The sequence below is a fragment of the Lygodium microphyllum genome, chromosome 26 (genome assembly GCF_053477565.2).
Source record: "Lygodium microphyllum isolate KBCC chromosome 26, Lygodium_microphyllum_v1.1.10, whole genome shotgun sequence".
NCBI lineage: Eukaryota > Viridiplantae > Streptophyta > Polypodiopsida > Schizaeales > Lygodiaceae > Lygodium > Lygodium microphyllum.
In genome coordinates, this window is record NC_141160.1 from 112,865,882 (window position 1) to 112,937,970 (window position 72,089).

Genomic DNA, 72,089 nt, shown 5'->3' on the forward strand with positions numbered 1-72,089 from the left:
TATACTTTATCAGATATTATGAAGATAACGTACCATGTAGTGGGTAATGTGTTGATTTGTCCATGCACTAACCACTGACTTTTAAAATTCGTCCAGTGGTGTTTCAAAGGCCTAGTAGTCATCTAAGTTCCATGCGTGCATGTCACAAAACTTAAAGATTTTATCTAAAGACTTCCAAACGTTGGCCTTGCGTGATTGTGCTTCACCACTGTCAGCATCATCCATAATTGCATTGTGGATTCACTTCCACCTATTAAATTTAATTCTTTGAGTGGAATGTTTTAGTTGACTAGGATTATTAAAGGGTGGTGGGGATAAAAATCTATGTGCTTTCACATTCCCAATGGAGAGTTTCTTTGGCATGTCTTGGCCATCCTTTGACCTTTTCTCGTCCCTTTCAATCTTCACATTTCCACCATGCAAACCAATGTCTGACAATGCCTTCTCAAGTTCTACAATTGCCTTGACCTGCATAGACCTAAGTCGTATTGTCCAAGCAAAACATATATACAAGAAAAGTAATTTCTCAATTATCCTACACAGACCATGCATTGTGTAGATATGGACTCAAGGCCAGGAAATATCTAAAATTGCTCTCAAACGTGGATCTTTGAGGTGCCTATTGGGTGCCTTTTTCCCATTCCTTTTTTCAATTTCCTTTGTAGCATGCAGTAGCATGCATGCACTGTATGCATAGGCTATTTGAATTGGCCCCTTTTGAGACATTGTACATGCACTTTAGAGTCTTCAAATCACCTGCTAGATGCCACTCTACTTTGAATCTTCCAAATCCTTCCATGTCCAAGATTCTCCCATTCCTTTGCTCACTAATGATTTGGGGTATATTTATCTTGTGGAAAATCCAATGTAACGTTTCAAAATTCTCAAACATAACCTAGAATACACACATATTATAAGCTTGTAGCACAACAATAGTATTAGCATAAGTAAACTTCCAATTTAAAATATATTGTTCATCTCAAAGCACCCTATAGAGAATGTTCTCTGATTGGACACTAAACCATTTTGGATTGTGCTTTGAAATTGTTGGATCAAGTGCCCTATTCATTAGGAAGATGGTGACCCGTTCTAGCTTTTTATCCTTCACAATCTGGCACTCATCTAGCTTGAGTACAAATTTCAGGAGACCATCACATTCATCAAGAGTTGCCTCAAATAATTGAATAGAGTATGATTGTAGGCCCTCCAAGTTGTAAAATATATTGTTGTATTTGTTGTAAACCATCACCTCTCCTGATGTCAAATGATACGTATCTTCGATATGAAATGGAGCTTCCATGAGTTGTAGAACTTAACCATTCACTTGTTTTCGCATTCTTTTGAGTGATGTTGGATTTGGCAACATCAATCCTTACAGCTTAGATTCCTTCATCTTCCTATAAAGAGATTTGTAAATACCTATGTTTCCCTTGTTACATATACCTACCTCATCCAACAAAGCTTGCATATCACTTGAGCTAAGTTGACTCCATCTCAGGAAAATCTCAATCTCTTGTTTTGCAAGATTTCAATACTTTAGATCCTTCAAGATTGCTTTGATAGCTTCCTTATCTAGAAGCATTTTAAAGTGTTCAATTGAGGCCATTTTAACCATTTCCGACAAAGCTTACTAAGAATGTAATATCCCTAAACGGAGACACATAGTTATGCAAAGGATCTTTAGGATACAGCTTCCTATCAGTCCATAGGTTTATGTTCCTCTTTCCTTATAACCTACAAAGTTCTTTGGATATAAAAGACATGAGACAGGGTTTGTTTTTCTTACTTAATGGCTCATACTCGCGATCATCAAGCTCGACATGGAGGTGATATGCCTCTCTCATGTATCTCTTTCATGATGATCCGGGCACTGCCGTCTCTCTTGTGATGTTGATTTCATCCTAGCCATTTCCATTCATGGTGTTGATTTTGCCCCTGCTATCTCTATTTGTGATGTTGATTCAGCTTCATCCATCCTTGTTTGCAGTGTTTGTGAAGTTTCTTTCAAAAAAATGAGAGAGAATACTTGGAAATCTTCCAAACATAATGTGGCGGGCACAATTTAAAGCTTCACATAGTCTTTTGGCTCATCTTTTGATAAAAAGAGACTATGTCATTAATTCCAATCGATTCAGATACGAGTCATCAAGTTTTGACCACCGGACACTTAATTCCAAGAACTGACCTCTAAACCCTTAATTAAAGCTAAATGAAAAATTACAAGCTATGGGCTAATTTGTGTATTTTGAAAAAAAAATCCAAGAATTTTTAAATCTTTAGCCATTTTTATTGATTTTAGAATTATCTCTCTCTATGCTAAGGTGGAATTTCTTACAAGGCCCAAACTTGAGTCCAAATCTCCCCATGGGATTTGTTTTTGTCAATTTGTTTGGATTTTTGAGTGTGGAAACTTCATAGCCTTGGTCAAGTTCAGTGTATTTTTTGAACAAGTTGACGACTGGAGTTTGCTAGAAGTTGTCGAACATCTTGGAGCATGTATGATTTCTTACCTAGAATCTTGCACATCACGGGGATTTTTCGGTTCATGAGCACTTTACATTACACTTATCGAATGCACTGCACTCGGGGGTCGTCTCCTAATCTTATCCAATACATACATGCCATGGGTTGGATTTATGCACATTTTGCACCATCATTGAGAACTAGCACGGCATGAGGCCTATTGTGGCTATATGCAATAAATCTTAGATGCATACCCACTTGAGAGAGAGCCTTCATTGAGCGTGCATCGATTCTTGCATGCACAAGAGTTGGGATTATTCATCACTTATATAGGAATTTCTAGTTGAGTGGGAAAAGAGGTTGGGTGAGTTTGAGAGTCGTGAAGGATACCGCAAGTTGTGAGATGGATTACTTTTTATCAATATCATGAGGACCATTATTTTCTTGAGTGACAGTGAGATTTGGGGAGGGTGGAGCAAAGAACTATATTTTTTCTTTGTTGAGTGTTGAGAGGTGAGATTAAGGATTGTAAAGTAATCAAGAAATTGTGTTTGCATCTTGCATAATGCACAGGCACATGTAGAAAACCTAGGAACCATATTTTCCAGTGCATACATCTTTTTGTGTATGGCATAGCATGGTTTCTTGGTCTTGCACTTTTTCGAATCATATGAATGGTTGAACACAGAGTTCATTTTCAATTATATATTTTTACTAGGGCACATTGTATGAAAATCAAAGGCAGGAAAACAAAAGGACACCATCATATAAAAAGAAGTAGTTGTTGATGGCTGCAAAAGGCTCAGAAAGCTTCTTTTGGATGGTTGGAAACCCAGTTGGATTGGTGATGAGGGTTTGATTGCTTTGGCCAAGAAATGTAGAGATCTTCAAGAGGCAATGTTATTAGAGAGAAATGCCACAGAGCAACAAGTTTGGGTCTGATGGCACGGAACTGTCTCGAACTTAACGGCTGGATTTATGTAACAGTGAGACCATGGGGCGATTTTGAGCCTTCTTGCATTGCAATGAAGGAGCAGTCAGGTCCGGGGCTGGAGCCACCGGCATAACAATTGCAGGTGTTGGTGCTAGTGTGGATGGCAATGGCGGAAAAGTAGCAGCAGTAGCGACAAATGATTGGCTTTGCAAAAGCTCCTGCAATGCTATTGTGCACCTCTGCATAATAGCAGACCCTTGGCAATGGAGGTTGTGTAGTACTACTAGACCAAGTTTGCTCGATGTATCTATCACAAGCAATGCAAGGGCTATTCTTCAGTGCGTGTGTGTACTTAGATGACAAGAAGCTTGTCGTACGGGAAAAATATATTGAGCACGGGAACAAGGAAGAGGTCGATGTCATTGATGAGGACTGGGATGGCTCGCCTTCAGGGGCAATGCCTAGTCTCAGCTACATCGCGCAATGAAGATCTGCAGGACCATGCGCTTCTTGCCAAGTACTCCTCTGCTGATTGTAAGATCAGTGGCGTGTTCTTTTACTCAAATCGCTTGATCGTATCTTCAGGATATGATAACACTAGGCGCTCCGCGCCTAGACTCGCCCCGGCACTTCGCACGGGCAGGCACGATTTTTGCCCCCGCGTTCTCTTTTTTTTCTTGCGCGATTTTTTGTTGTGGAGCATCGTATTTTCATGTGTTCGGTGATTTGTGGTGCTTGAAACCTAGGCACAAAGAACCCAGTTGTGCAGGGGTTTTTTGTGTGATATGTGTCCATCTCCCTTCCTTCTAAAAAAGGAATAAGAATACAAAGACGAGGATTTTAATAGTCTAGCTGGTCTTGGTTTTCACAATTTGTTAGAATGGGTGGAAATTATGTCCACAAGTCTCATGAAAAAATTGGCACACCACTTTATCCTTTATCATGTATCGCTTTATATGATTGCACTCTAAGGAGAAATAAGCTATGGATTGTAGTACCTTCTCTTGTGGATTAGCTTGATTGCCTTGATTGTGCCTCTAGATGTAAATTCCTTTGACATCAAGGACTGGCCTAACCCCTACGAGCTCAAGATGGTCTTCCCAGAAGGCCTTCATGCTGAATAAGAGCATATAAATGGATTGTGCCCATGCAAGAGTATCCAAATACTTTGGATACGGGTCCCGGTGTAAGGAACAAAATGCCAACACAACATTGCACCTTAAAGGTGTGGATAAATATATTGCTTGTAACTATTTACAAAGAACAATTTGAAATTGTACTATGTCCATACTTAATTTATGTGAAGGAACATCGTTTTAAAGAGATTAACCAAGGAAGTTGATTGCAATATGACAAAATCATACTAGGACTAATTAGCAACTTTAAAAAATCCTGAAGGGTCTCGATTCACCAAGAGGCTTCTAACACAATTTAAGCATTAGTTTACACAAGCCTAGAAAAAGTTAAACATTGACTATCCCAACATATCGTGTTATGGATCCCCCTCAGTTTTGACCACGCACGTCACACCGCGAACCATCTCAACACAACACCTGAAGCTAACACAGCACCATAACTCAACACAACACAGCACGTCACGGCTCCCTCTTCAAACTAGGAACCCAACTCAACACCGTAACTCAACTACGTGCTCAAGACATAATGTGGTGTTGCATGCCTCTAGACCATGTTACTTGTGCAAGTTTTTGCACTGTGGACCCGTGGGATCGAGGAGCTACCATGACATATCATCATTGGAAACCAATCAATGACGTTTCAAGGGACCAAAGTAAAGACTTTACCCTACGGATAGAGGGGTTGATGCGCATCGCTCCCCCTCGTTTCTTACTCTTTGAACCAAGTCCAACAATGGTTTGCTTTGGTTTGAGGAATAATAGCAATGTTATCAAGTCAAAGCTGACATTACATTAGATGGCTAATGGGAGTCACTTAGCATCAAAAATTCAATTCCCATTTCAAATCGATCCTTGTGGGATTGAGACAAGACTTTTCTTGCAAAGTAAACTCCAATAACTCAAGGCAACAAATGTTCAGGACTGTTCTAACGGATTCTGAACAACAATAGTATTGATTACTTCTTGATGGGCTGCTAAGCATACGTACTATCCATGTTCAATTTAGTTAAGCAAATTAGAGAGAGATAGAGAGAGAGAGAGGAAAGAGAATGCAAAACCTACCAATGGATGACCATGTCATTTTAACTCTAGCTAATTCATGGAGTACCTCCATTTTTGGAGGTACTACATTAACTACAAAAGTTATGACACAAAAGCTAAATAAGGTCAAGTAAACCATCCATACATTATGAAACTCAACCGCACACAGGTGTGTTAGTGGAATTTGCCTAGGCATGTCCTAGCTCCTATTTACACAATTTTTGCTAGGTCAAGTCTGCCAACATGCATTTATAGCTTTCCTCATTGAACAGGTTCATTTGCCAAGGCTAGTCATTAGCAATGATGGCAGCATTCAGAATCTCTCCCAGGTCAAACCCACTTTCAGCTTTCCATCCTCATTAAGGACCAAAAGAGGGCCTGAGTTATATTATAACTCAAAAAGATTTCTTCACAATGTGCTTGTCATTGTTCTCTAGGTCGCATTCATGTTTTGGGTACATCATGGGTGTCCCTTCAAATACTCTATCTCGCATTAAAAGTCACGTGCTTACATAGTTTTACAGATACTCCATACATACCTTTGTGGTGACAAGCACTTATCTTTCAGTTGCTATTCTAACTTCTACATAAAAGTCAGGAGAGAAAGTATGCTATATAAGATTCAGTATTACTTGGTATCAGTATAAAAAGAATATTACAAAGGAATATCAAAGCCAAAAATTAGCGGCTCTTCTCAACAGAAATTTACTGTTGCATATTACCCCAGCTAAAGGGGTTTTGTATTTCATATGACCTGGTCCTAATTTGAGAAAGATTGAAAGACAGTGGTTGCCATATGTAATTTAAGTAAATCATATGTAAGCCTCCAAAAACTGCCTCCACTAACAGCTTGGCTGAACCTCAAAGCGCTGTAAACAACTGTCCCCCCAGTGATCAAATTTTCTGAAGTCAAGAATAGTCTGACATGAAGTGCTTTAGAGGAACAACAAGGGCTGACAAGTTATCCATACTTCCTGCTAGGTAAGCAATTTCCACCAGAATTTTTGCCATGATCTGTCCCATGTGTGAAGCAGATGTTGAAAAAGTTGTTGCAAGCATGTCACCACTATCTCGTAAAGCTTCCCCTACGATGCATGCATCCACAGCTGCATTATCCACTGCAGATCCTGTAAATTCTGCCCCAAGTCTAGGCTTGTCCCTCGAAACACTGGCATATGGTTCAGGACTTAGCTGTCCTGGAAGAGGTAATGCACCTAGGAAAGGATATCTATTAAGGCCACCCATAACTGCTGTAATATCTTGCCCTGATTCAACAGCATGAAGCACATTGCAAACTTCTTGTGGGGTTAATGCCTCAAATATGCCATCAGATGCAAGTACTAGAAATGTGTCATTTTCTGATATGTGGTGCCAGCTTGAAAGCTCTGGTTCGGAGATGACACCAAACCTGGATAGCAACCAAAACCATAAGAGAGGGTGAACGATAAACACTTCTCTGCTAAGACTAATTGACACTTCATCTTTAAGAGTAGTCAACCTTTTGAAATCTATGTCACCAATGGATCGTGAAACAGCTAACTGGCCATTCACTCGAGACAAAGAACCATGTGTAATAAAACCTCCAGTTGCTTCTATTCGTTGCCTTTCATCTAAACGGTCAGGCCTGTGATCGGAACTCAACTCCTTTGCCCAAGTTTGTCCATGATGCATTGACTCCCACCTCCTTCTAGGCACCTCCTGCTGATGTTTCTTGGACCTCATGGCATAACGTTTCGGGATTGCATCAACAAGGTGCTCCTCTGCTAAGAAAGGTCTTTTAATAAAGCAGTAAATATGAAAATCTAAAGCATCTTGACATGACTTATGAAAAACCAATTATACAGCACGCAGAGTCTTGTGTCATAAGGCCACTGATGAAAAGGTAAATAAAAGCTTTGAAAATACACTTACCAGACTTCTCAGCATCAGTGTCACTCCCATGAGAGGAACAAATAAGTGCCTTGGAGTCCCCAACATTTGCAACAAGAAGTTGATCATCCACCAGCAGAGTAATGCATGCTGTTGAGCCAGACTTCAAAGCTTGTCTAGCTGCTTTCTATCAAGACATGAACAGCTCATTTTGAGATGCCAACATCACAGATATCTTCTTTCAGTAACTTCTGAATACAAAAATTGCAATCATGGTGACAACTAGTAAAACCAGAACATTGGAAGTGCAAATGCAGGCCTCACATATTAATGCCATATATGTTGCTTGCTTTTTCACTGGTGAAAAGACTTTGTAATGGTTGAGAAGGCTAACCATTTGAAAGGCAGAATCAAGTTCCATGATCGACCGTCGTAAAGCATCCTCCAGAACATTCCGGTACACAAAAGTTTCTGCTGTCGAGATATTGGAATATGCTAAGCAAGTGCTGGTTTCAAGCCATGTGGACTCAGATGCATACATCAAGGGACTGGTTCTTGCAAAGAGCTCATAAACACAATGAAGGAACTGTTGTCTGATGGAGCTCGCAAGAAAGTCACTGGCCTCCCTCCCCCCATGACCATCAAAGACTCCAAAAAGACTTGCCTCTTTCAAATTTGATTGATTTTTGTCTGCACAACAATCAGGAGAATCATTAAGATCTGCCAAAAGACCAGAATGTCATGAACACAATCTTCTTTGTTAAGCAACCTAAAATTTCCTCTTAATTAATCGAATTGTTATGGCATTCTTATGGCTCTAAAACAGTCCCAACAAGCATTAAACCAGTTTAAACAAAACTTAAGAATATTCGGTACGACTACTTGCCCAGAATGTTCTATAAAAGGGGATTCAGTGTGCACTACCTCTCTCATCCCTCTATCCCACACCTACAGCCTTCAGTTGCAGCTCTATATTGTCATCATCATCTCATCTCCATCTAGGATGCCACCTTGCCATCCATACTTCCCTAGAAGCTGTCACCTGCACTCACAACATCCATTCAGGCCTGTGTTTTCATTCTCATACATCTGTCCTCCACACTATAGAGGCTGTCGTCAGACTGATTCAGGCTACGTTTTGTCATTTCCAGCCACTTATACTGCCGCATTTTGCAGCCCTGCTTCACAGCCCTTTGACACCCACTGTCATCATCTATCCTGTCTGTACATGATGTGTTTGACAGTCTTCATCTATGCTGCCACCTCAGATTTCTGCATTGACATTGGCAATATACTGTACTCAAGATCCACTCTCAAAGGACCACTTTTCCTAGCCTACTCCCATGAGAGAGAGTGGCTGTTGGACCACCTCTGCTCCTTAAGCACAACGGGTATCTATCCCTTGTTCATTTCAGCATTCATTTCATCCTGCTCTTCTTCGTTGATCATTGGTATGAGTTCACCATGTTTGTGGAGTTAAGAAACCGCGGGGTTTGGCGGGGCCTTTTTTTTGGTTGGGGGAAGGGGGGGGAGTTTTGTGTGGGGGGGAGCATAGCACATATACAACAAACATTGACATAGAACTCAAAACACAAGAAAAGAATGAAATGATGAATCATGTACAGTGATGATACAATGGAGCCTCAAGGTTCTGTAAAACCAACCTTCCTTGACAGGTAGGGTGGTAGATGACCTGATCCAGCTCAAATCACAGCAAACAACAAATTCACAAACCTGAAATTACACACTTTATCAATTGATCTTGGACAGCCGATACCCGACTGGCCTCAACAACTCGCATCTCTTGCACTATTTCTTTATTGTATGGCTGAAAGATTGAAAATTTTTGAGATTTAGGGCTGATCTCCTTCAATCTTCAATACAAAGGGCTGTCACAAATGACCAATCGCAACGAGGAATAATTTGCTCCTTCCTCTAGCTTCAAACTTGGGCATAATCTGATCCTTGGACTCCTTGCATGCAGGCCAACCAAATAGAAAGGGACACCCCTCAGATCAGCTGTGAATTCCCAATTCAGAGCTCCTACTCTGAACTTAGGGTCTTCAATTATCGGATCCTGAGGGTGCCTAAGAAACCCTGATTGCTGCTGTGAATTAGGGTTTCAGCAGCAAAAATCACTGCTGCTCTTCACCAAAGGCTGAAATATGCAGAGATTTGCTGAGGGAATGTCAGAGAATGAGAGAGAGAATCTTTTGGATGATAGCTTTGATGGCACCGACAGCTTCAAAAGAGGGGTATATTGAGCCCTTCTCTTCTATCGCCGCCTATCACTAAGACAAAGAAGGAAACCTCATGCCCCCATCTTGTCACATTGCATAATCAGCTGTCACCCATCTCAAAGCCAATCCAGCAGCCCCAAAATGCACCAACAGCTGTCGACCTCGCTGGAGAGATCTTTTATCAACCTTTGAATGGCTCTCACCACACTCAGCAGCCCCAAACCACCTCTGTTAGCTTGCATGGGCAAGTTTGCCAAGTCGTAGCCTTCCAAAGTGATTTTCAGCATTACTTACTTAATTTTCAAAATTAAATTTCTCAAATTTAAGCAACTATCCATTTGACCCTGCCCATTGATCAGCCGGTGACCACCCACATTTAATGTGCTACCCACTAAGGAACTTTAAGTTGTTCCAAACATTAAATGGCCGTAAATTAGCAATAGTTAATTAATTAATGCCTAGTCCTAATGCCACAACAAGGAGAAGAGAGAAGACGAGCTTGAGAAGAGGGAGAAGAGAGAAGTGGGAGAAATGAGGAAGATAGAAGAGGAGAAGAAAGGAGAAGAGGAAAGAGGAAAGAGGAAAGAGGAAAGAGGAAAGAAGAGAAAAGAGGACAGGGGAGGGGAGAAGCAAGCAAGGGCAGTTGCGAGAGGAGTAGGCATCAAGTGTCAAGCAAGAACAAACCGTATGATAGGTGACGAGCAGGAACAAATTGTGTGGATGGGCATGATTTGGTAATGTGGCATTCCAACTTCATCCATCCCCTATAAAGAATGCAGATCCAAACACGTTCTGTCTACCATTTCCTATCAAGAATGGGACATCAGATGTCCTACCCAACCTAGACACATTTCAGGCCAGATTTGAGCAAGGGCAGCATTCTGATTGTCTAATTCAACACGTCCGTTTCCTATCACTATGCACTCCAATGTCCACCCTCTTGGATTTAGGTTGCAGGAATGCAAGTACACAACTTGGAGAAGAAGAAGCTTGAGAGAGCTCAAGGCGTATTGAGAGGTATCAACAAAGAAAATTTCCAAGACTTAGTATACCTTAAAAATGAATACACATATATACAAGGAGAAGGGACAAAAACCTCCTAAAGAGGGAAAAAAGTGTTTCATCATTCCAAGTGTGTTCACGTACATCACTATCGAAATATGGCAACAAAATCCCCCTTGAGTGATGTGGTGAACAAGAACTAGCACTCATATATAGGCAAGTGTCATGCCTAGTGAACTAGATCAATGCACAAGGGGGACCAAGCCCAAAGTTTTGCAGAAAGCTTCAAACTTCTCACGAGACAAAGCCTTTGTGAGCACATCTACAAGGTTGTCCTATGTTGGCACATAGACCAAGTTTATCTCTTCTGCAAAGAGTCTCTCCCCTTCACATAATGAAAATGCACCTCAATGTGCTTAGTACATACATGGAACACTGGGTTCTATGCAACTATAATGCACTTTTGACTATCAATAAAGATGGTGGCAGCAAATGATTTTCCAACACCTAAATCAGCCAAGTGGCGTCTGAGCTGAACACACTCAACCATAGTTTTGAAAGCTACCCTATACTTACCTTCACAATTGGAAGTGACTACAATGGGCTGTTTCTTGCTCAACTACAATATGCATGAGTTGTCAAGCATAAAGCAAAAATCGCTTATGGATAGACAAGTATCACAACCATAGTTTTTTCCTACATGAATCAAACGTCAAACGCAAACATGTATGAAAGTATAAAACGAATATGATTCCTGTAAGAGTGTGCAACGGAAAGAAAAAAGTAAACACAGAGAGGAGGAGACAAAAAGAACACAGGAGAGAAAAAGAACAATGTGATTGTAATGACTGAAGGTACAAGGCTGCAACGGTCAATCCCAATACACAACTCTACACGTCAGTGTGGGTGCCGAACGGTAGCAAGGGATGAGAGAATGAGAGCTAGCTGATCATGAAGGATCAATGATCAATAATAAAAGTGGGAGGGCAAGTTACCTATATATAGACAAAAAAGATAAAAAAACTCTAAACGTAGTCAAACCCCTAAAAATTTGTCAAAAGTGCACCAAAAAAATGCACTAATATGCCTTTCATTTTAAGTGTCTAAAACACATAAAATGACAGACAAAGACAATGTCAAAGCTGATAATATCCTCATCTAACTAAGACTTAAGGCTCACAAATAGGAGATGACCACACAAGACACACGATTGCTAACATCCTCTCTTAGATCTTGGATGTAGCAAAAGGCCAAAGGAGATGCGAATCCAAGGGTGGTAGGAGAAGTGCCAATGTCGATGTAGTCTATCAATGAAGAAAACCAACGTGTAGGTTTAAAGTATAGCAATTGAGCAAAAAGAAGTGTACACGACTAATAGAGAGAGCAAGTAGTCACAGCACGATTGTTTGCATAATAGAATGTGAAGTGCAAAGTACGAAGTACAAAGTACAAAATACAAAAGTACAACCCTTAAACGCTAGGGTTATGAAAGTGGCTTAAAGTGCACTTACACACAGATGTATTTATTGTGTGATAAGTGACCAAAATGTGTAAGGTAAATACACAGATGCAAATAAAAGTGACTGAGGGAAAAAAACCTCTTACGGAGAGTAAAAAGTGCCCCAATGTCCTACGTGTAAATCATTGACACTCCCATGTGAGCGTAAGAATGAGTAAAGCCCAACCAAATCCCTTAGAGTGATAGATGATCAGCATACAAGGGTCATCCACCAAAGAAGATCAAATTTAAAGAATTGCAGAATGCTTCAAATTTGTAATAAAAAAGAGCTTTAATGAAGATATCTCCCACATTCTTCTTGGTAGGACAATAGACAAGGCTAATATCCCCTATATGTGGCCTCTCTCTAACAAAGTGATATTGTATCTCAATGTGTTTCTCGTACGTGCATGAAACACTAGGTTCTATGCCAGTGCAATGGCACTTTGACTGTCGGTAAACAAAGGAGTAGGCTCCACAACATCTACATCAAGTCAGCCAACAAGCATCTCAAACATACACATTCAACTATAGTAGTAAAAGCTGCCTTGTACTCAACTTCACAAGACAACGTGGGACAATGAATTGTTTTTTTCTAAGCCAAGAAAGAAACAATTGCCATAAGTAGAGTGACGAGAATCATAATCACTAGCCCTGCTAGAGCTTATATATGGATATCAAACATATCACTACCCTCCTACAAAGACGGAATCATACAAAGACAGCTTAACGCCAATCTCCATCGATGCGCTTATTAGCTTGCAATCTTGGAAGCAAATCTCTTAAGGAGTTTAGTAATATGTCTGGACAATGACAATCCAATGCCTCTAGCGTCATGAATAAACCGAATGCCCAAATAGTAATATAAAGGCCCCAAATCTGACATATCAAAAGTTTGCTGCAAAGAAAATTTTCTTTGCTGAAATTTGATCAGCATGTGTCCCTATCAATAAAGATCGTCCACATAAAGACAAATGCCCAGCAAGGAACCCCCCTCTTTGCATACATAAAGCATAGATTCTAATGGGCTGTTTATGAATCCTTGGTTGAGTAAAAAGACATCAATTTTTTTATACCAAGCTCGTGGAGCTTGTTTCAAACCATAGAAGGCCTTTTTCAGCTTGCATATCAAGTATTCCAATCCTTTAACTGCAAAATCAATGGGCTACCATACATACACTTCTTCCTAAATTTCCCTATGTAAAAATACAATTATAATGTCAAGGTGCACAATCCAACCATAATGGACAGCCAATGCAACCATACACCTAATAGTAGTCATATGGGATGTAGGAGCAAATGTCTCCTCATAATCAATGTCTTTCTTTTGTGCATAGGTACCAATGGCTTTCTTCCCATGTTTCATTCTTCATGATAGAATCGTATTCAACTTGCATTGTTGCCATCCAATGCACACTTTGTTGTGCATGCTCAAAAGAATCAAGTTCATCATCATCAGGTGTATTTGCTACGATAACAAACTCCACAGCATCAACGTAATCATACAGACGTATTTGTCTTCAAGTACAACCAGTAAGAGGAGCATTCAAATGATTATTTTGCATAGTCTGCAAATACCATCTAGGTATATGCCTAGCTTCTTGATTATGTACATGCATTGGTTGAACTTGTTGTTCAACATCTTGCCAAATATTCTGATCATTCTTAGACTGAATTTCTGCATTATTTAATGGAGCAGTTGGTTGAACATTTTATTCATTTGATGGAGCTCCAAATATATCATCAAAAGAAATGAAGTGACCCCTCAAACACATCTTTTGCAGCTTGGCATGTGTCATAACAAACAAGAGATAATTTTGATTTTTTATCAAAAAACACATCTCTACTAACAAAAACTTTCTTAGAAACAAGATCGTACAATCCGTACCCTTTACTTTCACTATTATACCCCACAAATATACATTTGACAGCCTTATTGTCCAACTTTTTTCTCAACGCGGAAATATGAGCATATGCAAGACACCCAAATGTATGAAAGTGACCAACTGAAGGTCTACGGCTGTTCCAAGCCTCAAAAGGCATAATATTATTAAATGCTTGAGTAGGGCACCTATTCAAAACATGACAAGCACACATAACTGCGTCCATCCAAAAAACATGTGGCAATTTCTTAGCTTTCAGCATACATTTGGCCATCTCCATGAGTGACCAATTCTTCCTCTCTACAACCCCATTCTACTGTAAAGTATATGCAATAGTAAACTAATGTGCAATACCTTTTTGCTTTAGAAAGAAATCCAGCAATGAAGACATATATTCCCCCCCTCGGTCCAAACAGAGAGTCTTAATCTTACAGCCAAATTGATTTTCCACGAGTGCAGTACAAGCCAAAAATGCATCATACACTTCTGACTTTTTAACCAATGAAAAAACCCAACAAAAATATATCTAAATGCACAATCTGTAACTTGACCTTAGATCTAAAAGCAACATCACAAGGGAAAGGAAAACCAATGTATTTTTCCCAAAATGCATCCCTCACAAATGTGCTCAGTAGGTCTCTCCAAGAGAGGTAAGCTTTTCAACATTTGAGTACACTACAGAAGCATTAAACTACCATAATTCATATGCCCCATATGAGCATGCCATAACTCTACCTGTGACATAGCACAAGTAAGAGTAGATGCCAAATAAGTTGATCGACAAACGGAGTAAGCATCTAACTCATAAAGTCCATGAATAATGTGTCAGCGAGTACCAAGTTGAGATTTTTTTATCTTTGACCATGCATTTGTCATTATCAAGAGTGACTTGCATTCCACATTTTGCTAAAGAAGAAATGGTCAACAAAATCTTTTTTATACCACTATCAAAAAACCAAGTACTAGCATCCTCAGTAGAGCTGAATGCTCTATCTGCCCAAGAAAAATCATAACTACAAGTACAAAAACAATAGTCACAATCAATGACAAGTGCCAATAGAAGTAAAAGATGCATATGAAACTCACATTCCAAACTCTTTTTTCTCCTTGGCAATGCGTTTCTTGCATTCTGTGATATAATGACCTAGCTTTTTACAATAATAGCGCTTGCCCTTCTTAGCTTGTGTAACCCCCCCTGCTTCTTGTTGTTCTGTGAAGTTCTAGAACTTCTAGAACTCTGCAAAGTATTTTTGGATTGATTGCCCTTACCTTTCTGCTTTGCAACAAAAGCTTATTCAAAAGCTACTACATCCACACCACTTTTTTTTTTGTTTGCTCTTCTTCCAGCAATAAGCTAACCAACTTAAAAAAAGTAAGTGGCTGTGAAAAAACTCACATTGTAAGATTCAATGCAATGTGAAAGACCAAATAAGACGGTGGCAAAGAGTTCAAAGTAGTAGAAATCATCTTAGCATCACAATAATACTCATCTACATTGATCAATTGCTTGCACAAGTCTTGAATTTTATTGAGGTGATCTTACATAACATCACCTTCTTCCATCTTCACATTTTCAAGCTCCTTCCAAAAAAGAAATGCATACCTCATTCTTACCAACAAACATGTACTCAAGTGTAAGCCATGCTACTCATGAAGTAGTAGCAGAACGAATATGCAACATTATCGACTGCCAAACTGCCAATGAAATAACTAACAATGCTTGGGCATCCCTAGTGTCCCAAGCCTCTGAGTAGTTATTCTTTAAAGCAGTGGCTGTTGACAACTTCTTGCCTTTGTCCACGTCCTGCTACTTGTTGAGAGGTTGTTGTTGCATCCTCTTGCCTTTGTCCATAACCTCTTGCTTGTGGAGGGTTTGTAGGAGCCAAATCACCAAGAGGTACTTCTTCCCCACTGACATAATCCCAAAGACCTTTTGCAACTAGCACATTTTTCATCATAAAGAACCACAGAATAGTTGTTGCCATCCAATCTATCCTCTTTCAAAGCATAAATAAAGACATCATTCTATACATCAGCTGCCATGATAAATGTCACTTAATCAAATGCAAAAAGAGCAATTACAAAAGTTAATTGGCGTGAAAATCTTCAAATTCCTAGAAATTACAATAAATGTCAAGTGTAATAAACCCAATTGAGTCAAAAGAACCATCAAATCATGACACACTTAACCAATGCTGCCTCGCTGAAATTTTTCAAGAGGGAACACGCTATTCAAGGCAATAAGAGTGCTCAACAGCACTAAAAACACGAAAGCCCCAAAATTTGAATGTCCAATGTGCATAGTTTTAGTCAATTTCAAACTAAAAACACATTATATATGCCAATGTTTGCAAATCTACAAAACCCCAAATTTTCTAACCCAAATATCTGCAAATTTCTTCAATTCGTGCACTAAAGCACTTGCCGAAGTAAAAGTCAACATGATCCTACAAAAGCCCTTTGCTTTGGCTCTTAAATTTTGATTAAAATAAAAAATATATACCTGTGGCAGCTGCACAAATCTAAAAATATGCTCACGTGACAACTCGAGAGCAAGTAGAACCAATTCTGAGCTGTGTGGCTGTTGAGTGACAGATTGAAACAGACCTAGAGCACTTTTGGACTGCGAGGTGCTAACGTGGCAATTTTGACACCTGCAAAATTTGGGGTTTCCGGACTGCACCTGTAAAATTAGGGTTTTCTCAACTACGCTATTGAAATTAGGGTTTCTAATTGTTCTGAATAGCCACGACAGGTTGTAGCAAGTCAAGTAGAATAGAGATGGCATATCAGAAACACAAGTTGCCATAGGCAAGAGCAGCATGTAGGCTGAGTTGAGAGTGAAGTGTGTGTGTACAACAGAGTGTACCTCTTTTAGGTTTTTTTTTTCAGATAGATATATGAAAGTACGAGTTATAAGGGTGCGTTCACACCCATGCACATATAAAAGGAACAATAGCCCTTTATTTCCAACAACCTCCCACCTAAAGGCAACGTGCCTTAAGGTTGAGGAAAAGAAAGAACTAAGTCTAAGTATGTACAAAGCTAAAATACATATACTATCCAACTCCCATCATCTGACTATCACAATGAAGGACAAAGATCTCACTAATGCCAAGCTTTCCCACCAGACATAAAAGCCATAAAGCCTCCTTGCATACCTCAGTGGCAGCCACATACTCTGCCTCTATAGCAGACAACGCAACATACTTTTGCAGCCTAGAAATCCAAAAGATTGCTCCCCCTTGTGAAGATAAATGCATACCCTGAAGTAGACTTTCTCCAATCAATATGACCAGCATAATCTGCATCCGTAAAGCCAACAACAGATACCTTCTACTTCCAAAGTAGATGCACAAATCCCTTCAAATATCTCATGATACCTTTCACTACTTCCCAATGCTTTTTGCCAAGATGTGCCTATTAGCAGATTAGTCAGTTCATGGTTGAGTCTGGACTTGTGGTTCAGCAGGCTGGGCACATAGATTATTTAGGCATTTTATTTGTCATTATTTATTGAGGTTTGGGCATTATTTGTTGGCCGACCAATCATATTTTAGGCATTTATTTGGCCTATATATTGTCTGGCTCCCTCCTCCATTTATTCATTCATCACTGGACAGTTATTGCAAAGAGGGAGCAAGTGCCAATGCCTCCACAGCCGGTGACTCACATTGTATCTATACTGTCTCATGTCTTGGTATATGGATTCCATTTCCCGAGTATACATCTGAGTTCTCATCTGTATTGTGTTATCTCTTTCTTTTCTTTTATCTTGTGTTCAGTAGTTTATTTCAGCACATGTTTATACTTCCATTGCTGCACCACTTCTGACATGGTATCAGATTTCAGGATTTGTGCTCCTGCTGTGTTTTCTTGCTGATTTCAGGACTGTTTTCACCCTTGCTGATCAGGCGGCTGCAGCTCCATATAGGCGACCTATTTGACCTGCGTTTTCTGCAGATTTGCCATCGCCTGCTGTCCAACGCCTCTTGCTACCTGTGTTTTCATCATCAGGCTACTGGCAACAGTACCCTACACCTGTTTATGCAATGTGCAGCCTGCGTTTTGCTGTTTTCAGCACTATTTTGGGCTGGGCGACTGGCAAAACAGGCCGTTTTTGCTGTTTCTGGCAGTTTTGAACTGATTTTTTGACTTTGTGGAGCAGATTTTGGATTCTTTTGATCAGATTTTGGGTTATACTAAATGTGAACTCTTGTTTTTTGCAATCTGTGCTCGTGGTTTGGCTGTGTTCCCTCTCCAAATCCTTTCTTTTCTCTACTTCTTTTCTAAATCCCCTATAGATGGCTCCTTTGTGCACCTTCACTAATGATACACTATATGGAGATTCCAGTGATGCTTTTGCAGCTTCAGAGAGGGGTTTGAAGACAAAGAAGTCGAAGGCCCAGTGTTACCACTTTGGCAAGAAATGTCATTTACAGAAGGACTGCACAGAGTTAGTGGCTTCCAGGAAGAAAAAGGAGCAGACAACGAAGCGGGATGCGGACTCCTCCGACGAGTCCTTATCTACCTCAGATTCCGATTCCAATCCTCTCGCCAAGGCGAAGTCCAAGGTGCAGCAGGGATCCTCTTCTTTGGATCGTGGGAAGGGCTTAGTAGCCCCTTCCTCAGCAGCTTTCTAGTGATGGTGATGCGGACATCCCTCACGACTCTACAGTGCCAAAGAGGGAGTGTGAGAGGGTGGTGAGATGGGGCAACCGTGCCTCATCTATATGTCTACACAGATGCACAGGATCCAGAGAGGGACATCCCTAACGCATCGACCGAAGTCTAACAGGTACAAATCCTGGAGCTAGGATTGACATCCAGGTTCATGATGGGCTGGTTACTTGACAGAGAGTGGGTGGCTTTCATTTGGAGCTCACATGAGGAGACACTTTGGCGATCTGGCCAAAGAGGGGGAATCCATGGTCATTTTTGCACTGCGGCATTGGTGACAAGATGGTCACGTATGCTATATCAGGAGCATTGTTGACAAACATTGAGAGTTGCTATGATCTTCTCTATCTTCAAGAGTTGGTACGATCGACATCAACATCAGGTTCTCTTCGAGACACCTTGGTGGTGGCTTGTGCACCCACTACTTGGGTATCCATGGTTCTACTCTGGGGGACATTGTTGTATGTACTATGATGCAACATTATCATTGTATATTGTATTGTATCAAATCACCCATGATCTGAGAGAGGATGTTAGCAAATTAGTCAGTTCATGTTGAGTCTGGACTTGTGGTTCAGCAAGCTGGGCACATAGATTATTTAGGTATTTTATTTGTCATTATTTATTGAGATTTGGGCATTATTTGCTAGCCAACCAGTCATATTTTAGGCATTTATTTGGCCTATATATTATCTGGCTCCCTCCTCCATTTATTCATTCATCACTGGACAGTTCTTGAAGAAAGGGAGCAGGTGCCAGTGCCTCCACAGCCGGTGACTCAAATTGTATCTGTATTGTCTCATGTCTTGGTATATGGATTCCATTTCCCGAGTATACATCTCAGTTCTCATCTGTATTGTGTTATCTCTTTCTTTTCTTTTGTCTTGTGTTCAGTAGTTTATTTCAGCACATCTTTATGCTTCCATTGCTGCACCACTTCTAACAGTGCCATATACCTGCTAACCACTCCCACCTCAAATGCTATGTCAAGATGTGTAGCAACCATAAAATACATCAAGCTACCTACAACTGAAGCATACAAAATCTTGGCCATTTCAACTTTTTCATCATCAAATGTAGGATTGTCCTCTACACTGAGTTTCACACATAGAGGCAATAGTATGCCAACTTTCTCCCCCCTCCATATTGAAACGCTACAAAAGCTTTGGATACATACTCCTACTGTGACAAATAAAGAAGACTTTTTGATCTGTCTCTTAAGTATATGTATACCAAGAATGTGATTTGCCTCACCAAGATCCTTCATGTCAAAACTCCCGTGTAGGTTCTGCTTCAATGTGTCCAAAGCATGAACATCTCTACAAGCAATCCGCATGTCATCCATATACAAAATCAACATAATAAGGCTTCCATCTACTATCTTCTTGGTGTATATGCAAAGATCCACTTGACACCTTTTGAATCCTTGAGATTACATGAATGTAACAAACTTATGATACCATTCAGATAGTGACTGTTTCAGCCCATACGAGCTTTTGTTGAGTTTACATGCCATCTTTTTCTTTCCCTTTGTCACAAAACCTTCAAGCTGTATATATCCTTGTGCAAATCACCATATAAGAAAGCAGTGTTTACATCCATCTATATGCACTTGGATAGCATACAAGTAGAGAACATACCAAAGAACCAAGGAAAATGAGAATGCTCAATAACAACTGAAAATCAGTCTCAGTAGGTTAAAAACATGTCCAATCAGCAACAAAAAAGCCAAAACTCAAACCTGAAATAGTGTAAAACAACAGCAAGAACAATGAGCCTGCAATCTAATACCATGTCAAAAGTGGATGCAATGATGGAAGTCATGTCAAAAGTGGATCCAATGATGGAAGTATGGAAAACTACTGAATACAAGAGACAAAGGAAAGAGACAGAGAAACACTACAAAAGAAAAGAACACTGTACAAAGAACTCAGAAGCAAGGAGATACTCGGGAAATGGAATCCATATACCAAGATATGAGACGGTACAGAACCAATGTGAGTCAGCGACTGTGAATGCACTAGCACCTGCTCCTCTCCCTCCACCAAAACCAGTCAGGTGATGAATGATCAATAAATGTGAAGGAGAAGCCTGAATAAATAGGCAAAAATAATGCCATAAATCATGTCAAGTCGGCCAGCATTTAATGTTGGTTGTCTAGCAATAAATGCTAAAATGACCATCATAAAATGCCAAGAAAAATGCCTAAATAATTAGGATAATATCCTGGTACCCTAGCCCATTTACATACACAGTCTCAACCATAAACTGACATTTGCTAACACTCTATTTATCCCTTTGTTGTCACAAAAGGCTTGAAAGGCTTTGGACACATATTCCCCACCACTGTAAAAACGAAGATACTTTAATGTCTTGCTGGTCATATTTTCAACAAGTACTAGGAATTTTATTAACTTATCTAATGCCTCGTCTTACAATGGATTGGATAAACCCATTCTTTGCGTCTGGCATTATCAACAAATGTGATAAAATATTTATTTTCCCGTAGAGACAACCCTGGCATCTCACATACATCTAAATGTACCAACTCTAAGGGTGAAGATTTTAACAAAAGAGACTTTTTGTGTGACGTTTGAGCATGCTTACCAAATATACAAAGATCACAATGGTCAAATTCAATATATCTCAAGCACGGCAAATGACCCAAACAAGAAAGCACTTTCATTCCAATTTGACTCATGTCCCAACCGGCCATGGCACAAAGACACACTTGGCTGCTCGGTTATGGCAACAACATGGTCACACACACTAGATATACGTAATGGATACAGAGTGTCACTCTTAGGGCCTTTAGCAACAATTCTACATCCCTTACATATCTTTCATTTGTCATCCCCAAAAGTAGTGTGATAGCCTTCATCATCTAGCTACCCTATACTTATCAAGCTCTTCTTGAGCTAGGATACATGCTTGACATTATGCAAAATGAACACTAAACCCTGCTGAAATGCCAACTGCACACTGCCAATCCCTCCAATGTCACATGCATAGTTGTCCTCCAAGTGAACAACACCATGTCTACCACCATTGTAGTCCGAAAGCCACTCACAGTGTGGTGTCATATGGAATGAAGCACCTAAATCAAGAATCCAAGTGTGTATGTCATCATCAGAATCTGCAATCAATGATTCTGTATTAAAAGAAGTAACAAAGAGTACATCACTGTCGCTATCACTTTCGTGACTGAATACATTGACTTCATCTATCTTTACACTATTCTTCTTTACATGTTAGCTCTCTTTTTTCTCATATTTGCTATCATCAGTGCTTTTTCCCTTGCCCTTCTCTTTCTTCCACTTACAGCAATCCCACTTGAAGTCCCCTTTCTTGCCACAATGATGGCACTCTACATTTTCTCCACGAGACTTGTTGCGTGCTTTGTTTTCAGACTTGCTCTTCTGCTAGGATTTGCCTCTAGTATGCTGTGCATTGGAAGATTTGCTTGCTGAATTATTTCGCTTATTTAGCTCTTCCATGAGAAAAGAGCTCTCCACATCTGAACGTAACAAGCATGGCATTGGAGTTGCTCATTGCTGGCCTAAAAGTGTCCCAACTTTCAAGCAAAGTGCATAGTAAAAATGTTGCCTTGGAGTCCTTATCAATGTTGAACTCCAAAGCAATCAGCTAGCTGAAAATAGAGTTGAACTCATTCAAATATACAAACATAGCCGTACCTTCCTTCATACGAAGGTCCATCAATTTCTTCAACCAATAAACCTTGCTTGCTGCACTTTTCCAAGCATATAACTCCTCAATCCTTTGCCACATATCATAAGCAAATTTTAATTTCTCTATGTTAAATGCAAAGTGTCTGACAACACTGAAAGCTCTATCGTAAAGCGTGCTAACTCATCCCACTCATCTTGATCCATGGTTGTTGGTTTTACCCCTTCTATATTTAAGGACTTCACCTGTTTCTTCTACACCAAGACATTATACCACTGCTTCTGCAATGTAGCAAAGTCATGTGCATCCTCAACCTTCTTAATGTGCAAAAGATTGATACTATCACTATTGCCAGCTATGATTTACAGCCCAAAACTGACTCAAAAGTCAACGAATGTAAGCGCAGCTATAACACAAATGACCAAGGTACAAAATAAGTACCCGATAGCAATGAAGAAACCAAGTAACTGTAGAAATTTCAGATCTGCAAATCAATTTTCAGAGTCACAAAATGTGTGCTACAACACATCACAAGTAAGTGCAGTTAAGCCATGGGCTACTACATCAAATTGCATGAGAAAGCCCCAAATTTTGGTTGTTACTTCTGCTCCAAATGCATCCATGGGCACAAATTTGACCCACACGGTCAAAATCCCCAAAACGTCTCTGCTCAAACTGCTCAAATTATACCAGACATAACTCCCAAGTAGATTCCACAATCCAATTTTGCCAAATTTCACAAAGTTTGCAAAAGCCTCAAATTTTCCCACGGACTAATGTGCTTAATTTACATAGAAATTATATTGCATGTGCATATCAAGACCAAATTTGACACAAATTTTACCAATTTTGCAAAATTTCCAAATTGTGTGGGGTCCAATGTGCCAAAATTTAAGGAAATTGTATTTGTCACTATGCAATTTCCACAAATACATAAAAAGCCCCAATTTCTCATACCCAAATGTGTGCAAATTTCACAAATTTTACTCAACCAAGTAAAATCTCTGAGCTTACGTCAAAAGCCCCACCTTTCGAGAGTAAAGGCATGCACAGTCTTTGACATTTGTCAATCTGTGCTTATCCGCACATGACAGCCCGCAAAATTTGTCAAAGGATGAACCGTTTGAAAAAAAAATGTAATTTTTGTCAAGAAAAAAAAACATGGACTGTCGACTGCTGTGTGTGACCAACGTCTGACATGTGCTAACCTGGAACTGTTGCTGAAGGTATCACTTGATTGTCATCATGACCTGCGCTGACTGATTGCAACCTGCGACCTGCACCTGATTGCGACCTGTGACCTGCGCCTGGTCTACGTGACCTGCAAACTATTCTTGGTGACCTGCGACCTAATCAGAACTGGAAGCAACTTGTTCTTCTCTTCGCATGAGACGAGCTAGCATAGCTCAAACAGGAAGCGTGTTTGTGATGACCGATGCTCTAATACCAGTTTGAAGTAAGCGATGAGCAGCAAAGATGGAATGGTCAGCAATGGCAATGGCGATGGTGGAAAGAGAGAGAAACGTAACAGTAGAGAGTAGAGAGTGAGAGAGATGCACAATGGGTGGGTACAATAGAGTGTACCTCTTTTAGGTTTTTCTTGAGATAGATATATGGAAATACAAGTGCTGAGGGTGCATTCACACCCATGCACATATAAAAGGCACAATGGCCCTTTATTCCCAACGGCAAATCTCGTCCAAATCTCTGCAGTGGTGCAAATATGTCTAACATGCACAAGCATAGAATTTGTACAACTCAAAAGGAGAAAACAGCAAGTGCTAGCATTCAACCGATCCCATAAAGTTGTCGAAACCACAATCACACCATCATGAGAATCCAAGGTAGGTCAGGGTATAGGAACTATAACAAAATCCCAAAGGTCGCAATCGTCGAGGAGACACTCCATGCGGCATGACTATATAGGGTAGTTCATCCCATCCAGCTTGTCAAACACGGAGAGAGGGGGTAGGATTAGCACCTGCTTAGGAGATGTCAACAATGCCAATCAAGGACTAAAAGCCCCAAAAGAATATAATGGGCAAGAGTAATAAGTTGGCAATCAATCTAAATGATTCTGAACCACACAATCCCCCATAGCATACATTTGTCCTTCAAGAAATACCTAAAAGAAAAATAAAGAAGATGATGTCGTTGGAATAAAGGTGACAATGGGAGCCTCAATCGGGCAACCCCCAACAGGGGAGGCAGGGTGATGGCAAGGGGCAGTTTAAAGGTCAAACTCATACTGCCACCGCTCAGCCATCTCAATCGACAACGTTCTCAACTCCAAAGGGCTTGTCTGACTAGTCTGCAAAGGCCCACATCGTCTCCATAGAGACATCAAATGCAAGTCTCGTCCACATCTGTGAGTTGCCTCCTGATGAGGTTATCGCAGAGGCCCACTCGTCACAACCGAGCACTTTAACTCCTGCTTGGATTGTGGACAGTGGAGCTACACATCATATGACTCCTATAGCGAACATTTTCCGTTACCGAGTCCCTGCAATCGGACGGGTCCGCGTAGAAAACAACTCCTCGGTCAAGATTCAGGCTCAAAGTTGCGTCAATTTTGCCACTGACAAGGGTCCGGATCTAGCTTCGCTAGACAATGTATATCATGTCCCTCAGCTTGGGGTGAAATAATTATCTGTTTAGCAACTTTGCCAATTGGGGCAAGCAATCTTCTTTATAGCAACCATAGTCGAGGTCCTTGACTCTCAAACTGGTTTAGTAATTGCTCACGGTGAGGCACAACCTAATGGCCTATACCACATGACACATTTTCTAACCGAGCCGATAGCCAAGGGCTCCATGTTCCATACCTTCCAAGCCTTAGCCACATCTCGGGAGCCTACAAACAATGAGCGTCTTTGGCATTTTCGCTTCGGGCATCTTGGTTATGACTCTCTTTATGAGTTGTCACGCTGTGAGCTGGTTAAGGGCCTTCCATGCCTGAACCTAGCTCGAGATGTTTGTAAAGCATTTGAGCTCGAGAAGCAGCATTGTACCCCATTCCCTCAGCAAACCTCACATCGTGCTACAACGCCTCTTAGATTGATTCATGTTAATCTTTGTAGGCTAACATCCACTGCCACCTTGAACGGCGCGTTGTATTTCTTTTTTATAGTGGATAATCATTCCAAGTACATGTGAGTGTATTTTCTCAAGCATAAGTCAGATGCTTTCACAATTTTTCTGCTTGGGTGCTGTTGGTTCATAACCAACCTAGTCGTCGTGTCAGTTGCATGAGGAGTGATAGAGGTGGTGAGTTTATCTCCCACGAATTTTTCGAGTTTCTACAGAAGCATCGCGTCTTCCACCAGCTCACCTCTACCGACTCCCCTTCTCAAAATGGAGTCATAGAGCATAGGAACGGGACAGTCATGGAAATGGCACGCTCTATGCTATTCGCACAACACAGCTCCCTGAGCACCTTTGGGTCGAGGCTGTTAACACTTTGATGTACATTCTCAACCAATGCCTGCCGACTGCGACTCTTCCTCAAAAGACCCTGTATGAGGCAATTTTTTGGCTCTCGGCCTGTCATTTCCCACTTCAAAGTCTTCGAGTGACGTGCGTATACACACATGCCTAATGACAAGATAGAAAAGCTCACTCCCCGAGCTGATCTCATTATTTTTGTGGGATTTTCCTTTGAAGCAAAACCTATCGTTTGTTTGATCCTCAAACAAACAAGGTGATCGTCAGGCAGAATGTCATCTTTGACGAGAGGGATATCGTGCAGTCCTCTGCACAGGACTCCAATCCAATTTCTTGTTCCACATTATCAAAGATCGTGCCTACTGAGCTTGGTCTACTTCCTGCTCCTGACATTTCCGCATATTCTTCCACTCCCAAGCCGCATTCTGGAGATCTATTACCTCATTGGTATCACCAGACCTTGCGGAATTCAGGGATCCTACCACTGGAATCCACTCCGGAGAAACCTAGAAGATCTACCCAGCTTGCTCCTCAAGCATCATTTGCCTCACTGCTTACAGCTAATTATATAGCGCATTCTGTGCCGAATACATGGCAAGAGGCTCTTCAGCACCCTCAATGGCGAAAGGCCATAGTAAAGGAGCTAGAGAGTATTGACCGAATTGAGGCTTGGACATTGGTGAATTATCAAAGCCACAAGAAAGTCATCGGGACAAAGTGGATTTTTAGGACCAAGCTAAAAGCTAATGTGACTTTAGACAAGTACAAGGCTCGCCTTGTCATGCAAGGGTTTCGACAAAAGCATGGCATTGATTATGAAGAGACCTTCCCTCCTACTACGCGGTTGACTTCCTTTCGGTTGCTACTCGTGCTAGCCGCTCACTACGGTTGGCCGATACATCAGATGGATGTCAAGAGTGCCTTCCTGAACGGTTTCTTGGAGGAGGAAGTCTATGTGGAGCAACCACCGGGCTTTCCTTCAAGGAACCCTAGGGATAAGGTATTCCGCTTGCATAAAGCTCTTTATGGGCTGAAGCAAGCGCCGCAGTCTTGGTTCCATAGGATGGATGAGTTCTTGCAGACTCACGGACACCATTCTACCCCTTATGACCCGAACTTATATGTTTGATCTACTACAGAGGGGGTTAGCTATATCCTGCTATACGTTGATGACTTACTCATCACAGGCTCAAATTCTGCTGCCATAACGGAAATCAAGGCTAAGCTTAAAGCTACATTTGAGACGACAGACCTTGGTTTGTTGACCCATTTCTTGGGGATGGAGGTAGTTCGTTTTGAGGGCTGTATTTTTGTGTCACAGTAGAAGTACGCACTTCAGCTCGTGGAACAGTACACTCCGGATTAGACACAGCCAGTGGCTACACCTCTAGATCCTACTGTCCACTTGTCGAAGGATATCCTAGGACAACCCTTCGATGAACATACCTATCATTCTGTTGTAGGAAAACTTCTTTGGTTAACTCACACTAGGCCAGATTTAGCTTACTCAGTTAGCATACTCAATCAATATTTCATAGCACCTAGAATGTCACATTGGATTGCATGTCTTCATGTGTTGCGTTATTTACAATGTACTTATTCGTATGGCCTGACATACGGTTCCGGTTTTTGTTTGCAAGGGTACACTAATTCTGATTGGGCAAGAGATCCTGGCACCTGGCGTTCCCATGGCGGCTACCTCTTTACCTTGGACATGGCTCCAATTTCTTGGTCCAGTGGTAAGCAAGAGACGGTGGCGGCTTCCACGGCCGAGGCTGAGTACCGGGCTCTCTTTGATGGTACCACCGAGGCCATCTATCTAAGGAGTTTACTCGCAGTGCTTCACTTTCCATGTGACTCTTCCACAATTGTCTACTGCGACAACTAGAGTGCCATTGCCCTTGCGAGCAATCTGATCATCACACCACAGACACAGCATGTAGGAGTCCACTTCCACTTTTCCAGAGAGCAGGTTGAGCTAGGCACTATTCGCCTAGAGTTTGTGCCATCACCAGATAATTTTGCAAATATCTTGACCAAAGCGATCAACCGGACGATTCTTCAGTACATGATACCCAAGATCAGCTTGGATACACCCTCCCCCACTTCTTTAGCTTGACGGGGAAAGGGTGCTTCTCTCTTGTTTTTCCTTCCAGTTTGACAGGGAGTGGCTTCTACTCTTGATAGTGACAGTGATGATGCTTACAGTTTTTTTTTTTACATTACATACATTTATTCTTTTGTATTGTATTATGGACATTTGTAACTTCACCACACTGTCAGGATGACATGATTTTAAAAGAACACTTAGACAAGTGAACAATCCCCCTGCGAGGGCACTGTCCCAATGGCACCGTTGCACAGTATATTGCATGAGAATGATATCTTGCATCTCCCTTTGCATTACCCCATGCATTAGCATTCTATTCATATAAACATGCATCTATGCATATTTATCCCTTTTCGGTCATTTGGAGTGATCGACTCTAAGATCCAACGTATTCGTGGCATTGAACATGGCAATCTCCAAGGCAGTCTTTCCCAGCTTGCTTGCTTGCTTTGCTTGTCGTGCTTGTCTTGCTTTCTTGACACATTTGCTATACACACCTTAGCCATTTTCTTCGTCATCGACACCCCATAATGGTAGGGATAGTATGCTTGTTTTGTGAAGGTCTTGGGTCTGACCATCCCTTATCACTCTCACGTTTGGGGCACGAATACTCAATCGAACGAAAATGTCCTCATCTAACTCAAACTAAGGCTCACAAGCAAGCGATGACCACACAAGACACACATAACTACTAACAATTCCGACTCTAAACCTGAATCATACGTTACCCTAATTTTTTAACATATTTTTAACCAATTATGAAAATTTTACTAAGCTTATAAGCATCTTCAAAAAAACTTTGAGATAAATCATAATAGATGGCATGTGCTAATTTCCAAATAAAAGATATGTCCAAAGAACAATGCACAACTCAAATTAGAATGAGGTCTGAGACTTTAAGTCACTATAGAAGAAACTAACATCAAGCCAACAACTTACAAGACAATCATAGACACTAGAGGCAAGCCAACTACATCATAGACTAAAAACTCAATAGAAACAACCAAAAGTAAACTATAGTGAGTCGTGACTAGCCTCTATCAAGGCTATAGGCTACAATGTATAGATACTAGGCATCAATGACCAACTAGCAGCAACTAGTTACTATCAACTGATCTACTCGTCATCTGCATCATTGTAAAGAGTGTAGTCCACCTCCCCTTGATGTGGACCAAAAGAACCAAAGCTAGGAACATCACTAGTGCTTGTCCCCCTCTATAACAATGAGGCTACAATGTCCTATTTCTCCTCTCATATATGTTGCAATGGAAGCAATCTATCATCATCCTTCTTCTTATTAAGCATGTCCAACATAACCTCCATCTTTTCATAGCCTTTTTCCTTAACTTTGTTGATGAGACAAAGGTTTGTATGAATATATACAAGGTACTTTGTATGTTTTGGAAACAATTTATTCCTTCTCTTTGTTGGAATAAGTGAAAATGTGCTTTAATTCCTCTCACAAGGGGAGGCACAAGACCCTTGTCAAAGTATTCTTACAGCCAATTGCTGCAATTTGGGTATGCATGGCCCAAATGTCTCCCACCATTATACAGCCTGATACATTCTTTTCTCATCTCTTGCAAGTGGCCAAGAAAATGCATCTATTCCAACCTGTACATATCAAGTTCATCACATAATATTCCTTGCATATCTACATCATATTTTATATATATTTCTATCACTATCATCCATCCTTCATGCACTTACTATCAAGATTCTTGGCTTTCCAAACAGGATGCAAAACAAAGGCTGCAGTATATAAAGGTGAATGCATCATATCCCATCCATCCACACAAAGCCCTTTAATATCTTGCATCCTTGAATCGGTCACTCCTTCCAAGGACTCGTACAAAAAGCCTTGTAGTGGTAATTTCTCTATCAACAAGACGAAGGATTTTAAGAATGAGAGCACAAATCTTTACAATCATTTTAGCATCATTTCAAAAACCTACTCCTAAAACAATCTCAACAATTTTCATTCCCTTCACTATACATGAAGCTTTCTTTCTTGCCCAACATCACTAACCACCATATGACCAGCCATTGTAGCATCTCTCATCCAACAAGTTCACTAACATGATAAATATGTAAGCAAACCACGTAGTCGATGGCTCCAATAATTATTGTTGGCTAAATTGGCGATACAATGCTAATATTATATTCTTACGTGTAACAAATGTGATAACTTTATTTGCTTTAGCCAACATAAGGAATCCAAGCAAGCTTCCCAATATCTTCTAAAAGAAGATCCAAGCAATGGCATGTACATCCAATAAGAAAGATGTTAGGTCACTGTTGCTCAATCAAATCACCAACCCTCCCACAATTAGCTGCATTATCCATACATTCTCCACTTGTATCAACAACTTTCAAAAAAATTGAACCACAAATGGATGTAGCCATAACATTTATAATAGACATGTGCCTTGCATCTGACCATCCATCACAAATAATACTGCATCCATATCACTTCCACTTCTTCCTAATATCAAGCAACTCACGGTCAATGTATTTAACCTCCTCCACAAGGTCCTTCGTATGTAGGCTCTTATACGAAGATAATCTATAGCTTTGATCCACTTGCCCGACTACCTTTAGCATTCCAAGAAAATATGGGCTCTTTACTTTCTAAAATGGGATGTCCTTTGTGTAGAAAAAGCAATAAACAACAATGTTTGCCTCCTTTCATGCTTGAAAATCCCACGCTTTTGCCAAAGCACCCTATGATTTGGCCACTTTCTTTTTTTTACTCACATGCTTTTGAGAGCTTCATTGCCCAAGCTGCCCAATGATAACACTTGCATCTACATTGCCAAAGCCACTGACAAGAGAAGCACCTCCCAAATCTCACACACCTACATTAGTGTTTGTTGTGGAGTCTTGCACTCCAACACCCATATGCAATCTACGACATACATCCTTTGCAATTTGTGGTGCTGTAGTGCACTTTTTCACACTAAGACCTGTCAATCACAAAATATATACCCTTATACATAGCAGGCCACCATCCCAAGTGTCTACAAAATTTGCATTTACATGTATTTGTCACAGCTAGATGCAGCAATACAAGCATATATATATGCTGAAATAGATTGTTGAACACAAGACAAAGCGAAAAGAACATTGCAAAAGAAAAGAACTCAAAAGAATGCTCAAAAAATATAATCCATACCAAGACATGAGACTCGTGTTCAATAGTGAGTCACTAGCTACATGGGCACTGGCACTGGCACTGGCTCCTCTCCACCAACACCTCCAAGTGATGAATATCCAAACTGAGGAGAAGTACATAATATATAGGTAGTAAATATACCATAAATAACAGTTGCATAGCCAGCATTAAATGCGAGCCAATTGGTATCAAAATGCCCTAAAATGCCACAAATAATGTACAATAAACATGCCTAGAATAGCTAACATGTGCTCAACCCAAGTGTCCTTAGGCTCGAACTTCATCTATTGGTAGATTGGCATCAAAATGCCCTAAAATGCCACAAATATTGCACAATAAAAACACCTAAAATAGCTAACATGTGCCCAACTCAAGTGTCCTTAGGCTCGAACTTCATCTGCTAGAGCTAGCCATAAAGTGCCACTGCCCGCATGGTGGAAGGTGCCTCATACAACATCTAAAGTTTCGCCCATACTTTTGGAGATGTCTTGCAAGAACTAATCGCCAATAGAAGTTCTTTAGAAATACATCAAAGAACAGCAAAATAGACACACGCATCATCTACATCCCATGTTAGTACAGCTTTCTCACGATTCTCCTCATCAAAATCTTCTGAAATAGAAAAAGGACGTTGAGGACGTAGAATGGCTCCACAAACAATGCACCATAACTGCTTCTCCACACACCAGGCTTTCATAATAGAAATCCAAGCATAGTTACCAAGAACGGGAAACAGGAGGAACCTCCAAAGTGAGGGAACGAGAAGAGAGGGAACGGTATGTATATATATATATATATATATATATATATATATATAGAGAGAGAGAGAGAGAGTGTGTGTGTGTGTGTGTGTGTGTGTGTCAACACTTGTCTTAGAATCTCGAGAGAGATCATATCAACCATAATTCATGGCATTAGACTCTAGAGACATAATAATCAAGTTTCAACAATAATAAAGATTCAAAACATTGTAACCAACAATGGATTGTCGCATTCATGATTCAACATTGTAATCAACAATGTTGCATAAGTCCAACTGGCAACAAGTGTGCATTGCAAAGATACAAAATATGCACTAAAATTTAAAGCCTAAATAGTAAAGATCCAAGTTACAAGAGCTCCAATTTCCAAGTCACTACTCTAAAGTTTCAAAAGGCTAGCTGCTAAGTACTCTGATTCATGGAAGATGGCTCCACTGTGCCTGAATGCTCATCCTGCTGAACAACATCTTGCCCATCACCATCACCATCATCATTGTCATCGTCATCTCCAACGTATAAAAGAATCAGTCTTTGCAATTGATGTACGAGTTAGCAAGCGAAGATTGGAGCTCACATATACTAGGTCATTCGTCTTCATTGTACCAATACAATTTCTCTTCTTTGAGTGAATGTGATTGAATGAGCTTCATAGTTGCTCTAAGCAAGAAGAGCTAATTGTTTGGCTAAGAATACGAATAGCCAAACTCTGCAACTTTGGAGCTTCTGCCCCGTAGTCCTCCCACCATAAAGCAGCCCCGATATTTGTCATGTCCTCTAGTGCATCCTCTGTACCAAACATCCCTAATGTTTGCCGATATACAAAGAGCTGATTTTTAATTTTGCGTTGCATTTCACGGCTAGGATAAAGCCTTGCAAGCAATGTGTTCCAAGCCTTGACCACCTCAAGGTCTCTTTCTTGCATCTTTCCTTGAAACTCAGGATCAAGCACATATGCTGCAGCATGCATAGGAGAGTCATACTCATTCCATCTGCTGATGCATAACTCCTTGATCTGCTCATACCTATCTGCATTTGGTTCCAAACTCTCCAACCTCTCAATCATGCGATCCATACCTTCATAAATCTTCCCAATACATGGATCCATGCCATCTGCAAGCCTCAACATGTGCATAATAGGATCAATCATTTGGTTGGTGCGATTCACCTCATCCCAAAAATCTCTATCAGAGACATGTGCATTACATAACACAACAGTAGGAGTGGCAGCCCCAGTCCAATTTTCATTCTCATTACTAGCAAATAGCTCCCTAATTGCACCTTTGCAATAGTGCAATCGACCAAGCATAAGAAAGTTATATGCAAATCGTGTATCCGAGTATTTAAGAAGTTCTTTGTCACTTCTCTTGCGAAACTCAGCATGCAAGTACTCATGATTACATATAAATGTGATAATCTTATTGCCTTTTGCAACAAGAGATGCAATCCATGGCAAGTCCCCAATATCCTTCAATAAGTTATTCAAGCAATGCACCATGCATAGACTAAAGGTGATATGTGGATACATTGCCATTAAAATGTTTCTTGCTGTCTTGTTTGTAGGTTCACCATCTACCACAAACCGCACTACATTTTCTACCCCAACAACCTGCACTGCCTCGCACCACTCAAATACCAATACATCTGCACTCTTTCCAGTCTCTGAAGCATCATGACTACCAATGAAACATACATCCCCACCAGAATATGCGACAACACCATGTATGGACCTATGGCGTATGTCACTCCATCCATCTGCCATCAATGTCACTCCATTTCTTGCCCATTGATTGCGAATATTTGTTGTTGCAATCTCTATAGCTGCTTTCTCTTTCTGAAGCAATGTAGGCATGATAGTTTCTGATGAAGGGGGCTTATATGTGGATCCATACTCTGCAATCTTTGTCACCATATTTAAAAAATAAGATGACCTGGCTGATTTGAATGCAATATGCTCATGGGAAAAAAAGCGTGCCACTGCTGCATCTATTTCCTCTTTTTTTTTGTTCCCATGAAGTGTGCAATGAACTCTGTCTAACACCACGACTTGCGGCCATTGATGGCCCACGAGAAGGCTGTGTAGCCACTAATTCTAGTGGTCTTCTGCATGAAGCACCATGCCCTACTAGCCTTGGAGTCCATGTTGTTGGATCCACTGCTATATTTGGCATCCTCCTGGCATGTGAATTCCCTATAGAAGTGGCTATGCGGTCAAGTAACTCCTGCCCTTTCTCAATTGATCCATTGGTGCAAGAACGCACCTCTTTCCTCTCCTCATGTAGAAGATGGACTCTCACTTTATCAACCCCACTAGTACGAGCATAAGAGCAAAGTTTGCATTTCCAAGGGCAAGCCCCTCCACCTCTCAATGGCACCCCTGCATCTACCTCATCCCACCATGACCGAGTAGGGCTTCAACTTCGTCCAATTGTTGCAAAGTGCCTGCTGAGGATAATGAAGATCCCATAGATATCAATGCTGCCATCTATATAGAAGTGACAAATAATCAGTAAACTTCAATGAAATTACAGAAATTTGCAGCCAAAATTTCAACATCCATGTGTCAAAGTTCAATGAAATTACAGAAATTTCAGCCAAAATTTCAACACAAGCATCAAGAATCGAGATTCCTCGAACCTCACCTAATCGCGAACGGGAGTCAGGCCAAGCAGGCAAGAGAGGAGGGCCACACACAAGGTAGGCTGCCAAAGAGGCAGGTGGGAGAAGCGAAAGAGGCAGGCGGGAGCAGGCAGGGCCCAAGCAAGGCAGGTGTGGCAAGCAGAGCAGGCAAGTGAAGTGGGAGTAGGCAGACAACGGGCGGAGTAGTAAGTGACAGGCGAGGAGAAGCGGGGGTAGGCAGGCGACAGGTGGAGTAGCGAGCGACAGGCGAGGAGAAGCGGGAGTAGGCAAGTGACAGGCGGAGTAGCGGGTGACAAGCAGAGCAGTGGGCGACAGGCGAGAGAAGCGACACAGGTAGACAAGAGCAGGCAAGTTGCGACACAAGCGGACGAGAGCAAGCAGGAGTAGACTGTGAGCGACAGGCAAGAGTAGCGGGTGACAGGTGACATGACCCTTTTTTTTTTTAATGCTGCTGGAACGACCGTTCCAAACAGGAAACGGCCTTGGAACGGCTAGGGAACGAGAGGGAACGGGAGGGAACATTTTGCTAGCGTTTCCTCATCTCGGACCTCCCGGAACGCATTAATCCATTCCTATGTGCCGGAACGGGCGTTCCCTGTCTCTATATCTCCAAGTTAAATGGTCAAGGCCATGTTACTTATAAAAGTTGAAATGCATGAAGGAGCCATCTAGAGAGGACAGGAAGAGAAGATAGAGAATAGAAGGTATACAAAGAGAGAGTACAGCCAAACCAACAGCAAAGACCACACAAAATGAGAGTCCACACGTAGTGAAAACCAAAATTTAGCCGAAAAAGAAGGGTGACTGCCACAAAAAGTTGAAACTACAGCCAAAAGATGCCAAAAACAGCAAAAACAACTTGTATACATAATCGCCTAGCCAACAGTCAAGGTCAGAAAACCAAAACGCAAGCTGAATTGAGCAACAAATGCAGCAAACTGACAATTACAGGGCAAGAAGCTATCGCAGGCTAAAAATGCAGGGTCTTAGACACAAAACACAAGCAATTGTAGACCATAGACAGGCTGGATAACAGGCAGCAGCAGGTTGCCTAATCAAGAGAGGGAAAACAAACACGTAATCAGCATTAAAAAATCAGCAAGAGCATAGACCCTGCAATTTGATACCATGTCAGAAGCAAATGCAGCGATGGAAGCGTATAGGTATGCTGAAATAGACTCTTGAACACAAGATAGAGAGAAAAGAAGAACACTGCAAAAGAAAAGAACTCAGAAGAATACTCAAGAAGTGGAATCCATATACCAAGACATGAGACAATCACATACAACTATGAGTCATTGGCTACAGGGGCACTGGCACTCGCTCCTCTCTCCAACATGAACTCCAAGTGATGAATACCCAAACTAAGGAGGAGCACATAATATATAGGCAATAAATACGCCATAAATAACAGCTGGTCGGCCAGCATTTCTACCCTTATTGCTACAACTAATGCACAATAAAAATGCCCAAAATAGCTAGCATGTTCCTAGCCCAATCTGTCATGCATAGACTCACACATGAGCTGGCATATCTACTAACAATATTCGGCCCTTTTCCAATTGTTTTGCCACAGTAACATGATCCCACTCAGATTTCTGCTTTCATTCCATCTTCAAAAGTTAAAATGTGACAAAATTTAATGTAGACATGACACTATTAGTTGTAGGCTTCAGTTTCAGCTTTAACTTTAACAATGCAGACTGCACTACTTGAAGGCTGAGAGAGAGAGAAATAAAGAGAAAATTCACAAACAAAGAGAAACAAAAAGAGAGGTCTAGACTCTTCTCTTCAATGTTCAAACTTCAGACTCTAGCTTTTAGCCGATGTGAATAGAGACAATGCAGGGCCCATGCTGAATACACTACACTACTCAAAGACTGAGAGAGAGAGAGAGAGAGAGAGAGAGAGATGTTGGAAAAACAGGAGCAGCCTTGCCCTTTGTGCATACCCTTTGGCAACCAACCTTGCCTTGTACTTGGGTTTCCCATCAATTGTCTTTACTTTGTACACCCATTTGTTTGGAAGTGGCTTCCTTCCCTTGGGCAATGACACAAGATCCCAAGTATCATTTGCATATAGAGATTTTATCTATTCCTGCATAGCTAGCTCCCACTTACTGTTGAACTCACATGACTTGGCCTCTTTGTATGTAAGAGGCTCACCCTCATTTGTAAGTATCACGTAATGCAAGGAGGGGTCAAACCTATGTGGTTGCCTTCTTATGCATGTAGACCTGCGTACCCAATGATCAACATTTTCAGGAATGGGGTCTACATCTGGAGGTATATTATTTTCAGCATTTATTGGCTGTTGTAAGCCATTTTCAACATGCCGTTCATGTTGTACAACACCTTCATTTTCATTTCCAATACCTGCATTTTCATAATCAGCAAGCCTATCTTGTTGTCCATGACCTCCTTGTCCTTCTATTTGCTGTCCATCATCATCTGGCTCAAAAATAACCAGCTGTGCTTCTATTTTTTGTCCATCATCATCTGGCTCAAAAATAACCGGCTGATTGTCAGTTTCAGCCTGTAATACAACACCATGAGGCTCATTTTCTGAAGTAATAGGTGGCTGCAAACTTTGAAACTTTACCTTTTTCAGATCTTCATTAGAGGCTAAAGTGCCTTTTAGTAATTCTGCCTCATTAAACACAACATTACGGCTCCGAATAATTTTCCTGGACTGAGGTAAACACACTCTGTAGGCCAATTTCACCCTCATCACCATAGCCCATGAAAATGCCTTTGGTGGATTTTGGGTCAAGTTTATTCCTCAACTCATCCCTAACATACACAAAAGCATCACAACCAAATATGCGTAAATGGTCATATGAGGCTGATTTACTAGACAAAACCTCCTCAAGGATGCCATTATTTAAAGACATGTTTGGAGAGCGGTTGCAAATGTGAACCGCGGTTCTGAGTGCCTCTCCCCAAAATGCATGAGGGAGATTAGCAGTGGACAGCATGCACTGCACTCTTTCACATAAAGTCCTATTATAGATTTCAGTCACCCCATTTGAAGAAGGGCTGTAAGGGATTGTAAGCTCCCTCTTAATACCATGCAAGTCACAAAAGGACTTGAATTCAGTCGATGTGAGCTCACCCCCATTATCAGTTCTCAAGCATTTCAGCTTTCTACCTGTCTAAGTGATCACAAATGCCTGAAAAGTTTTAAAAACAACAAACACTTCACTTTTCTTTTTCAGCAAGTACACCCAAATCTTCTTGGAACAGTCATCAATAAAGGAGACAAAATATACAGCACCACCCAACGATTTCACGGGCATACTACATACATCAGAATGCACTAAGTCCAAGACATTGGACTTACGAGAGACACCAGAGTAAAATCAATTTTTTATTTGCTTTCCAAACTAACACTCATTACAAAAATCAAGTTTAGAGCCTTTTCCATCAACCCTCTTCAGAGAGGTAAGGACATCAAGTCCTTTTTGGCTCATATGGCCTAATCTCTTATGCCATAACTCCAAGTGGCTGCAAATTTCAGCAACTGCAAGAAACTTGCCATTCAAGGCTTTACAGTGTAAGCAATACAAAGTGCCCTTCTTGGTTCCTTTTGCAATCAGTAAGGAACCCTTTTTCACTTCTCACAAACCACCACCAAACAGTGTGGTGTAGCCATGCAAGTCAAGCTGACCAACAGATAGTAAACTCTTTTTAATGCCAGGCACATATCTGACATCTTTCAACACAAGCTCTTGACCATTGTCTACAGACAAGTGTATTGTGCCAATCATATCAATGTTGCAGGCATGGTTATTTCCAAGATACACCTTTCCATAATTGCTTGCATTGAACATAACAAAACACTCAAGTAAGGAGTTACATGGAAAGAGGCACCAAAGTCTACAATCCAAGTCTAAGTGACACCATCATCAACTGACAAGAGTGCATCAATCACATCAGCCTTGGTAATCTGCATATCCTACATGTAACATACAAGGGCATCATAATCAACTACACATAATACATCACTCTCCGTATTTGAAAGCTCCTCTATAGCCACACTAGAGGCCACATTGGCCTTTTCTTTGCCTTTGGTTGCCTCAAACGCATCTATTTTATCTTCCTTCTTCTTTTTATCTCCTGCATTCTTTTTTCTCTCTTATTCCTTCTTGTAATACTTGCAATTAGGTTTCTTGTGGCCCTTCCGACCACGGTGATAGCAAGTAACGTCACTCTTACCCTTTCCTTTGCTCTTGCTCCTGTTTCTGTGTCCTACATTTGCATTTTTCTTTTCAGCCCTACTTCTTACATTGTAAGCTGAGTCACTGCCTTCTCCCCTAGACATACATCTAATTTCTTCATTCGAGATAGAACCCCTCACCCCATCATATGAGAGATTGGGGTTATTGTTGAGTGAAACCACCAAGGTCTCCCAAGAGTCGGGCAATGTCATGATCAAAAAGATCGCCCTCAACTTATCATCAAAGTCCAGATTTGTATCTTTGAGCTTATTTGAAATCCCTGTAAATGCACTCAAGTGCTCAACTGCAAGCTTTGACTCATCCAATCGCATATTCACCAACTTGCCCATTAAATGCACCTGAATAACATGAATAACATGTCTGGTGATCTCATAAGTAGTTTTCAGCTTCTCCAATATTGCATAACCTGTATCTAAACCCTTAATGTCTCTCAGAATGTCATCAGTGACACCCATCTTTATGTAAGCCACAACCTTTTTATTTACTCTGGCCCAATTTACATCAGACATTAGTGCGGGTTTATCTTCCTACAAAGCATTTTCACAATCCTTTAGAAACAAAATGCCCTGCATACGGTCTTTCCAAAGGTCAAAGCCATGACCATCAAACCGTTTGATCTCCATCAAACTCTTGATGTCTAAACTAGAAGAAGTTGCAACCATTTTATCACAAACACAAGAGTAAATGCACTAAACTGCAGAAGCCCAAGCTGAACCAGCAAAGTACATTGCTGTTCTTCTCAACTAGAAGTAAATCTCTGTTGTTTGTACATGAACTAGCCACCACACGGGCCAAAATGCAGAAATTTACCAAATTCTGCACAAATCCCCAAAATTGCATAAATGTCAGTCAATTTAACTCAGCTGAGCAAAACTTTGCCAATACATGAAAAACCCCAAATTTTTGGGACCCAATGTCAGGAAATTTTACTCAAAGGAGCAAAATTCCAACAAATTCGGCAAAATCCCCAATTTAACTGAGGACACCACTCGCAATGTCTGCAATTTCTAACTCGAAAATCATTGACAAGCATGAACAATGTCAAATCTGGGAGAAACCCCAAATTTGTGGCTTGAATCTTCACAAATCAGAGATCTGTGCCTCCCGCATGTGAACACCAGCCAAGGCAAGTAATTGAAAAATTAAAGGAATTTTTTATTTTTAGAAAACTAACAGGGGGTCACTAACTGTCGCGGGACTGACGCAATTAATGTCTTACCACTGGTTCCGTCCGCCGGTGAGTCGCCACTTGCCCACTTCTCACTACATCCAGTCGCCCACCTGTTAGTCGTGCTGTAGCCATCGCCCAATCGCCTACCTGCTAGTCGTGTTCGACTGGTCCACGACACAAAAACATGACTGGTCCACGACATGAAAACACGACTGAATGCCCAGTCGCCCGCTTGCTAATCGCATTTGACTGGTCCACGACACGAAAACACGACTGGTCCACGACACTGTCAAAGATCATAGCCTGTCCAGCTGCAGCAGTCGGACCAGCAGCACTGCTGCACAGTCGGAATGTGCAGTCGGACTGCCACGTGGCAGTCCGACTGCCTGCAGCCACTTTTACCAGGCTGCGCCCCAGTTTTGAGCCCCATTCCAGGCAGTTTTTCGCCTATTTATTGCTGACGTTTTTCAGCACTCTCCCGATCATTCTCTGTCGCAGATTACAAACCGGTGCCGTGCAGATCTCTGTCTCTGTTCGCAGATTTCAGACAGCAGACAGTGCAGACTGCAGCAGACTTCGAGGTGGACAGCAGGTCGCATCGTCGAGGTGGAGACACGCAGTCCAGCGCACTGCGCCCGTGTATATCTTTGTATTCAGCATTCTTTATACAGCAGATCTTCAGTGTACACTGTCTCTTTCTCTCCCTTCTCTCTCTGCGTTCTCTCTCTCTCAGTCCTACGCTTCCGCACCGCTGCACTCTGACATGGTATCAGAGCAGTGTTTGAGGGCTGACTGAGCGCAGAATCAACCTGAAGAGGAGTTTCCATCGCGACACAAATTTGCGTTTTTTGCGTTTAAGGGCAGACAGGAGGGCTGCGCCTTGGAACAAGGCTGAAACGAGTGTGGGCGCACAGGAAAGGAGTACAGGTGGTGGATTTGCTGCTGTTTACTGCTGTTTGACGCGGAGAAAGTTTGAGTTTTCAACCTACAAGTGCAGGTTTTGCTTTTTCATCGCCTCCGGCGGGTGAAGAAGCTTCGGGACGCAGAAGAGCCTTAGCAGGCTGAGTTTACCCAGTCAGAGGGGGCTGCTTTTGCGTTTGAGAAGGCATTGCAGGTGAAGATGTCTACAGAGATGGACTTGGAGTTCCAGGCGATTATGGACCGGAAGGTGCCTGTCTTACCGGCTCTTCCTACAGATCAGAAGCTCGACGGCGACAACTACCGCATTTGGCGCGTTATGATGTTGGCCATTCTGGAGTCCTATGATTTGGCGGAGTTGGTACAGGAAGATATTGACCGGCCTTCGGTAAGAGATGAGTCCAAACTCTCTTCCGATGCTCGTGCGGAGTTGGCCAGGGCCCAGTCTCATTGGGACAAACTGAATGCCAGGATTCGATCCTTTCTCTTTCTATCATGCACTACAGCCGTGATCGCTCACATCGAGCACTTGACGGTGGCTCGTGAGATATGGCTGGAGCTTGATCAAATGTACAATCGGATGACCCTGATGAAGAGGGTTTCTTTGGAGGTTCAGATGCGGACCTTGTCCGTCAATAAGTCTTCTTCGCTAAGGGAACACATTAACAAGCTAAGGCAGCTACAGATGCAGGTTCAGAATGCGGGGAAGCCGATCTCCTCCGAAGACATGGCGATTACACTCCTGTCCCAGTTGCCGCCACGATTCGGTACATTTTACTCTGCCCTTATTGCTTCGGGGCGAGAGTCTACTCTTCGGTGGGAGGAGTTGGTTCCTATGGTCTTGGACCAAGAGGAACAGTTAAAGGGACAGAATGCTTCCAAGACGGAGGCGTTGACAGGTCAAGCCTCTCAGAAGAAGGGGAAGGACCAAAAGAAGAAGAAGGGGGATAACAAGTCCAAGAAGGACAAGGAGAAGGACAAGGACAAAGACTCCACATGCCATATTTGTGGAAAGACTGGCCATTGGAAGAAGGATTGCCCTGACAAAGACTCGAAGGACACCAAGAAGAAGGAAACCAAGGATTCTGGAGCGGTGGCTGCACCCTCATCAGCTGCATTTCTACACTTAGTTGTCATTGAGGACGCTTCACCGAATGCTTCTAATGCTGCGATGGCGGCTTCCCAATCTCGAGAGTGGATTATTGATAGTGGTGCCTCACGGCACATGACTCCTTCATCAGATGGTGTTGCCCAGCTGCGACCTTCGCGTGGGCAGGTTCTCATTGGAGACAGCTCTTCAGTTTCTATTGCAGGTCGGGGTAAGATGCAGCTTATTCCGGATGGACGAGGTGGCACCCATACTTCAGAGGTTTTGCATGTACCAGGCTTGGGGTACCATCTCCTTTCAGTCCATAAGATTTATTCCCTTGGTCTTCTGGTGGAGTTTGACAGTTCTACAGTGCGAGTCCTTGATCGTGAATCGAGGAAGGTTCTATCATCTGGATATGAGGAGAACGGCATTTACAAACTGAAGTCTTCCACTGCCCTCTCCACTCTTCTTCTTACCTCACAGTCACAGTCTGAATTATGGCATGCTAGGTTTGGTCACCTGAACTATGACTATCTTCGGAAGGCGTCACGGGGACAGCTTGTTCGAGGGTTGCCAGATATAGTGATGAGCCAGCAGCCATGTGTCTCCTGCATAAGGGGGAAGCAGCATAGGGATGCCATTCCCCACACCGCTTCGCGGCGGTCTACTTCACCGATGGAGTTAGTATCTACGGATCTATGTGGCCCTATGAGAAATGAGTCCCTGCGTGGGAGCTCGTACTTCATGCTGATCGTGGATGACTATAGCAGGATGACATGGGCCTACTTTTTGGCACTAAAATCAGAAGCTTTCTCGCACTTCAAGGATTGGCTTCTCTTTGAGGAGAACCGATCAGGCCGGCAGTTGAAGACCTTGCGATCCGACAAGGGAGGTGAATTTGTCTCTAATGAATTTGCTCGGTTTTGTGCAGATAGAGGAATTCGCCAGGAGTTTGCCAATACGAATACTCCACAAGAAAATGGTATTCTCGAACGGAAGAACCGCAGTGTGATCGAGATGGCGCGCACCATGATGGAGCACCGACAGACCCCCCAGGTTCTGTGGGCCGAGGCTGTGGCTACTGCAGTCCACATTCTTAATCGATCTCCTACTTCGGCCGTGGAAGGGATGACTCCATTTGAGGCGTATTTTGGGTCGAAGCCAGATGTTTCTTACTTTCGGGTCTTTGGGTGTGATGCCTATGTTCACATTCCCAAAGTTCACCGTGACAAATTCGAAGCGGCTTCCCGCAAACAGGTATTTGTTGGCTACAGCTCCCAGTCCCAAGGCTACCGACTCTATGATCCCGTCAAGCGGGATGTATATACTAGCCGTGATGTGCGGTTTGTGGAGATTCCGGCTTCTTCAACGGGTGAGGAGCATCCCGTTCTTGGAGATCCAGGGGAGAGTTTGGCTCCTTCTACAGTTCCACTGGAGCCTGTGCCGTTTGATTATGATTCTGTTTCTGACACAGAGTCTACTGTTCCACCGGATCCTTCTGAGGAGTTACCACCGATGGACATTCCAGAATCTTCTACTGATGGAGAACGACGAGGGGAGGTTCGGCCTCCTCCTCGCTGGGCCCGTGACACACTCCGTGATTCAGGGATCGAGGGGGTTCCTGAGGAGTGGGGACCGCAGGATGGTCCGCGGCGGTCACGGAGGCACCAGGCGCATTCTTCGGAGCTAGTGTGCTCCAATTATTGTTTGATGTCCCGAGTTATGCAGGATCGAGAGCCCACCTCCGTGAAGGAGGCTTTACAGTCCGCCCCATGGAAGAAAGCTATGGAAGCTGAGTTGGAGGCTATTGAGAGGAATGGCACTTGGTCACTTGTGCCACGCCCCCCGAAGAAGAAGGTGATTGGAGTCAAGTGGGTCTTCAAGACCAAATATCTCAGTGATGGTACTTTGGATAAGCACAAGGCTCGCCTTGTTGCTAAGGGTTTTGCCCAGCGCCCAGGGATTGACTGTCATGACACCTTTGCCCCTACAGCTCGTATGGCAACCATTAGAGTTGTTCTTGCTTTGGCTGGCCATAGGAGATGGCCTGTTTATCAGCTGGATGTGAAGTCGGCCTTCCTTAATGGTGATTTGAAGGAGGAGATCTACGTTGAGCAGCCTCCTGGCTTTGGTTCTTCGGACGGGAAAGTCTACAGGTTGAAGAAGGCCCTGTATGGTCTCAAGCAGGCCCCGCGAGCTTGGAACGAGAAGATTGATTCGTTCCTCCAGACTCAGTTGGAATATCGGCGGTCCAAGGCCGATCCGCAGCTGTATGTTCACACTTCCGAGGATGGTTGTGTGCTGTTTGTATTATATGTTGATGATTTGATTGTCACAGGTGATGATGCACAGCAGGTCCAGGAGACAAAGTCAGCTTTACATCGGACGTTCGAGATGACGGATTTGGGGCTACTCCATTTCTTTTTAGGACATGAGATTTTTCAGTCTCAGAGGGGGATCTTTCTCTCCCAACAGAGATATGTACAGGAGCTCTTGGTGACTTTTGAGATGGAAGATTGTCGGGCCCTCTCTACTCCTATGGATCCGAACTGGAAGGCCACTTCCCACTCAGCTTCTCCTTTGGTGGATGCTTCCCGCTATCGACAGTTGATAGGGTCTTTGATTTGGCTTCTCAACACCAGGGTTGATCTATGTTTTGCTGTTGGGCTCTTGGCAGGGTTCATGAGTGAACCTAAGACGGTGCATTGGCAGGCTGCTCAGAGGATACTTCGGTATCTAAGGGGGACGTCTGATTTGGGGATTCATTACCCCGCAGGGACAGATGGGTCAGATCTTGTACTTGCAGGTTGGAGCGACTCGGATTGGGCCGGTGACGTGGACCACAGGCGGTCTACAACAGGTTACTGCTTTACTTTGGGTGCAGGTGTTATTTCATGGAGTAGCAAGAAGCAGCCCACGGTAGCCCTTTCGTCTACTGAGGCGGAGTATCGGGCCGCATCTTCCACCACATGCGAGGTTGTGTGGCTTCGGAGACTGTTGGAGGAGCTTGGGTGCCCCCAGACTCGTCCTACATTGCTGCGATGTGACAATGAGAGTTGCATTGCCTTGGCAAGGAACCCTGTTTTTCATGCCCGGACGAAGCACATTGAGAAAAGCTTTTGGATGAGACCATCACTGTGGAGTATTGCAAGACGGAGGATAATCTTGCGGATTTGTTTACGAAGGCGCTTCCTCAGGCTCTACTTCGGCAACATTCCAGATCCCTCAGGCTTCTGCCCTGTCCAGGCTCTGAGAGGGGGTGTCAGAGATCATAGCCTGTCCAGCTGCAGCAGTCGGACCAGCAGCACTGCTGCACAGTCGGACTGTGCAGTCGGACTGCCACGTGGCAGTCCGACTGCCTGCAGCCACTTTTACCAGGCTGCGCCCCAGTTTTGAGCCCCATTCCAGGCAGTTTTTCGCCTATTTATTGCTGACGTTTTTCAGCACTCTCCCGATCATTCTCTGTCGCAGATTACAGACCGGTGCCGTGCAGATCTCTGTCTCTGTTCGCAGATTTCAGACAGCAGATAGTGCAGACTGCAGCAGACTTCGAGGTGGACAGCAGGTCGCATCGTCGAGGTGGAGACACGCAGTCCAGCGCACTGCGCCCGTGTATATCTTTGTATTCAGCATTCTTTATACAGCAGATCTTCAATGTACACTGTCTCTTTCTCTCCCTTCTCTCTCTGCGTTCTCTCTCTCTCAGTCCTACGCTTCCGCACCGCTGCACTCTGACAGACACGTCAGCTACGCCTTGGTCCCCGGAGGCATGTAAAACCTTGGGCTCTAATACCAGTTGTTGGAAGAAGAGCAGCACAATTGAGAGAGATGGGGGTTGAGCAGGAGTGAGCGAGAGAGAGTGTGACGGCTAAAGAGTGAGCAGAGTGAAAGTACAATTTGGTTAGAGTGTACCAACAATGTGTTGGTACACAAAGAATAAAATGTATTTATACTTAGGGCACGTAAAGGATGCATTCACATGTACAATGTGCGTGTACTATACACGAGGGGTTTAAACCGGGCCTTAATCCCAACGAGAGAGATAGAGAGAGATAGAGAGAGAGATCTTACCTAGTGGTTAAAAAGTTTGGGGCAACGGTGTTTTCAGATAGGGAGTTGTGTTTCCCACAATTTGAAGAGTTATTGTAAACTAATTCCAATCGTTTCCAGTCAAGAAAGCGTTTTCCAGGCTACGTGGACTCCAAAGAAGAGTCATCTGATAAAAGCAACCAGCAATCGCTTGGTTTTTTTAAAAGTCGTCTTTTTTTTTAACATCACATTTCAAACAAGGTTTTCATATGTCTATTTTTCAAATACTTGAAAAAAATTCCAAAGGCATTTGAAAACTATGATCATAACAACCAACCCAACCAAGATACGACAAAGCAGGTACCAAGTACCACTTGAGTAGCAAAAGATCCGCTTCACTGCTTATCAATGCTTAATGCCTATTGATATTCCACCATCAATGAAACATCTAGAATCCAACCTATACACAAGGTAAAACCAGCCTTCCTTCTCGGATAGGGTGGCAATTCCTAATCAAGCATCTAATTATAGCGATCTATAAATAAACATAGACTCAAGTACACACTTTACCTTCATAATCTTGAACAATAGACGCCCTGTTGGCCTCGAGACTAGCGCCCCTTTTGGTACTCCTCTAGCTTTATTAACTAATGGATTGTGTAGAAGCTGAGATTCCACAATCTCCTTGGTTGATCCAAAAGGCCCTTTCGGTACTCCTCTAACTTTATTGACTAATGGATTGTGTACAAGCTAAGATTCCACAATCTCCTTGGTTGATCCAAAAGACCCTTCCTATAGATGCAATTAGTAAACAAATTGGGCAAATTGCCCCTTGATTTTCACTCAGGACTTGCTTTAATTGGATCCCAACTAGCCAAGTGCTACCCCAAATTCACAATGGATGGTTTGGCATCTGAAATCCCTGTCAATACCACAAATTGCAGGTGTTGGTTTCAATGTACAATGCCTTCTACTAATGGCACAAGTCTTGAAGTGGTTGTTAAACCCTAATTTCTGTAAAAATATATGATTTACAACCAAATTTCCTCTATTGTCCACCAAATCTAGTTGAGATGCTCCAAATGGCTAAGCTGAGATCTTTTGAGAATGGTTAGAGAAGTCGAGAGAATGCTAAAAAGAGAAAATTTAGAGATTCCTTGCGAAAAATGGCTAAATCCTGTCTTCAGCCCATCAAATCTGCCCTTGTAGCTACTGCCGACTACCGAAGAGGCCCAGAACTGCTACCACCAATCTCAAGATGCTATCGCCTAATCCTAATGGTCCTTCTCCTACTAGTGACTAATCCCATAGGACCTTTGGCTACTGTCTCTTACAACAAATGGCTGAAAACTCGTCTAAGTTCTAATCTGCAACACACACACACACACTCTCTCTCTCTCTCTCAAGCTAGAAACTGACCGAATGGTTGAAACCAAGCCCAAAAAAACGTTTCTCAATTTGTATGGGCAATTGTGCCAAGTGGCAGTCTTGTCGTGCCTATTTTCAGCATTATCCAACCATTAAATTAATTTCAACTCTTCTAACCTTGCCCAAAATTAGATGGACCCATCCATAATTAAATTGGCTGGGCCATTTGCAACCTAGAGTGGTCCCAACCTCTGTTGACCCTTAGACTAGCATTCCCTAGTGTCACCACTGACACTTATTGTCCAAACAACTATCCTAGGGTCAAAACTAACACCGACTGACCACCAAAGCCCGGCTAGCATAACTTATCACAACTTTTACCTTTGGCACCCGCTGCATCCTCGAGGTCTTTGGCCTATTACCATGATGAAATAACTGCCATGTGCATCACATGTGCTAAACAACCTTACACATTTGATTAGTAACTTGGTCAAATGTTATCAGGAAGATTAAAGCATCTCAAAATTTCACGTCCTCGTGACATGAGGCATGACACACGATATATCCTTGAATATATAGGTAATAGATATCAGAATCACCTCCTAGCCATTGAGCCAAATGGCCTCACCCCTAAGCCTATGAGCTCATATCGGTGAAGACCACATCCCAAAAGTTAGCATCCCATACCACTAGCGTTTCAAGACGTGTCAACCTACGGGTCAAGAGTCCAAGAGAGATGATCACCCAGTGATGAACAGGACGCCCTTGGCAAAAAGCAAGTCTAGTGGACTTCCTCTGCTGCAAAAGTTGGTAGCCTAGCAGCAAAAACTGCTGCTCAGCACATAAAAGGTGCTGCCCTTAAAAAATGAAGCAAGCTAATGGATGTTCAGAGGGTAACAAGGGCTGGATCAAACCCAAAACTGCCCACCTTGATTAAGGACACATTTGCAGCACGTAGAAGATGTCACCCAGCTTGACCACATAGAAGATATGTGACAGTGTGCAACGGAAAGAAAAGCAAACATGGATGAATAGAGAAGAAGCAGACAAGAGAACGCAATAGAATGAAAGAAAAAAACTGACAGAAGACTAACTGATACAAGGCTGCAACAATCAGCCTCAACATGCAACTCAAAGTGGTAACATGGACACTAGACAAAGGTAGGAGGGTGAGAAAAAAAGAGACAGAGGGCTGGCTGAATGTGAAGAGACTTAACTCTGGAGAAGATAGGCAGCCTATGAATAGGCAAAACGTTCAGCAGCTGGCTGACCTCCATTTAATGCCAGTCAGACCAGCAAAAAAGTGCAATAAATGCTAAATAAAATAAACTAAAGACTACCTAGCTGACCCTAAATGTTCACCCTGCCCAAGACAATAGATGCCTCCCAAAAATAGAGTGAACAGACTAGACTAGTCATATTGACTGAAATGCACTCTCCAAATGTTCATGTCGGACTCAAACTACGGCTCACAGGCAGGAGATGACCATACATGACAAGTGACTACTAACAGTATCTTTTCTATTTTTCAACAAAAAGAGAGAGAGAATCTTGAACTGGCTCTTCGTCTTGGGAACCCAGAGGAGCAACCATATTGTGCAAAATGAAATTTGCCTCAAACTTCACCATAAGATGCATGAAAAGAAAGATGATTGTGGAAACAAAAGACAGGTGAACAAAGTCAAGTTACTTGAACACAAGGGTGACCCATGAAAATTGCCCCAACATCTAAAAAGAGGCTGCCGATTGGCTTTCCAGCAACACCTCCCAAAACCACACAAACAAGCAAAAATAGGTATGGCCCAAGTCCACCAACACAAGGGCCATTCATGAAAATGCTCTCAACACCAAGGGGGGCTACCAATCTGCTTTCCAACAATCAGTCATGCACCTCCCCAATCCAGAAAAACAAGCAACAATAGGTATGGCCCAACTCGACAAGTCTGAAAAGACATAGATGCCACCATCCCTAATCTGTACAACAGCTGTGTGCCAGCTCACAAGCACCACAAGAAAAGAAGAAGTATAGTTGATGTTCCACAAGCTATCATGCTCCTCCTCCATGCTCAGCAACAGTAGGGTGATAGCTTCACCTTGGCTGCCAAAAGGACTGCCAGATACCAGGTTAACACAAGAAAACAAACACCATCAACGCCTTGACTAGCATGCAGGTGGTCTGCAGAAATAATCCCCAAGAGAAGGCAATGCTCCTGGAAAATAATGAACATTACTAGGTTTCAGGCAGCTCCTGACCTCATCAGCAGATTACTTATGATGCCTTTGCCCTCTGATGCAACTATCCATGGCAGCAGTTAACATGAACAACTTATGCTAAAGGCTCTATACCGATCTCAGACGACTGCTCCAGAGAAGAAGTAAACAGCAAGCAGAGTTTGCATTTACATGGTATCCAGCCCCTTGGTGCAGATGTAGTGGCCATCTCCTGCATGACTAGATATACCGCCACAGTAAAGAGGACAACAGCTCAAAATGCCTCCACTACCATAAACGCAAACACAAATGCCGTGAAGCATGAAAACATGGGCACAATGAGCCCATGCAGTTGCAGACTTACACACAAAAGAGCTAATGAGTAACAATGATGGCAGGACACAACGGGGGCCGCTAAATAAATGGTTACATGTCAGGATATTCCAATATCAGCCCAGACTCTCTGCCAACTCGCATGAGGAATAAACGCTAGTTTCGAATGACAACTAAACGACTTCATGGAGTCTTTCTTACGATTGTAAACATAATCCAAGTGCAGGCCATTGATTTTCCATGAGACGAAAATGGGTTACACGCACTAGAAAGAACAGAACAAAACACTGGCAAATAGTCTGTAGACGATATAGTGGTAACGAAGAATTATAGACCCTGTGGAAGGGGAAAAATGGAGGCACAAGGAGTTACTGTAGGAAGGGATTTCGATTCGGGGAGCGCAAGCCAGGCGATCTTCTTGGTACGGCCGACGCCCTCTGATGGAAGCAGAGCCGGGGCGAGGCCGCTCATGATGACGAAGATGAGCAGAAGGAAAGGTTGCAGCAAGCTCCAGGGCATGTTGAAGGGGGGAGTTAAGATGGGGCTTGGCTATGGCGATGATGAATGTGCAGGCGAGGATTGTTAGGCAGCGGAAGAGGTGGCCGATAGCCATCCCCTCCGTCCCGTGTCGACGATCACTCTTGAGGGAGGAAGAGAAAGGGTCGCATTTGGTTTCCGACAAGTGAGGAAGCGCGTGAACAGACGTGAAATTCCGACGATTCTTCGAGGGTACCCTCGGGCCTCACGTTTCCTTTCTTGACGGTCCAAGTTGGACCAACTACGAGAACGGTGGTGATCACTGAGACCCGGTTCGGACAGAGACGGCAGACCGTGTGCTGCCGTCTCCCACCCAACTAGGAGTCGTGACACCGTGTGTAAGAGTGTTTAGATGGTGCGGCAGGTATATGTGATCACGTGTCTCTATTGTTGTGCCACTACGCGGACACGGTGTGTAAAGCTCTGACTTCTTAGTGATCAGGAGAGTCAATGTGATCTGAGTTAATAGTAGTAGAATGAGTTGCATGGATTATCCAAAAATATTAGATTTTTGGATCATTTTAGTCTATTTTTTATATTATTTATTGTAAAAATCCAAAAAATTTAGAAAAGCTTCTAGATTAGGATGGCATGTAAAAAACAAGTGGCTTTTTCAGTCAGTTATGGGATTTTCATTTTAAAAAACATACGAATGAAATCACGCACATCACGATCGTTCTAAACAGGTTGAAAACTGTATTTTGAACGAAAAGAAGAAGAACGAGTGATTTAGGAGATTTGTGATCAAGTATCTTGAAGTTTTACCCCCCTTTCGGAGCTAACGAAGCCATCAGATTTGGGTTCCAAGTAGCAAAGAAGGAGCTGTAATTTTGATGCATGTTTTGTTCTACGAAGAAGCTCCACAAGATCTAATGCCTGGAGATTGCTTCTAAGTAGTGCAAAGATTCCAGGTTCTTTGAATACATATTGATTCAGTTCATTGTGATTTGTATTTGTCGTGTTTACCTCTTGTCTATTCTATTTCTTCTCTTCCATCTCCTATCTCTACTTTCTTCTACCTCTGATCCCCGGTGGATTTGACCTTTCGACAAAAACCCCTCCGACACCGTCACGCCCCAAAACCATCTCAATTTCTTCCGACCCCCCCTCCGCCCGAACGTTGAGAATCTAATAGGCTAGCATTTGCCAGCCTATTAACAATAATGATTTGACATAAACGGCTTGATTTTTAACGTTTGAGAGATCCCAACGTTAAAAAATCAAACTAATAGCTTCAATGTTTGAATATTCTAATGTCCTTTGTAGCACTATAAAGGAAACCCTTTACTTTATTGTCACACATTTCTTCTTCTTTCTCTTGAAGTTTCCCTTGGAGTTTACAAAGCTCAGCGTTAGTCACTTGAAGGTAAAGCATGCCACCATACGTGTATCATTTCCAAAGCATATATATATATATTACCTTCTTGAAAGTATCTTCTTATGTTTATAGGTGCATGCACAAATGTAGGTGTGACACGAAGGTACCTTTACTTTTCAAGCCCATATATCCAAGCGCATAAGTGGATATTTCTACCCCTTTATTAATTGGCTCCCTTTTTTCCTTTATTTTTAGGTAATATGGACAAATGCCAATTCGATTCCCATGTTGATGGTGAAGAGAACGCTATCTCTCAATCCACATTCTCTCAATCCACTTACTATCCCTTCTCAACCTCTCCTTTCTCCATGCCACCCAATGGCTTCACCACCATGTTAACATCCCCCTCACTTACCTTCCCCTTCTTCTTTAGAACACCCCCCCCCAAACACACTTGGCTCCTAAACCACCAAGCTCTTCTCCTCAAGCACCTCCTAAACCACGGAGCCCTTCTCCTCGAGCATCTTTATCTGCTTCACAAACCATGGAGAATGGTCCTAGTCTGAACCCAATGGCTTTGCAACCCTCCAAACCTTGTGCTAAACCTTCAAAGAAGCAGGCCTTAGAGCTCGATAATGAAGTAACAAAATATGCTTCATCAAAGAAGCAACGTATCCCAAAGAAGAAAGGTGTAGTGGACCTCATCAATGATGATGACAATGACACCAAGGGGAAAGGCAAGTGGAAGGATTTTTGGGTCGACCAACTCATTCATGTTCGAGGCGGCATGAATGAGGAATTTGGAAACCCCCAAAAACAAGGTGTGAACCTTGGGCCAAAGTAGTGGACAAATTGTCTTCTACTTACCATGACTTTGACAAAGACGTTGAAGCATGTCGAAAAAGGTGGACTACAGTATTAGGTCAATACAGGATTGATAAGGCTCATAATTTAGTGTCTAGAAACGGCATGCATCACACTTGCAAGTGGTATGATGTAGTGGATGAATACTATCATAATAGATCATTCGTCAATTGTGTCTCCCATGCGATATCTACCACTTCTAACCATAATGTGGATGTTATGGGGGATGAGACAACTATTGAGGGAGATTCTCAATCAAACCAAAGCAAAGTTCAACCATCTTTGTCTTCATCTCGTCACACCACTCCTAAATGTGAAGATTCTTTGGCTAACATGGCCAAAACTGGTCGAGCACTTCTTGATCATCTCAAGGAGACCTCACTTCAACAAGAGGCTATAGAGAATAGGTGCCTAGATATCCTTGCACAATTCCGAGCTACCATGGTTGGATTTCTTGATCAAGCTAATAAATAAGTCAAAATAACTTGTAATGATTGAATCTTTATTAATGTATTAACTTGTCAATAGTTAGCTTGTGCTATCAATGCCTGCTATAAAAAATAGCATAAGGGAATATTTAATCTCACTAATATATATGTGTGTATTGAAGACCTAATACAAGGGAATAATTCTTCTAACTAACATAGATGTGTGCATGTAGGTTATAATGGTAATCTCCAAAAATATGGCCTTATTTTGTGCATGGTTGTGCTCCTTGGCAATCACAGAACTTCTTGTACCTAGCCATATGCACATTGATGAGGCCGTGCTACAAATGCGGTTGCATCTAATTCAGTGTATGGGCCATTCAAGAAATGTTGCAAAGACAATTAATCGTATGAAGGGCCATGAGCATAGAAAGGCTTGGGCTTATGCACGTCCACAACATTTTCTTGAACATTACTTGCTAGGTTCTTGCTCAGCAAGTATGTTTAAGCAATGACTTCGCATCAGCAGAGAGACTTTTCATTGCTTGTGTGGTAAACTTGCTCCACAAATGGAAAAGAAAACTACTAATATGCGAGCCACTTTAAGTATTAGTACACGTGTTTGTCTTGCTCTTCATAGATTGGCCTCTGGCACACCATTAGAGGTCTTAGTAGATTTGCATGGGTGTGCAAAGAGCATTGCTTATGGCATAGTCATAGACTTTTGTAAGGCCATCCTCAAATTGGGCTTAAGGGATGCATATATCAAGTGGCCATCTCAAGCTCGATTTGAGAAGTTAGCCATGGAATTTGAGGCCTTGAGAGGTATCCCCTATGTCGTTGGAGCAATTGATGGCTCACGTATTCCTATCATTGCTCCAAAGGAGAACCATGAGGATTACTTTAATCGTAAAGGATTCCATTCTATTCTCTTGCAATTAATAGTTGCAGCAAGCAGCTCTATATGGAACTAGGATGTGGGGTGGGCTGGGTCAATCCATGACTCCTTAAACTTCACAAGAAGTGAGCTAGGTCAAAGATGCACTAGGGGTGAGTTTGGTAACTATTGTTTGGTAGGAGATTGTGCTTACCCAGCCCGATCATACATGTTAGTGCCCTTCAAAGGATGCAAACAAGGCTTATCACACATGAAGTATTATTCAAATTTCATTAAATCTAGCACTAGAACGCCAGTGGAGCAAGCTTTTGGTATGTTAAAGGCAAGGTTTTGCATATTATTGAAGCGATGTGACATGGATCTGCACCATGTGCCAGAGCTTGTAGCTACTTGTCTTGTGTTACATAGTATTTGCATATGCCATGGTGAATCTTTTGACATGGAGTGGGTACGTGAGACTGAGGCAAGCTTACAATTTGGTAGCTCAATGAAAGAGGATCAAAGGACAGCATCAAGCTCAATGGTTGAGATACAAGCAATTCATCATGTCCAAGCAGAAGATGCAATGGAGTGAGCACAAAGAGATTATGAAGGTGGTGGTGGACCTGTACCAAATGACTTTGGTTTTGGGGTTGATAAGCACAACAACATTGCAAGATCAATGTATAGTGAATATGCAAGGAAAAAAGCGCATCAAGCATTTGGTGACAACATTTCGGAAAGCTAGACATCATCATCTTCCACCTAAAAAAAACAGTGCTACTTCACATATTTTCCACTATATTCTTTGGCAACAGTAGGTAATGTACCCTTTCGTTCTAGATCAATGTTATGATTAATCTTGCTTTTCAAACATGTAGAGGCGAGCACAAGCTCAACCGCCAAGATCCACGGACCACTTATTATTCAAGCATTTTAAGCGAGCACTAATGGCTATCTCGCACATAGCCGACGTGCTATCCCTCTCCATGAGTGTAGTGAGCTTACCTTGATGCTCGATTGAGTTGCTTCCTCTCTCAAGCACTCCAATAGCTCCATGATTCGTAATGCAAGCTCAAGCATCCTCAAGTCCCTTCCTCCAAGATCCATCCTCCATAGCCACGCACGGGATAAGAGAAGAGAAGAGAAGAAGAAGAGAGAAGAAGGTGGAGAGCTTCCCCTCCAAGATCCCTCGCTCTCACAAGTTCACTCCCTTCCTCAAGCACTCACAAGCAAGTAAGAGATGAGAAGGAGAGAAGAAGAAAAGTCCACTTTGCCACACACCAAAGAATGAGCTCTCATTCACTTTTTGAACTTTATATACAAAGCCCTAAATCCCTTTTGGGCAGTCATCCCCTTATCCCCTTTTTTACATGGACGTGTCGTGGCCTAGGCTCTTTTTCCTATTGTTCTCCTATCTTCTTAACTTCCTTCCTATCGCCCATCTACCTTTATAATTTGCACCAGTGAGAGCCCGGTGCTCTTAAAATAAATCACGATGCACCTTGTGCTCTTTTACAAAAGTATTGACTTGTGCTTTTTCTTGAGCGCCTCTCCTTGATTTAGGACTTTTTTACCCTTCTTGTGTTTCCTGATTTTTCTTGGCGTGCCTTGTTCTCCATTTCGCTTTTGCCTTGGCTCTATCTTCTGCTAGATTTTCTTGATTTTCAATCTTGTTTGCTTGTTCGTTTGAGGGTTAACATTTACCCACTCCTAGTTGAGTGCCAATCCCATGGCACTTATTGGGGGATGAGTCGAACGCTGTTACTAGAGTAGCCAAGTAGCTCTTTGAGTTTGTATACACGTCGAGTTGGAAGGTGTGTTGGAGGGATTTATGGAACTGTGAGGCCCTTGAGTTGGAGAGAATCCCTTATATTGGAGGGATTTATGGACCTGAAAGGCCCTTGAGTTTGGATTGAGCCCTGGTTGTGGAAAGAGGCTGGTGGGCGGATCTGGCAGTGAAATTGAATATTGTGTTGGATGGATCCGTTGCCTGGCCCTCTGCGGTGACCTTCTTATGCATTGTTCGAAATGAGCTTCTTCAATCACTTTTCAATAGGGGTTGTCGCATTCGCCCCTTGGTTTGTTGGGTCAGCATGGTAAGATGTTTCATAAGATGGGGAGCACATTGCATGGATGATGGGGTTGCTGAAGCTAGTGGGGGGGTCTTCAGTTATACCTAGAAAGAAAAGAAAGGTGCATTACATGTGGGTGTGTGTCATTGTCGGGGGGTGCATTGTGCGCCTACTAGTGGGATGGAGCTTAGGGTGACAGGTCTAACCATAGAGTGTTACCTCCGTGGGTGTGTCATGCCCTTGATGTGCTCTAAGCGGGAAGTGGGGGATCAAAATGAGGCTAGGGGGTTAGCAATGGAGCCAGCCGACCGGGGCCACTGGGTGCACATAACTTGAGAACCTGTAGGTGCAGTGACGGTGATCGATGTGCAGCTTGCGTTTTTTTTTTTTTTTGGAATAAATAGTTTCTTGAATTTGGAGTAGTACAATATGACAGATTCATTTTCTAAGTTCCTGGGCGTGTGATGGGGAAGTTGGGGGCTTTAATGATTTGTTAAGGAAGTGCCTGCTTAACATATACCCTTTTTGGCCTATTCTAAAGTGGAGAGGTGTGATGCACAAGAATGGATAGCTACATTTGGTAAATTGGCTATTGTTTATGACCTCAAGAAGGGCCATGCAAAAGGATGGGAGTAAAGCAGCGCGCAGCATTAGCAGGAGCGGTGGAAGATGGTACTTTGCCGGTGCGGGGGGTTGCTTGAGGAGAGTCTTAAGTAATCTAATATAGTTACATGTTGTTACAAAGGTGGGGTCTGGGCAAGAGGAGAATTCCATTAGGAAATGGGCCATGGAGTCCCATAGATCTTGTTCTGAGAAGGTGAGTGCTTCCTCTAGTTTTGTGGCATTGATATTGTAGATCCTCGGGAAGTCGTATCTGCCATGGATGTCTAGGTCAAAATCTACTCCCAGCCTTTGAGGATATGGTAGATAGGTCGGGTCGTTCCATTTGAAGGGTAGGGAGCCACAAAACAACATCCATACATCCACGTTGCCGTTCTAGGCTCTTCTCCTCCACTTAGGTTGGGATTCGTAGCCTTCACCGTGTGGGGTACCTCCTAAACCTTGTTTTCCTAGGGCTTTGTCCCCAAACTATTGGATTTTTATCTCTTTCAGTGAGCCATCTTTCACCAAGCATTTTTCCCATGGTGATTACCTCGGTTACTGCTTCGATGGGGATAGTACTTTACTCAAACCCGCTCAATATCGGAAGGTGAAGTCGAAGGGTTAGCGACGATTTTCCCATTACTCCCACATCAATAGCTTTGTATTCCAGCTCATGGGTAAGCAATCCCTTTTTAATGGGATGGGCGGCTATGGAACTGTAAGTGATTGTGCTTGAGCTCTTTTGCGTGCTTGATCTAACATTCTGGCCCTCTTCTTTTTTGCTTCTGCCTTCCTTTCCGCTGTGGCATCTTGTTCTCGAGGGGGCTTTGGTTGTGGTGAGGGGGGTGGTGGGATCCACTCTTCATCTTGTTGATTTCCTTCACGGCTTGACCCTACCCCTGCCTCCTGGGGTTGTCGTTCCTAAAGTTCCAAGGCATCAATCTCCTTTGGTGTCAAGCTTGCTCCTAACTATTTCTCTTGGTGATCTTGACTGATCGGATCGAGGCTTGCATCTTAGACTTGGGAGCACAGCCCTTTTTGATCTCCTTTCGGGCTATTTCTAGTTTTCTTTTAAGTACATCAACTATCTCATCCTCCTCAGAGAGTGTGGCGTCTAAGATTCTGTCAAGGAAGACACATTGTTGGATTTCGAGGCTAGCTTGAGCAATGCTTGCCCTACCTTTTGCTAATATTCGGCATCCCTCTGCAAGGGCCAAGCGGCTCGCTAGATCCTTCACTTGCTTCTCGCTCTTGGCTTCCCATTCCCTTGCCTTCTTTCTCATTTCTTCCAAGCCCTCGCTTTGCCTTTGTGACAGTGCCACTATCATCAACTCCTGCCTTTTCCATTTTTGTACAAGGTTCTCCTTTTCTTCTATTAGGCACTCGATCTTCTCCTCTAGTGTTGCTCATTCTTCCCTTTGTCGTTGCATTCCACATTCTACTTCTTCTCTCTCTCTTTTCCATTCTTCCTGCTCTTGTGCTCTCTCTACTTCCAGTGTGGTGAGCTCTTTCATGCCCTCTTGAAGTTTTCTCACCTGTGCTTCAAGCTCCACCTAATGTAGAACCAAGAGCTTGTATTCCCTTTGCATTGCGACCAGCTCTTGGTTCTCTTTCTCCAGTCTTTTTTGCCATTGTTCTTCATCGTCTTCCTTGGCCCTTAGTTTAGCTTTTAGAGTATGGATTTCTTTGTGTTGCAAGGCCACTTGACGAGTCTTTTCTAGCTGGGAGGCATTTGCCATTTCCCTTTCTGTTTCTAGCGTCACCCAATGTTGCTCTCTTCTCCTCCTTTGCCCTTTCCAACTGAGCGTAGAGCTCCCTGACATGCTTATCCTAGTCTACGGCCTGTGGCTCCATGGTGATAGCATCTACCTTTGGTCGCTTGGGTCCCTGTTGAGATTCGGCATCTGCAACAAAGCTGATCTTTTCACTCCCGTAGTTGGGGTTCCCGCACTGGAGGTGGGCCTTAGGATATGTGCATGATTGACTAAGAATTGCACCCATGCCATGAGGTTGCTAAAGTCCACTGTGGCTAAGGTGCCCAGCATTGCTATAATGATTGGGGTAGTGGGCAAGAGGGTAGGCGGGATTGGGTAGAGTGCAGTTTTGCCCTTTCCTTTAGGGACGGGTGGAGGCAATTTTTTTGCCGCTTGGGCATTGGTTCCCTGCCTAGGTGGGCTCATTGCTGCTAGTTCCTCCTGCCTACATTGTTGTTCAATGAACATGTGTACAGCTTATGCCAGGTCCTCCTCTTCTTTCCTTCTCAACTCCTCTTCTTGTTCTGCTGCTCTTTTTGACTTAGCCTTGGCTTTAAGTAGGTCTGCTTCCTCTTTTTTCTTTATCTCTTCCTCATGCTTCTTCTTTGTTGCCTTCTTTTTAGGCATCTTCTCCTTTTTCTTGTTGGATTGAGCTTCTTGCTCTCCCTCTTCTTCACTAATCGTTCTCTCACTTGATGGTTCATTGTCTTGACGAGGAGGTGACTTCTCAGGCATTTCATTTGATCCCTCTTCTCTGTCTTGTGCCTCTTTTATAACCTCTCGAATAAGGGCAGTCAAGACTCCTCCATATCCTATGAATGCGGCCTTGGCCAAGGGCTTGTTCCTGTTACTTCCCTTTGATGCGGATTCTCCACCCGTTGGTCTACTTCCAAGGTTGAGTGTCTTGGACGATTGTTCTATGGTTTTCCTAACATAGCCATTCCAATCCACATCATGCGACGAATGAGATACCACGCTCTCCAACATGGGCACACTGATCCTTTGCATGAGTGAATTGTACCTTAGGCTGGAGAAAAGGGTGTGGATCACCTTTGCTTGCAATCTGATTTCCGCGTCGGGAATGTCCTGGATACTTATGTCATCATTTGTTAAGACACTTTCCTTATTCATCCCCAACATGGCATAGACGTCTCTTTTGTGCCTTTTCTCCACCTTTGGTTCGAATCCCAGTGCCTTTTCCACCAAGGTCTTGTTGAGGGGGACCTCCACCTGCTTGGTTCCTTCCCTGCTTGCCAAGGACACTGTCCCACTCTCCTTATCAAGGTCATATGTCCTCAAGAATTCCACACACTTAATGTGGTCGCGGGCTCTTGTCCAAACTTTTGGATATACGTGGCGAGGTTGCAGTGATCCACAATCTTTCTAACGGCTTTCTCGCTGGTCACCACCCCTTCAACATTGTGGATGTTCCTAAACCTAAGCTGGTTGTATGTTTGATTTTCAAGGGTTAGGCCGTACTTTGCTATTTCCTCTTTCATGAAGGGTAGGCGATGGGCTTAGTCTTGCTGCGACATCTCCAACTCCTATCATAAGCCATGGTTTGCCATTAGTGCTTTCCACCTAGCTATTCACTGAAAGAAAAGACTTCATGCTTGATATCTAAACTCATTTTTAGTACATAATTAGACATTTTCCTCCAAACAGTCTCATTACATTGCTTCCGAGTTTTATTGTCAATTCCTCAGTCACAAGTTGCTTTGTCCTACTATTGAGGTTCTTTATGTTCCGCATGTGTTATTTTCCTTTATGGTTCTTGTTATGTGTTTGGTTTGTTTCACCACACTTCCCCCTCTCTCAATTGAGAAGAATCCTTCCTAGGATTAAAGGGTTAGAGGATGATAGTCGTTCAGCACATAATGTGAGAGCTTTACCTTCGCATGAGCCAGGCATATAAATTTGGATTATACTCGATATTGGCATAGATATCCATGTCGAAAGGGCGAATGCCTATGTGCGCAATATAAGTGAGGATGTCAAGCAAGAAGTCACTAGAGTCCATTCAACTAGCAACATGTGACTCCTCTGTGATGATGCAATCTAAAAATGGATGTCCCTCAATGTGTTCTTCTAGGGATCGGTTACGAATAGAAGTCAACACCCTATAGGAAGTTGGAGTGCATAGGTTGGGTCGTATTAAGATGCCTTGATTGCACGTCATTGTTCAACATTGGCCATTATTTGGTATCCCACTTGCTCCCATTGCAATCGTAGAGCATAGCATTTTTGTAAGAAGGAGGAGCCATGGTCGATAATCTATTCCAACTCTGCGATTTCTTGATTTGTGGCGAGGGTTGTAGTCTTGTTATATGACATAATGAGACGTCGCTTGATGGCTTGTTCATGGGATATCTCAGTTGCAATTAATTCATGAGTTGCATTGGAAGCCGTGACAAATACAAATTTTGACCCTTCCCAAGAGTAAGGGAGTGTTTATACTTCCGTTGCTATAGATTCGTCCAAGAGGCCTAATTCTAGTCATTTGTAGCTTTTAGCCAAGGCCATGAAGGTAACATCCAAGCGTCGGAGGCAAGCAACCAAGTCGTCCCCCTTATTTTCAGCTAAGTCTGCGGCCAAAGTTAAGATTGATCGTTGCTCATAAGAGGGTCGAAGTTCGGTGGGGGGTTGAGGCTATGCTTGAGAGATTGTTGTTGAGAGATCGTCGATCTCGTCTTCCAGTATGGGCTCAGCGTCCTTTAGGTGCTCTTGGGCCTCCCTCACCCATTCTTTCACCTTCTTAATGGCTTCGAGTTGGCACTTTTGGTTGGGTACTCCCCAACCTTAGTACTTCCCTTTTCAGCCATCTGAGGTGCCGACATAATTCAGTGGCCTACTCGCAAGGTGGGGTTGACCATAAGGCTGTGGATATGGGAGCCTCCGAGGTAATCGACAATGCATAGTGTCATGGCCGAATCTACCACAATTAGCACAAGGTTGTGACCTAGGATTGTGACACTCAGCTGGCAAGTGGTTTTTGCCACAATGCACACATTGGACGTGTTGGCATGTTGGTCGTCTCATCATCTCCTATAGTTTGGCTATGTCCATTCTAATCTTAGCTAGCTCTTGTCTCGACTCGGTGCTCTACCCTTTGTCGTGAGTGCTTGAGCGTGCCCTCTCACTTGGTGTTAAGGCTCTCTTAGAGCTCCTGACACTAGACTCTTCTTGATTTGAGACTCTAGAGCCTCTTTCCTTGAGCTGGTAATCTACTCTAATAGCTTCTTCAAAGACCCTTGCCAGTGCGTCTCGCTGCAAACTTGAGTTGCTAGCCAAGGCTTTGTAGAGCTCTTCGCTTCATATGTTGTTGACGAATACCATGGATACCGCCCTTTCGGTTGGTCTCTTACCCATGGGGATTCTCTTGAAGAGACTCCTCACATGGGTCACGTAATCTCAAATATCCTCTCTCTTTTTTTGCTTGACGTATTCATAAGTTGCACCAGCAGGTTATTGGAGTATCCAGGTTTGGAAAATCTCTTAATAAAGAGATTTTTCAAGCCATTGAAATTGTCATGCTCTGCAACATCTAGACTTGTGTATTAGGTCCGACCCTTGTCGCCTAAGTACAATTCAAAGGCTTGGGAGCATTGAGTAGGATTGATGAGGCTGTTGGCCTCGCAAACCTGCTCAAACTACTCCACGAAGTTGTATGGGTCCTCGGTAGCTTTGTATTTGTCCAGCTATTTTGCTACCGCAGGGATTTTTGATTGGCTCTTACAGCCTTGGTTGAATCCTAACCTTGTCAGTAGCGATGTTGCCAAGGCTGCAACGCTTTGTTCTGGGGCCGTGTTATTTAGTAGTCACTTTGTCAGGAGCTTGATCAGTGTGAGATCTCCTTCTAGTGCTCTCTTGCTCTTTGATCGATTCCTACCTGCCAAGGTTAGCACTCTCTAGATCTCTCACATTTCTAAACTCTGGCATAAGTTCCTAGTTTGTTGATCTTGGTTGTACGCAACTAGGCATTGCAGAGCTTTGCAAGCTAGTTTTCTTTCCTCCTCCAGATGTGCTAAGATGTCCTTGATTGGTCTGCCATAATGTTCTAGCCGGGTTTGAGTGTCATATTTGTATAGTAACTATTGGACAACCTCAGGAAAGTCTCCTAGGTTGAGCTCCTTGTCGCTTCTATGGCATGAGTTGCCCTCTTCCATGTCTAGGACTTCCTGTACTACCAAGTCGTTGATCAGGTCGATAAGGCTAGGTAGATTCACCTCCACAATAGTATGCGTCTGGTTTTCAGTTGTATTCCTCGCTTGGTCCCCCCTTCAGGGATTCAATCACTCACCTATGTCTTTGGGTCTTCTCCTATTGGTGGGTTCCTTCATGTTCTTATGTTTGGGTGAGTTTCTTATTAATTACAACCAATCCTCAACTTACCCTCACTGTGTGTGTGTGTGTGTGCTCTTTTCTATGCACTGTGCAGAATCAGGCTTTTAGCTTTTCTCCATCATGCTTTGAGGGCTGTAATTTAGAGTGAGTGAGAAGACAAGTGCCTAAACGACTCTATCACTCTTGTCATGGGTTTAGCCTAATAGGCTTGTATGGACATTCCTAGTGATTTGTAGGGTTCTCTGCTACTCTCTCTACCCCATCATGATTCAGTAGTGCTCTAAGACTCCACTCGATGCTATTGTCGGGCTAAATTGCTAGATGGTCAACTAGTGTCGCCTCTATGCTCGCTTCTTGCTAATCCCTTTGTTCTTTATGCCAAAAAGGCTTCTCTAACATCTGTGTGGTCTTCAAATGTTCGGACAGCCGGTTGTCTAGGTGGTTTGGTCTAATGTTCAAAAGATTCTAAAAATTTCAGACTCGACCTAGCAAGTCTAAATGTTTGATTCGGCCCCTTGTCCGAATGGCCGAGGGCCGAATGAGAAAGGGTAGAATGCAATTGGTCCGAGTGTCGAAATCGGACAGTTTGAATGCAGTTGTTCGGGGGCCGAAAGACTGAGGGCCGAGTCAGGTGGACCAAGGTCTGAATGGTGAATTTGGGCAGGCTTTGTTTGAGTGAGATTGGGCCAAGGGCCGAATTTTCAAGTGTTCGAGTAAGATGGACCGAAAGCCTAGTTGGTTCGAATGGTTGACTCAGACGGATCGAGCGGTGGGTGTTCGAGTCAAGTGGGCCAAATGGCCAAATATAGGGTGGGCCAAGGACCAATTCTCGGACTTGGCCCTGAATCGGTGTCACTCAGATGGGTCGAACACGATGTGTTTTCAATGAGCTAACACTACATTCTCCATGTCAAGTGATCGAAGCCTTCACACTGCTCGAGCACCTCCAGATCCTAGCTACACATGCATGAGAAGGTGTGGGAATACTTGTAGTGGGCAATGAGCTCGCCGACGATGAGACATGTAGGAGAATGTATGGGAATACTTGTAGTGGGCAATTAACTTGTCGGCGATGAGATTGAAGCAAGTCCATGCAATGAGGCTCTCTCTCTCATTCTCTCTCTCTCTCTCTCTCTCTCTCCGCGCTGTTTGCCCTGCCTGGATTGCGCAGCATGTGTACGTCGCCCCTGCCTTCGCTAGCCCCGCCGCCAGGAGCCTTGCCCGGTCTGTTGCCCGTCACACAGCCTTGCCTACCCCGTTGCCTGTGACCCTTGCCCCCCCTGCGCCTGCTCTGCTCGCAACCCCCCACAGACCTGCTGCCATAGTCCCCCCAATCCCGCAAAATCTCTACGATCCTCGAACCAGGAGGGGGCTTTTTCCCTGTGAGGCGACATGCCTCTCGAGCTCCATAACGTGGAGCTCCTAATCAGCCAGGCTATCAAGGAGGCGAAGAAAGATTTCAAGAAGGATGCAGATAATGCCTTGAACCAAGAAACCCGCCGGCTCCATGAGAGGATCCGGCGACTGGAGGAGATGGTGAAGACACTCACAGAAGAGAAGAGGGATCTCAAAACCGACCTGGACAAGCTACAAACGGAAGTGTCACATCTACGGGAGGCAAGAGAGGACGCAGATTTCAAAGCAGACCTCCGAGAGGCTATCATGAAGGAATGCCGAGAGGACCTCCAGGTATGCATTAAAACCGAAGTTGAGGCTTCGAGAGAGGGATGGGAGGAAAAAATCAAAGCAAACATGAAGGAAGAATTAGAAGGGAATAAGGAGGGGTGGATTGAGGTAGTGAAGAAGAACATTAAGAAGGAGGTCCAAGAAGAAAATAAAAAGGAGGAGGTAGTTCGTGTTCAAGAGACCTTAGAGGAGGAGAGGCTTAGGGACGTGTGTATTACCGGGCTCCCCGAAGGGGCCTCTTCGGAGGAGGACGCACACGGGCTATGCACTCGATTAGGGTACACGAGCATGCCCTTTACTCAGGCATGGCGTGCAGGACGAGATACTACCAGGGCCAGAGCTCTAATATTACATATGAGCACACCGGAGGACAGAGCTGCTTTCTTTTGGAAGTGGATTTCACTCCGAGGGATGACTTGGGCTCCCATCTTCATGGATGAGGACCTGACTCAGATGCAGATTGCACACAGACGAGCATGCATGCCACAGATACTCCAAGCACGTAGAGAAGGCCGTAAGGCCTTCTATCGAGATGGCCGGATTTTTATAGATGGATGCCCCACCAAATACAAGAGACCCCGATACGTGTGGCAGTTTGGAACTGCAACGGCTCCCTATGGTCACGACCGGACAGACTTGAGGAGATTTTACCCGGCCATGATGTTATATGCCTCACATAGACACATGAGAGCCCAGAGAGAGTATTCCACGCATTACAGGATTTGAGTGGGTATCTGCATATCGGGCTCCCACTAGGCAGAGTACATCTAAGGGCTCAGGAGGGGTGGCAGTTCTATTCCGTCAGGGGATACAGAGACATATCCAGTTGGCCAGTTACATATGGATCAGAGTGCAGATATCAGATGAGAGATGGATCTATATGGCAGTATGCTACTTTTCACCACGAGGGTCCAGATATGCTACTACGCAGGGTGATATTCAGGCCAGAGATTCCCCCTCCCCTTATTCACAGCTCTCAGAGGACATTATTCTGTATTCTAGTTTGGGTGAGGTTTTCCTTATGGGGGATTTCAACGGGCGCACATAGAGCCGACAGTGTGAGAGTTTTGATATGGAGCAGCCAGAGATCATGAGAGCATTAGACCCTGAGGAGTTGGGGATCAGTCGGGAGTCAGCAGATACTGGGCCAGACGCCACAGGGTATGGAGGGCATTTACTTGAGCTTGGTAGTAGACATCATCTCGTTATTTATAACGGGATGGCACGATGGCCATATTCAGGAGGTCTTACATGCTTCCCACATTGGGGGGGGACGAGAGTACTGTAGATTATCTGCTCAGACCGATCGATGGGATGCATACTATCGAGTCCTTCGGCCTTGGGAGACTTCCACTCGGTGCCGATCACACCTTTCTCAGTTTCTCACTCCTCACCTCATTACCATCACCACCTGCAGATATCATACCCCACATGCATACTACCATACACTTCACTCATGAGCTCTCACATGTTTACTCATAGCATCTGGAGGAGCACATCACGTCACTTGATCCATACGCACCCCTTGATACACTGACCACTGATATCACATGCATTCTGCATGATTCTGCTACACTCAGTTTTCCACATCACACATACACGCACCCCCCTCGGACCAGTACCATGCCACAGAACAGGTGGTATGATGATGAGTGCAGAGATCTACGTCGACAGCTACGCGATTTGGAGGCCAGAGGAGAGATCACACACAGACAGGCGCAGAGACGCATGCACCGCTTGACCCGCCGTAAAAAGCGGGAATGGGAGGAGGAGAGATATTGGGATATATACCACCTTCTTATGAGCAGAGATTGTGCAGAGGCATGGAGGCAGATCAGAGAACCACGCTCACCCACACCGATACATGACCCTGTAGTATGGCATGGATACGCACAGAGTTTATATCATGTACCCGCACAGTCGCTGATACCCACACCATGTACACCGAGACCGGGTATTTCATCATTTTTCACCACTAGTATGGTGAAACATGCTATCTCACGGTTATAGCATGGCCGTGCTCGAGACTAGTTTGATCTTCAGGCAGAGCATATTATATATGGCAAAGACACATTGGCTCCACTCATTGCTCACCTCTTCAACCGTGCATTGTCTGAGGGGTTCCCTGACTCGTGGACAGAGCACACCATTGTACCTATCCACAAGTCAGGGGATTCTATGGATCCTAACACATATAGGACCATCATGATTGGACCAGTTTTGGCCAAACTTTATGGCACGGTGATGGAGGAGGAGCTCAGCACGCTGGCAGAGAGAGAGTGCATGCGCACACCCGGACAGGCAGGGTTCAGACGGGCATTTTCTACCATAGACCACATCTTCACTCTCCGTTGTCTGATCGACCAGACACGAGTGAAGAAACAGAGATTGTATTGTTGCTTTGTGGATTTCCACAAAGCCTTGGACATGGTTCCGAGAGAGAGGCTTTTCAGATGCCTACTTGATCTGGGGGTGGATGATGACATAATGTGGGGTATTTATGCACTATATGAGCGGGTTACTGGCAGAATCAGATGTCCGGGAGGTATATCAGATCCCCTTGTGAGCACCATTGGTGTGAAACAAGGATGCCCACTCTCACCGACTCTATTTGGGCTATACATTGATGAGATAGCAGAGTTTATTCAACAGCGAGCCGGTGGAGGTATAGATCTCAGTGGAGCCACAGTTCATATCTTACTATATGCAGATGACATTGTGTTGGTCTCAGATTCAGCTCAGGGATTACAACAGCATTTATTAGCATTGGATGATTTTTGCATACAGAGAAGCATGACAGTGAACCTTGGTAAAACCAAGGTTCTTATATTCCATACATTAGCTCAGATACGCAGACAGAGTATTTTCATGGCAACAGGAGGGAGTATTGAGGTAACTGGATCATATGTATATTTGGGAGTCACCTTTACAGCAGCTTCAGGGACTTTCTCGATGACACATGTAGCTCGTGACCGCCTCACTAGAGGATACTCAACATTGGCTCTTATGGAGCGACAGTGTCATCAGGCACATTTCCAGGAGCCCCGCACCAAGGGGTGGCTCTTTGATACTCTAGTCACTCTAGCACTGATGTATGGAGCAGCTATATGGGGGCCAAGCCTTGCCAATTATGTATGGACATTGATGGAGAGACCTCAGGTGATCATGATATCTAGATTGATTCGCAGCAAGGCCTCAGTCCCACATGACATTGTGTGAGCAGAGCTTGCTACACCGCCCATGCTAGTCGAGGCATTATTTCAGACAGTCTGCTTCCTACACAGATTTCAGGATATGGACAGAGATCGCATTGCATACAGAGCATATATGGCATCTCAGGAGATGGCTTGAGCGGGGGATACCACATCATGGTATGCACAGACTAGAGGGCAGACATGGGCTGGACATTGATAGACTCCCACCTCTTCTATATGATACTCAGGCTCCCACTTACACCCTCTCTCTCTCTGAGAGGAACAGAGTCATCAGACAGGAGACATGGCATATTTATATATAGAGGACATGGGTCAACCCTGCACAGCCACTGCCATCAAGATGGCACATTATTATACACAGTTCTTGAGCATATCAGAGCAGGGATTCATAGAGATTCCGAGATATATGCAGATCTATATGCCACATCGATTGAGAGTTCTTATTGGACAGCTCAGGGTATCATCACATCAGCTTATGATTGAGAGTGGCAGAGCCAGTGGCATCCCACGGGAGGAGAGGATATGCCCCCTTTGCAGATCAGAGGTGGAGAGTGAGGAGCATTTTGTTCTCAGATGCCCGGCATACTCAGAGTTGAGATCTAGATACACATTGAGCAGCTCACTTCAGGGATGTATGACTGATATGGATTAGAGATCATTTGGCCGTTTTCTAGGAGAGGCATGGCACATCAGAGAGTAGAGCACACAGCGGGTCCTAGTCAGAGGGGGGCCCACCCAGAAGACTATTACACAGTTCTTTCAGACAAACAGAGTGAGAGCTATTGTACCAGCCTCCAACCAGACCTCCGGGCTCACACTACAGTAGGCTGAGGACCAGCGTACCCGACGCCGCACGAGGATCCGTGGGTTTCGGAACCCACAGCCACACCGACAGGAGATCCGGAGGATTCTTGATCTACATCGACAGCAGACTCAGATCCGACGACACTCGACACATTGGATCTCAGATCTCTAGTTTGCTCTTTCTCCATCGCCGATGTACCACATCTTGCATCCAGGAGGGATCACCTGCTATTAGCGACTTCGACGACTGCTACTACATCCCATGATAGTATATCTCCCTGTATCTGTTACATATACACATCGCACCACTTTGTCACAGCCGACAGTTGTTCCCCTATCACAGCCGACATTTGTTCTCCTTTTGTAGCCATTATCTAGAGTACCAGAGCTACATACGCACATACACATACATGACACTTATCACACTCATAGCACCGTATTTTCAGTTTTCAGTTTTTAGCTTTTCATTCAGCACTTTTATTTTGGATAGCTAGACCTCATCAGTTGTATCATAGTTTGTCTCGTAGGCCAGTTTTGGTCTTTAGAAGACGTTAATATAACTTTCTCTCTCTCTCTCTCTCTCTCTCTCTCTCTCTCTCTCTCTCTCTCTCTCTCTCTCTCTCTCAGGAAACCAAGGTTTCACATGAGCTTCCCCTTGGTCTCCTGGCTATTAAACCCCTCCTCCACAAAGTTCTTGCCACTCCTACCCCCTTGCTTGTTGATCTCAACCCCCTTCATCTCTCCTTCCTCCCATTTTTCACAGATCTGTGCCTTGCTTGGCATGTTTTACAGCAGTAAACCCTACACTTTTCCAATCGATTTTCTAACTTGAACTTACTCTAAATGCAATAAGAATTGAAAGCAAAGTATTGAACTAATTTCTCCTACTAAACTAACTATCAAAGATAAAAAATACTTGCTTATAGCACAGATTGAGAATCCAAAATCTCCTATCTACCTCAAGCTTCGGTTTGGGGATGAAACCCACTCAAGCTTGAATCTGTTGGTCCTGGCAATGCAACCAAAATGTAGAGTGAGCACAAGCTCAACTGCCAAGACCCACGGACCGCTTATTGTTCAAGCATTTCAAGCGAGCACTAATAGCTACCTCTCACATAGCCGACGCGCTATCCCTCTCCATGAGTGTAGTGAGCTTACCTTGATGCCCGATTGAGTTGCTTCCTCTCTCAAGCACTTCGATAGCTCCACGATTCATGATGCAAGCTCAACCATCCTCAAGCCCCTTCCTCCAAGCTTCATCCTCCATAGCCACACGCGAGATAAGAGAAGAGAAGAGAAGAAGAAGAGAGGAGAAGGTGGAGAGCTTCACCTCCAAGATCCCTCACTCTCACAAGCTTACTCCCTCACTCTCTCACTCCCTTACACTCCCTCACTCCCTTACACTCCCTCTCTTAAACACTCACAAGCAAGTAAGAGAAGAGAAGGATAGAAGAAGAAGAGTCCTCTTTGCCACACACCAAAGAATGAGTTCTCATTCACTTTTTGAACTTTATATGCAAAGCCCTAAATCCCTTTTGTGCAGTCATCTCCTTATCCCCTTTTTTACATGGCCCTTTTTCCCATTGTCCTCCTATCTTCTTAACTTCCTTTATATCGCCCATCTACCTTTATAATTTGCGCGGGTGAGAGCCCGGCACTCTTAAAATAAATCATGGTGTACCTTGTGCTCTCTTATAAAAGTATTTACTTGTGCTTTTTCTTGAGCGCCTCTCCTTGATTTAGGACTTTTTCACACTTCTTGTGTTTCCCGATTTTTCTTGGCATGCTTTCGTTCTCCATTTTGCTTTTGCCTTGGCTTTGTCTTCTGCTTTAGATTTTTCTAATTTTCCACCTTGTTTGCTGTTTTGTTTGAGGGTTAACAAAACATATTTATAATTTGAAATCTATAATATGAGATAATATTAACTTTTCAATTCTTCACACATTGCACACTTTTATCAAGTGAAAAAATCTTGAATCTTCCACCACTGTTGTGTGAACACAAGGGCGGCGAAACATTTAAAAAAATCTCTTTCACCTATGTCGTGTGAATGTAAGGCTAGCAGTAAGGATACTTTTGGATCTTTTCCACTCGGAAATCCATACCCCAACCATCAACTTCCACCGCCCCCATTTGAACCCACTCTGACTCAAGAGCAAGCCATGGAGTCAACATGACTTTCTTTATAAATTTTTTGAAAATAACTAGAACCTTCAACTAGCTGGCCTGGCCTACTGCACTTCATGCGGTTGCTAGTTGGCATCAACGCAAACCTCCTCGTGCTTTGCATTTGGTCAAGCAAAGGGAAGCAACCTTATCGTGGGGTTGCGTCCCTTTGCTCAACCAAAAAGAGTATTGTATAACATGTTATGTGCATCAAAAACCATCATATGTTAATGAAGTGTCATAATATCATAGTTATTGTTGCAAGTAAAATTAGGGAAAATTCCACAATGCACAAAGCACCATAATTTATATAGCACAAAATTCATTGATCACTTGAAATACTTTTCAGTTGTATCATGCACATCACAGCTTAAAGCATGTCAAGAGGGAATCTTTAGTTCTATTTATGTGTATATGTATAGTTCTAGACAAGGCTACAAGTATATATGTGTCAATAGTTCTCATGTGGTGTGAGAGATAGAATCAAGTGTGTGTGCCTTCATGCATGCTTGTGTGTGGATTTAGTTATTGCATAGATATTCGAATATCATATGTGCTGCCAAAATATTGTTGTTAGCCCATATGGATTCATGTAACCACATGAAAGGGCTCTATGGAAGGCTCAAGCAAGGATTGGGCTTCTCTTCCTTTTCATCATCCTATGCCCTGCAACAACCTTCATTGTTAAGTCTCAAAGTGTCAACGTAACTTGTTGAATGAATGCATATGGGGGAGATCGGAGGCTACACAAGATCATGTGGGTTTCAACAGATGCACATGGGGGATAAGTTGCAAGATGAACGTGTGCTTGGAAGCATACTAAAATTGAATAGCTTTATATGTGGATTTCAACTGGTCATAATTTGGACTTCATTGTCAACTTGCAACATGTGTTATTTCAGATTCTACTATTTTTGAGAAGCCACAAAAAGCTTTTCAACTCGTCTAGAAGGAAGATCTAAAGGTTGGTACTATAAAACACACACACACACATGTACACACACACAACGAAGCTGGATGGAAAGATTCTTTCTTGAATACCCAATAGAGCAATAGCCCAATATGCCTCATCTTACTACTATATTATTTTCGCTATAGGTTCGAAAAGCCCCAAACCTCCAAATGACTTCCCGAACCTACCCCCTTTTCCAAACCTCCCTTTTTCAATCAAAACCCCCTCCCCTCCCCTCTTTCTCAAGTGTAATCTCTCATTTTCTCTTTCCCCTCCCTTTTTTCATTAAAGCCTCTCTCCCCCCTCCCCTCTCCCTCACCTCCCTTTTTAAAATTAAAAACCCCTCCCCTCTCACACACTTATCTCTCTCTTTCTTTTCCCCCTCCTCTTTTTAATTAAAATTCTCCCCCTCTCTCTCTCTCATGTGTAGGACCGGTTTTCTCTCTCTCCCTCTCCTTTAATTAAATCAAACTTATTTTTAAATCAAAATTCTCTCTCTCTCTCTTAGATTAAACTTTTTAACTTAAACTTTTATTTTAATTAAA

The 72,089-nt window shown here is 43.1% G+C and overlaps 1 protein-coding gene and 1 pseudogene across 2 annotated transcripts; one reads left to right on the top strand and one right to left on the bottom strand.

Moving 5' to 3' along the window:
• Window positions 1–6,183: 6,183 nt before the first annotated feature.
• On the bottom strand, window positions 6,184–50,734 carry LOC148013694 (putative protein phosphatase 2C 76). Of its 2 annotated transcripts, none has more exons than XM_087667779.1 (5): window positions 50,293–50,734; window positions 7,838–8,133; window positions 7,486–7,630; window positions 7,073–7,337; window positions 6,184–6,982 (listed from the first exon to the last, which is right to left on the bottom strand). In XM_087667779.1, the coding sequence occupies exons 1-5, from the start codon at window positions 50,531–50,533 to the stop codon at window positions 6,484–6,486; spliced, it is 1,446 nt and encodes a 481-aa protein (XP_087523905.1). In that variant the 5' UTR covers window positions 50,534–50,734; the 3' UTR covers window positions 6,184–6,483. The 2 variants fall into 2 exon arrangements, with proteins under 2 accessions (XP_087523905.1, XP_087523906.1); XM_087667780.1 differs by having other exon boundaries at window positions 7,073–7,334; window positions 50,293–50,729.
• Window positions 50,735–52,035: 1,301 nt separating this feature from the next.
• On the top strand, window positions 52,036–53,113 carry LOC148013695 (uncharacterized; annotated as a pseudogene).
• The last annotated feature ends 18,976 nt before the right edge of the window (window positions 53,114–72,089 follow it).

Excerpts from the sequence above, each read along its gene's own strand:
- LOC148013694 (XM_087667779.1), bottom strand. The coding sequence starts at position 50,533 with ATGGCTATCGGCCACCTCTTCCGCTGCCTAACAATCCTCGCCTGCACA. Across the intron at positions 8,134-50,292 it reads AATCGAAATCCCTTCCTACA|ACAAAAATCAATCAAATTTG; the intron begins GTAACTCCTTGT and ends ATTGTTGTGCAG. Across the intron at positions 7,631-7,837 it reads TTGATTCTGCCTTTCAAATG|AAAGCAGCTAGACAAGCTTT; the intron begins GTTAGCCTTCTC and ends ATGTCTTGATAG.